Raw genomic sequence first — 72089 nt, 5'->3', positions numbered from 1 at the left:
AATAATACCGATATGGTATGTAATTTATCCCTGGTATGTAATTCAATGTATGCCTGGTTTTAACAATATCTATTACAATATGGTGATTTTGTAATACATGTATTGTTTGAAAAAAAAGCATGCACAGTATAGGATGGAACTACCCTGTAAAGGATGGAAAATTCTATTTTTTGGATATGTATTTTATTTAATAGAAGAAAAAACATGAAATACCATGACTTTGAATAGCGACTACTGACGTTTTGCCCTGTTCTGAGCTTAAATGAATACATGCACCAATTAAGGGATATTGTAAGAATGTACCGTAATCATGGCTTTAACATTTAACATGAATTCAGGTGCATCTAGTCAATTATCAGCCGGGGATTATGCTGCAGATAAGGACGTATAGATCAGCATTTCACAAAGACACTGCTTGCAAGAGATCCAGTGCTAGGACAGTACTGGGTGCCATAAGCTCGGGAAGAGAAGAGTGGCCATAAGGAAAAGGGAACCATGAGATGCACTTGGAAAGTTGCCCTAATAACTGCTGGAGGATACTAATGAATGGCTGCCGGTACTAGGGAAGCAGCATTGAGCCTTGCATTTCTCTGTTATCAAGCTTCTCTTCCATGCCAAGTTGATAATTAATGAAGCACAGACCCCTGATGCCTGATGGCATGAACACTTAATTACTCTTGTAAATGAAGATTTGATTCAGAATGACTGGATCTAGTGTGCAGGATGACAAAAAGAGGCTTATGGACAATCACCAATGCGCCAGTTTCCACACTTTCCCATTTAAAGGAGATGTGCGGCTTGTACGGCCTTCTCAGTTTAGCTACTGTACTGTATCTAATAAGCCTGCGAGCAACAGGATTGAAAATGTACCCACATCCCTGCCTGGCACCTTTATCCGCACAGAGAATCGAGTCAATAATAATGAGGTATATGTCAGCCTTTTGTTCCCCAGCTTACACGTTGGGTCTTTGTGAGTAAGAATATTTCATTCCTAGGAATAGATCCCTTGAACGTAGCTAGGGAAATTAATAGCATTAAGATATTACAATAGTTAAAGTATTAAAATGCACATAATCCATTACATATATTATAGGGCTTATTTATAATGTTCCTCGCTGCCAATATATGACAGATCTTACATAAAAGCCTACTGCAAGCATGTTGTGTTTTGTTACATACAATCACAGTGAATACAGCTTTTCATTCTTGGATTCCTCTCTGGTATAGCAGAAGAAGGATAAAGGTGGTAGGTGGGTAGAGCTATCTAGCTATCCCCTTTATTGAATCTTCATTAACCACTTCAATACCGAGCACTTTCACCCCCTTCCTGCCCAGGCCAATTTTTAGCTTTCAGTGCTGTAAGCTTTTGAATGACAATTGTGCGGTCATGCAATACTGTACCCAAATGACATTTTTACCATTTTTTTAGACAGATAGAGCTTTCTTTTGGAGGTATTTAATCACAACTGTTTTTTTTATTTTTTGCTAAACAAACAAAAAAAGACCGAAAAGTTTGGAAAAAAATAGTTTTTCTTCATTTCTTTAAATATTTCTTTTTTTCTTCTTCGCTGATGTGCGCCAGTGAGGCTGCACTGATGTGCACTGATGAAGCTGCATTGATGGGCACTGGTAAGGCTGCACTTGTGAGGCTGCACTGATGAGGATGCATTGATGAGGCCGCACTGATGGGCACTGATGAGCTGCACTGATGGGCACTGATGAGGGGGCACTGACGAGGCTGCACTGATGAGGCAGAACTGATGGGCACTGATAGGCAGCACTGATGGGCAATTATTGGCACTGATAGGGATGCACTGATCATCAGGGCACTGATGATCAGTGCCCTGATTATCAGTGTAAATGTGCCCTGTCACAATTGCTGGTTACCTGCTCTCTTTCTGCTCTCTCTCTCTTTTCCTCACGCTGTAACACGTGTGAGGAAAGGAATGCCGATATCCAGCAAGTTTGTTTACATATGATCGGCTGTGAATGGACACAGTTGATCACATGGTAAAGGGCTGCTGTGATTGGCTCTTTACCTCGATCTGTAATCCAAAGGACGCAGCAATCACAGATTGTACCTGATGCATGCCCTAGGGGTCGGGTGGGAGGCATGTTCTGGAAGGATGTCCATAGACACCTTCCCAGAACAACAGAGCCCCGCTGTAGCCATCTTTCGGCTATAGCGCAGGTATTGAAGTGGTAAAAAGAAAAATGAGATTTGAAAGATATGGGTACTAAGGTTAAAGCTGGCTATACACTATTAGAATATTGTTCAATTTTTTTAATTTTAAGAAAGTTCATTTGAATTTCTAATCATTACTAGGGTCAAATCAACATTCATTCTTCTCGAATTAACACATTTCTAACAGTGTACAGTGTCTTGAAAAAGTATTCACACCCCTTGAAATTTTCCACATTTTGTCATGTTACAACCAAAAACGTAAATGTATTTTATTGGGATAGATCAACACAAAATGGCACATAATAGTGAAGTGGAAGGAAAATGATAAATGGCTTTAACAATTTTTTACTAATAAATATGTGAAAAGGGTGGCATGCATTTGTATTCAGCCCCCCTGAGTCAATACTTTGTAAAAGCACCTTTCGCTGCAATTACAGCTGCAAGTTTTTTTGGGGATCTCTCTACCAGCTTTGCACATCTAGCCCATTCTGCTCTGCAAAATAGCTCAAGCTCTGTCAGATCGGATGGAGAGCGTCTGTAAACAACAATTTTCAAGTCTTGCCACAGATTCTCGATTGGATTTAGGTCTGGACTTGGATTGGGCCGTTATAACACATTAATATTCTTTGATATAAACCATTCCATTGTAGTTCTGGCTGTATAATTAGGGTTGTTGTTCTACTGGAAGGTGAACCTCCACCCCAGACTCAAGTCTTTTGCCGACTCTAGCAGGTACTCTTCTAAGATTGCCCTGTATTTGGCTCCATCCATCTTCCCATTAACTCTGAACAGCTTCTCTGTTCCTGCTGAAGAATAGCATCCCCACAACATGATGCTGCCACCACCATGTTTTTTACAGTGGGGATGGTGTGTTCAAGATGATGAGCAATGTTAGTTTTCCGCCACACATAGCGTTTTGCTTTTATGCCAAAAAGTTAAACTTTGGTCTCATCTGACCAGAGCATCTTCTTCCATATGTTTGCTGTGTCCCCCACATGGTTTCTCGCAAACTGCAAACTGGACTTCTTATGGCTTTCATTCAACAATGGCTTTCTTCTTGCTACTCTTCCATAAAGGCCAGATTTGTGCACACTAATAGTTGTCCTGTGGACAGATTCTCCCACCTGAGCTGTGGATCTCTGCAGCTCCTCCAAAGTTACCATGAGCCTCTTGGCTGTTTCTATGATTAATGCTCTCCTTGCCCGGCCTGTCAGGTGGACGGCCGTGTCTTGGTAGGTTTGCAGTTGTGCCATACTCTTTCCATTTTCAGATGATGGATTGAACAGTGCTCCATGAGATGTTCAAAGCTTGGGATATTTTTTTATAACCTAACCCTGCTTTAAACTTCTCCACAACTTTATCCCTGACTTTTCTGGTGTGTTCCTTGGCCTGAATGATGCTGTTTGTTCACTATGGCTCTCTAACAAACCTCTGAAGGCTTCACGGAACAGCTGTATTTATACTGAGATTAAATTACTCACAGGGGGACTCTATTTACTAACTAGGTGACTTCTGAAGGCAATTGGTTCCACTAGATTTTAGTTAGGGGTATCAGAGTAAAGGGGCTAAATACAAATGCATGCCACACTTTTCACATATTTATTTGTAAAAAATGTTGAAAGCCATTTATCATTTTCCATCCACTTCACAATTATGTGCCACTTTGTGTTGGTCTATGACATAAAATCCCAATAAAATACATTTACGTTTTTGGTTGCAACATGACAAAATATGGGAAATTTCAAGGGGTATGAATACTTTTCAAGGCACTGTGGGGTTGATTTACTAAAGGCAAATAGACTGTGCACTATGCAAAGTGCAATTGCTCCAGAGTTTAGTAAATGAGATAAAGCTTGACTTTGCAATTAATAACCAATCATGTGCAAGGAAAATTGAAAAAAAAAACTGCATTTTTGCTTGCACATGATTGGATGCTGGAAGTCAGTAAAGGTTCTGCTCATTTACTAAGCTCTGGAGCAACAGTCTTTTTGCCTTTAGTAAATAAACCCCTGTATGTGGATTTTATTTGGGAAGTTACACTCATTACAATATTGAATGCTAAATGAAAACAACATTTTGAAGTAGTTTTTAATTACATTCATCAAGTTGTGGAATGTACTGAGAATTTTCATACAAATGTTTGTAAGAATATTGGTATGAACGTTTGTTCAAAATGTATGGCCAGATTTATAGACATGAAAAAAATCATTGCTTCACCTGACAATTTGCTCAGGCTTAGGGGGTTGATTTATTAAAGGCAAATAGGCTGTGCACTCTGCAAGTGCAGTTACTCCAGAGCTTAGTAAATGAGGGAAAGTTCTTGCTGACGTCTATCATCCAATCATGTGCAAGTAAAAATGCTGTTTTTATATTTTCCTTGCATATGATTGGGCATTCTTTGCAAAGTTAAGCTTCACCTTATTTACTAAGCTCTGTAGCAAATGCTCTTGCAAAGTGCACAGTCTATTTGCCTTTAGTAAATCAACACCAAAGGTCCTCCTGTGTATGGACACCAGAAGAACATACCATTAAAAAAAAAAAGTGGTTGGTTGAAATGGTTAAGGCTGATCATTATTGTTTTTCCCCGTGGTAGGATGGCATCAGAGTACAGCCACCCTACAATGACTCCTATCATTGCCTGTAGAATTAGGGACACTGCTGCAGTAGATCTTGGTTTAAGTCTAGTTACCCCCTAGAGTGCACTCTAGTAATATAGCATACTGGTAGCAGGAAAGTTATGCCAGTACTGCTTATCATTACTGTTGTTGTGGTTTGCGCCTTTGTTTAACACTGATTTGCAGTTTACCAGATATTATATAGCCATCTAACTTCTGTGGTAATTATTTAGTGCCATAAGCTAACGTTTCTGCCTAGAGAGTTGTGGTAGGGCTCTTTCACACGGGGCAGATCAGTCATGATCCGCCCCGTGAACACCCGCTTGCTCAGCGGGGATCGCTCCGCCGATCCCCGCTGAGCAGGAAGATGACAGGTCCGTCGCTGCACGCTGTGCAGCGGCGGACCTGTCAGAGCACCGCTCTCCCCTATGGGGGGATCGGATGATGACGGACCGTAGTGTTTGTCGTCACCTGATCCGATCCGAAAACGGATGGAAAAGTAGGTTTTTCCTCCGTTACACTTTTCAGGTCAGAGCGGGTCGGATGTCAGCGGACATGTCACCGCTGACATCCGACGCTCCATAGGGATGAATGTATGTCCGTTTTTCATCCGAAAACGGAAGGATGAAAAACGGACATACGGATCGTCCGTGTGAAAGAGCCCTTAGACGTACCTTCTACTCTTCTGTATGTGCATATTGCCTCTTCCTCCAATTTACTACAATATAATGTATTTCTTTACTTGTAAGCACTCTGGTGTTTATCTTTAGAAACTGAGTTATAATTGTGTGTCAAGTATGTATTCTTATGCCTTCTGAGGTACAGTAGCTGTTATCTGCTTAACCTGGTGTGTCAGAGGGGCTGAAGTCATTCATAGAGTTGAGGCAAATAAGAGAGGACCCAAACTACTTAGCAGCTCCTTTGGGGGTAGCGCTACACCTACATGCTTGTAAAAAATGCTCCATAAACTGTCCTCCCATTCCTAAACCCTTACTTGTCTCAGATCACCAATCCAAAGTTGTCCCAGCTGCAGCACCGCTCTTCTCTTTTCCTGGTTTCTCTATATGTAGGAACCCAGTCCTAAGCTGGAGTGCTCCTAATTAAATTTAGTTTGTGCTCTGTTTAAATTTTTTGGGCTCTGCAACATTTTCCCGAGCTCAGTTTTTTGTTTGCCTCTGCCTGTTACTGTTGACGAGTGTCCAGTATTCAGTGTGGAAAGGACAATCACTAAGTTACAAATATTTATCTGATCCAACCCATCCCCAAGATCCATTTTTCATGGTTTGAGGAGTTAATAAATGTTTGGGGCATCTTTCCAGAGCATTCTTTCCTTTTTGGGAAAAGAACGCTCTGAAAGAAAAAGAACACTCTGAAAGAAGAAGATGGAGTAGGCGGGGTTTTTTTTGTGCCTTGCTTCCATTAGGGGCTTGTTCTGGAGACCAAGGACTTTACCTGCCCTGCTGGAGGGTGTTTATCCAGAGGATCCTAGGCAAGTAGACAACGACCTAGAGGGTGCATCTATAAGGAACCTCTTTGCTGAAGAGTTTTGCAGTGTAGCTGGATAGAAGCTAATTTTGACTGCTTTCAAAGGTCAAAGGACCATATTTATTAGCAATAAATCCAGTACAACCTATTAGCAATAAATCCACTACAACTTATTTATATATATATATATATATATATATATATATATATATATATATATATATATATATATCCTACAATGATAAAATACCACCTAAATTATGTCTGGATTTCGCTGGCTTTTGTTTCAAAACAAATCAGAACAAATTTAAATCAGACTAAATAGCAAAGAACTAGTGCGCAAAACCACACTCACAGAGACCAAAAAACAATGGTACCAAAATTAGAGCAGCTGCCAACATAAGAGGTGTCCTCACCCACCCTGATGAACAGCGTAATAATGGTAAAAGTATGTGGCGCTAATCTAAGTGTACCACTCACAACGATAGACAAAAATTCAACGTGGCAAAAAGCTCAATACTACCTTAATATAAAATACACGTGTGGCCTATAAACGATAAACACTTGCAAAGGGTAAATATGAACCAGTGTGCATGTTATGTTCACATGAACACTGTACTGCAGTAAACACTCCTATCTTCTCTCGTGGAGGAGCAGCAAAACTATACTAGAGTGTTGAATGCTAGTGGTCATTCCTGATAAAATTATGAATAAATAAACCAATGTGCATAATGTTCCTAAAACACACTATGTGAAAATGTGATCACAAATTTAAAATGGGTATTGATGGTGAAAAAATATTACATTAAATAAATAGCAATTCATATAATAAATTATACAGTGTGCATAATAATCCACAACAATAAGTAATCAAGTGCAAAGCAAGGTGACAATCGTGAAAATACATGCATATAGGAATGCGATTCTGAAAAAATGGTTCCAAAATTCAACAGCCATCCCACCTCATAAATTAAATTATTATGAACCCGGAAGCTTTCTCATTTCTGCTGTTATTTTCGTTTTAAACTGTAAGTTACTACTTATGTGTTATTAAACTTTGATTGAATTACTTCACTATGGGAGCATCTCCTTCTTCCCTATTGTCATTTTTGGGGTCTGTGTGAGCGGTGGTGACTACTTTAGAAAGCCTGACCCACGCACACCCTCTGGAGGAGGTGAACAGCTTCTGGACCTTGCATATAAGCATTAACCATCTGCCTGACTTGGCCCATTGGGGGCCGCCAATTGAGGTGAGAGGCTGGGGGAAACACTTGTGTGTCGCACCAGTTTTGAAGTGAATAAATTCAGCACAAAGTCACCCTACTGGCACGTTACCATTGACTATTTGTATGGATATCAAGAGTCGCACTGCATGAAGCAACATTTATTTGGACTTGAACACAATATATGTCACAGTTTTTTATTTTTTAATTTTTTTTTTTTTTTTTTTTAACATATATATTTTTTACAATTTTTCAATTTCATAATAATTTAATTTTTGAGGTGGGAGGGGTGTTGAATTTTGGAACCATTTTTTCAGAATCGCATTCCTATATGCATGTATTTTCACGATTGTCACCTTGCTTTGCACTTGATTACTTATTGTTGTGGATTATTATGCACACTGTATAATTTATTATATGAATTGCTATTTATTTAATGTAATATTTTTTCACCATCAATACCCATTTTAAATTTGTGATCACATTTTCACATAGTGTGTTTTAGGAACATTATGCACATTGGTTTATTTATTCATAATTTTATCAGGAATGACCACTAGCATTCAACACTCTAGTATAGTTTTGCTGCTCCTCCACGAGAGAAGATAGGAGTGTTTACTGCAGTACAGTGTTCATGTGAACATAACATGCACATTGGTTCATATTTACCCTTTGCAAGTGTTTATCGTTTATAGGCAACATGTGTATTTTATATTAAGGTAGTATTGAGCTTTTTGCCACGTTGAATTTTTGTCCATCGTTGTGAGTGGTACACTTAGATTAGCGCCACATACTTTTACCAAATTTAAATCAGAACTACAGATCTGTATACTTATTCTGAGTAAGTGGAGCAGCCTTGAAGTATTTTTAGAAGAATACCAGCAATGGCGGGCCCTGTGTTCCTCTCTGAGTTTCCATAACTACCTAATGCTCATTTAATGTAGTCTCTCCTACACTTCAGTATTTAGATAATCCTTCATGTTTAGGGATTATCAGAATGATATTGGTTAAGCTGACTTTCGCAAAACTGGGTTTGCACAAAATTACTGATTTTGCCACTGGTGAAATTTTGCAGAAGTGGAAACTCTCAATTTCCCTCATTGACCTGCTTAGGCAAAATTGAAGCAAAAAGAAGATTTTTTTTTTTCATTTATTTGGAGGGTTTTGTTTTTGTTTTGTTTTTTGTTTTGTTTTTTTGGGGGGGGGGGGCTTGTGTGTATTTGATACTGTCTGCACTCTGTACTGTTGCTTTATTTTTTATTTTACTTTATTCTCCACTGCCTGTTTTTAATCTATGTGAAAAAACATTGTAAAATAATGAGGATAACAAGGGGCTATTTTTAGTACCAGAACAGGTTCGGAATCATTTCAGAACCAATTGAAAGCCAATGCACCCTTAAAAACCACCTTAGCTTCACCTTTCCCATCAACTTCAGTGCTTTTGCCAAATTAAGGAAACTTTTCCAAAAGCTCCTGATTTTTGGCCATAATTATGGGGAAACAAACTCCTAAGTTTGTCCCTGTTTATCTTACATTTATTTTAATTCCATCAACTCCCATTTCACTTAGTATTATGTGGATGGGGTCACTCAACCTGCACGTGAGGGTCCTTTTTGCACGGAGTGCACTCATCAATGCCTAGGACCCAGGGGACCCCTAATGCCCTGTACACACGATCGGACATTGAACGGACATTCCGACAACAAAATCCATCAGATTTTTTCTGACGGATGTTGGCTCAAACTTGTCTTGCATACACACGGTCGCACAAAGTTGTCCGTTTGTTGTGAACGCGGTGACGTAAAACCTGTACGTTGAGACTTTAAACAGGGCAATAGCCAATAGCTTTCATCTCTTAATTTATTGTGAGCATGAGTGGCACTTTGTGCGTCTGATTTGTCTACACACGATCGGAATTTAAAGGATCAGATTTTGTTTTTCGGAAAATTTTATATCCTGCTCTCAAACTTTGTGTGTCGGAAATTCCTACAGAAAAAGTCTGATGGAGCCCACACACGATCGGAATTTCCGTCAACACAATCCGATCGCACTTTGTCCATCGGAAAATCCGACTGTGTGTACAGGGCATTATTGATCTTCTTAAATGTCCACTGTGCCTCCCTCTCCCCTATATTTGCCCTGTTACATGTGCCAAGCCTAACAACTATATGACATTAGGATGCAGGAGCTCTGGCATTAGAGCTTATAAGCCCTTATTCAACATGGCCCCCATTAGGCCTGAAGAAAGAGCACATGCTCCGCAAACGCATTGCCTATTAGTCCACCGTCCAACTGGTACTGTCTTCATCCCCCGGCTTCCTGTGTGCTCGAGGTCCAGGAAACGTCAGTAACCACCGGCACAACGCGCTCCACTTCACCAGTTCACAGCAACGGATGGACTCCCTCCCGAACATTCTGCTCGCTCTTACTTGACATGCCTATTTTAATTCCTCTCCTGTGAGTTAAAATGTACAATTTGTTCATTAAAAACTCATTGCTATACTGCACTTAGAGTGGCACCTCTGTACTTTTTCCTTCAACCTTCCCAAGAGTTGCTCTCATCTTCACTGGGCTGCCTTCAAGGTGCTACATTATGGACTAATATGAACTTATTACAGTCATTTACTTTAAATTACAATATGTTTCTTAAAGTTCCCCTTACCTTTAGGTATTTATCAGTTCGGTGAATCCACACTGAGGCTGGTGCAAGCGCCAACTTTTTTCTATGTGGGACCCAGTGGTGGCCCATCCATAAGGGATGAACAGGCGCTGACCCCCATCCATGTGTCCGTTTTTTTTGAAGCACATAATTAGAGCCTGAGGCTTTGATAGGCTTCAAAAAAGGGTGGGCTCGGGGCCGAATATTCACTATGGTCACACTTATTCTCCTCCCAACCAAACAGGAAGCAGGTCCTGGGACCCATTTCCTGATTAGCCAAAAGGAGAAGCGGTCCTACTGGCCTAGGAGGAGGAGGGAGGGGGAAGGATTTGCACAGCCGGAGGAAACACACGGCCGGAGGAGACGCAGGGGAAGCCAGACTAACCCACCCACCAGCGGCCACTGTCTACAGGGATGGCTCACCCACAGCGGCACAGTCACATTCAGCAATCCCCGGCTTGGACGGGGGAGGGAGGAGGAGGGGAGATTGGAGTGTCATCCAGGGAAGGACATCTGCCTCTTACGGTAAGGGGGCCTTCCGCCTTCCTGTCCGTCCATCTCCGGGGGGGTTGTCCTGTGTTCCCCACCTTCATGTCAGTCTCTCTCAGGGGGATGGCAGTCCCCCCCCCCACATCTTCCGCCGAAGGGGGATGGTGTTGGTTTGCCCCCCAAACTATTGCGCCCCATCCGCCACTTCTGGGACCATTATGGCAGTTCCCCCATTTAGAGATGAGCCTTACACAGTGTGCAGTAATCAATTACACAGAGTCCATTTGAATAATGCAACCTGCTTGCTAGTGGGTCACTTGTACATGCTTGATCCTGATCCTCGCTCTGTTTGTCCATAAGACACACACTGTGGGGTTCTTCCCTGACTCCCGCTCCCTCGTCATTGGTGGTGATTGACAGCAATGGAAGCCAAGGGCTCCAAAGTGCTGCATCTGAGCCAATGAGGAGGGATAGAGCCAAGAGAGCCTCAGCTTTCGTGCACATCCCTGGGCCGAAATTGGGCTCAGATATGTATATGGGGGGAGCTGGGAGCAAAGCTGCATGCAGAAGGTTTTTACCTTACTACATAAAATGCAGTAAGGTAAAACACCTTCTGCCTTTACAACCACTTTAACTGTCTAGGGGACAGAAAGGCAGTTTTACTTACCAGAAGTTCCTACATGCTCCGGAGGTGAAGTGTACCTCAGCATCCTCACATCTAGTGCATGGTCCCTGCATCAGTCTTGATGATATCAGAGGACCATAGACCACTTGAGCATAGGGGAGGCTTCAGGGACAAGTTCAGCAGTGCAGAGAAGCCTGCAGCAGACAATAATGTAGGAAAAGCTGCTTTACCAATGCCCCTAGACATAAAAGCAATTTTAGTGCAGGTGCAGTCCTACTGCAAAGGGTTTTTTGGGGGTTTTCTGGAGTTCAGCTATAAAGATTAATTGAAGATGTGCCCAAAAAAGGCAGGTGTCTTAGAACTCAAGCTGTAGATGTACAGCTTTGAGCTGTCTAGGCACATTCACATAACAGGAAATGTACTGATATTTTTAATATTTCTAGATTTTCCATATAGCTCGAGCCCGGGCCGCAAAACTGGCAGCTAAGAGTGGCTGTAGGGATTGGGCTGCCCTACTGTAGTCTCCAGTCTGTGACACAGCCCTGTGGGAAGGAGCAGTAGGAGAATAAATAAACTTAATTTCACAGGGTGCCAAAAGCAAAAGGGTGGAACAAAAAGAGAGAACGGGGATCCTGGGAGCGGAGAAACACACTTGAAAGGACATCGGTTAAAAGCACAGATATAAGGCTTCAGGTTGCACACCTGCCTGTGTGAACTGAACTGCTATAGGGAGACCAGTTGTCCAACCTGTTTACTGTTGCATAGCTTCCAAATAGCTCTGATTTCTAGGAACTTTCCCTGATTTGGAACAAAGTCCCTCTGTCCTCTTTCCACCTCATTTATTCCTCATTTTGTTCTGCTCTATATAGTTGTTCATAAAATGCACTACTTATGTATCAAAAAGTGTTTCCCAGTGCTAAAGCTTTTATTGAACTTCTACATTGCTGCGTTTGTAAGTTTCAAAAGCCAGTATAAAGGAATAGTCATGGTAAAAGTAAAAAAAAAAAAAATTGATAATTGATGATCCCTGTTCCCATCTCAAAAAGTTAGGAGGTATGCTGATGTGTTGCTACAGGTCCTGGCCTCCAGGACCTTTCTGCAGAAAGGCTGTTCCACTTTCCACTGAGTAAAACTGCTGTGCTGTGCTCATCAGAGGCCGTGTTGCTGCATTGTGTCTGACAGAGACCGTGCCATTAAAAATACTGTGCGGTGCTACTGCTAAGGACTCCAGGGAGAGCTCCAATGGGAGCCCCAGGGCCCCACTGCCAGCCAACTGTACTTAGACCCACTAGCAAGTGGTTTAGCATTTCGTTTAACTTTCAGCCAGGTCACCTAGATAGTTGACTGTTCTTTTTTACTTATTTGTATATTGTCTCTCTTGTTATAATCGTGTGCTGCTTTAGATGCTTTATTGAGTTGTATTATCATCGCTGGTTGCTTCACTCACTCCCTGTAGGGCATTTGCTTGTTCATTAAGTCGCATTTAAAGCTACAGTTGTGTCAGGGAGTGTGGTGCTTCTTTCAGGCTGGGATTTACACTGGTGTGATGCGGGAACCCTGCAAATCCAGTGTGGGTTCCCGCATCGCACCTGCATCGCACATTTGTTCACACTGAGATCTGTGAAGCGCTGGGTGTGTCAATGTAAAGTTAATGGCACCGCTAGATTGGTTCGCAGATCGCAGTGCAATCTGTGAAATGGTGCAGGAATCAGATCGTATAGGTGTGAGCACCCATGCGACCCGATTCCAGTGCGGACCAAAAAAAGGGTGCTGCACCATTATGGTGCGAATGTGATGCGATTTCAGCCACACAGTTTGTATGGCTGAATTTGCAGCGCGCAGACATCGTATGTGATGTGCACAGTAATGCGGTGTGAACCCAGCCTCAGAGTTGTGGGCACTGAGAAAAGGGGACCTGGGCAACCAGCGGGTTCTTCAGGAGTGAGTGCTACATAACAAAGCAAATCTTTAATTTTTGGGTTCATTTTTTTGATGGTAAAACAGTAAACTCATACATGCTTTTAAGATGCATATCAAACGGTATAATTAGCTGTTTTCCTAGAGTTCTGCTTCAAGCAAAATTTCTTACATGAGTTTTTGGAGGTGATTTTGTCATGCCATCTTATTCACTTGTTCACGTCTTCGGCAGATAAATTGAAATGCCATGAATGGTTCTTAATTGTTACAGTTCATTAAATTGATAGCGTTAATACAAAAGCAATGTCTTGTAGATAGTCTCAGAAATGGAAGAGAAATATTCAAGTGTCAAACCGGCCAAACAAACCCTTGATGATGGTTTATAAATTTCCATCAGTTCTGTTAATATCAGTGGAGGCAATTAATCCGAAGAGGTGGCAGACTGCTTGTCAGCCGTCAGTAGTGCTGCTGTAAGAAGATAAGACTGTACTCTGATTATGTTATAGAGTTCTGATATACTTGGCTTAAAAAAGGAAATCAAAAAGTCCAGTTGGTTACATAAAGTGAATTTCAAACTCAGTCAAGAAGAGAAATAGCTTTTCAGGATTAGATAGCATAAGAAAGATATTTGCTCCATCTACATTCCATTTTAATAATCATAATTCACTCATATACCATTATAAAGTGATTCATGTTGGATTCAGGCTATGCTCTCCCTAGCATATTAAATATTTATGTTTAGCCAAAACCCTTAGAACCCCTATCAAGTTCTTATTGCTGTCTGTGTCCCCATGGAGAGGTCTCTAGATGTCTTGGTAACTGTTGTCACCAGAACTAAAAGATAGGGGAAATCCAAAATTTGGAGTTGTCAGCATTACATTCCAGGCCTATAATGCGAGGCCTAGTCATTATTGCTCACATCCATCATCATATGAGAAAGCTCTTTCTCTGATTCAAACCATGTGTTCTCTCTCAGTAGCTCTGAGCTCAGTGTTTGAGAGTTCACTCCTGTGATGGTGGAGGTGAGCAGGAATGACTCGGACTTACATAGTTACATAGTTACATAGTAGGTGAGGTTGAAAAAAGACACAAGTCCATCAAGTCCAACCTATGTGTGTGATTATGTGTCAGTATTACATTACATATCCCTGTATGTTGCGGTCATTCAGGTGATTATCTAGTAGTTTCTTGAAGCTATCAATGCTCCCCGCTGAGACCACCGCCTGTGGAAGGGAATTCCACATCCTTGCCGCTCTTACAGTAAAGAACCCTCTACGTAGTTCAAGGTTAAACCTCTTTTCTTCTAATTGTAATGAGTGGCCACGAGTCTTATTAAACTCTCTTCTGCGAAAAAGTTTTATCCCTATTGTGGGGTCACCAGTACAGTATTTGTAAATTGAAATCATATCCCCTCTCAAGCGTCTCTTCTCCAGAGAGAATAAGTTCAGTGCTCGCAACCACTTGCTCAGTAACATCCTAACAACATCCTGGTAGTTTTCAGGTCAGGCTTAATGAGATATGGAAATGACCTACACCTATAGCAAGGGCATTATTCAACTTTAGTCAGAGCTGCACAGTTTTGTTTTATCTATAGACACCCCTTATCTGCATAGGCAGTTTTTTTGTAAAGGTGAACTAACCCTTTAATTTAAACAAAACGTCTTGCTGCTAGGGTACAACCTATCTGATTAGGCTTGCAGTAGCTGTGGGTCACTTTTAGTTACTTGTTGAGTTAGGGCTGTAAAGAGGATGTGAAGAGGAGCGTAGGTAGTAGAACTTAATGCTATATTTGTTCCCCCATTGTCCCCATTACACTTGGCCTGAGCACAAATTTCAGGCCTGCAACTAAATGTCAGCTGCTTGAATCCCAATCAGTTTTTCTATTTAGCACCCTGGTAGTTGGCTCAGTGCTGTCTCAACTTTTCTGTAATAAGAAACATGAAATAAAAAAAGACTATAATGGAAGTTATGACTTTTTGCATAGTTTTCTGTGCTGATTTTTTTGGCTGCAATGTATTGGTCATCATATATGAAGTTTTATTATATATAACTGCCAACATCTATATATAGTGTGGATGTAAGCCTGAATTTATATTCTGTGATCTATCCAGATAAATACATAAATATACATTCCACACTTTATTAGGTATACCTATTCAATTGCTTGGTAACACAAATTGCTAATCAGCCAATCACATAGCAGTAACTCAATGCATTTAGGCATCCAGAAGTGGTGAAGACGACTTACTGAAGTTCAAACCGGGCATCAGAGTTTGGAAGAAAGGGGATTTAAGGGACTTTGAACGTGGCATGGTTGTCGGTGCCAGGCGGGCTGGTCTGAGTATTTCAAAAACTGCTGATCTACTGGGATTTTCACACACAACCATCTCCAGGGTTTACAGAGAATGGTCCGTGAAAGAGAAAATATCCAGTGAGCAGGTGTTGTGTGGACGAAAATGCCTTGTTGATGTCAGAGGTCAGAGAAAAATGGTTTGAGATGATAGAAAGGCAACAGTAACTCAAATAACAACTCGTTACAACCAAGGTATTCAGAATACCATCTCTGAATGCACAACATATCAAACCTTGAAGCAGATGGACTACCGCAGCAGAAGGTCACACTGGGTGCCACTCCTGTCAGCTAAGAACAGGAAACTGAGGCTACAGTTCACACAGGTTCACCAAAAGTGGACAATAGAAGATTGGAAAAATGTTGCCTGGTCTGTTGAGTCTTGATTTCAGCTGCGACATTCAGATGGTAGGGTCAGAATTTGGCGTAAACAGCATGTAATGTAAGCATGGATCCATCCTGCCTCGTATCAACGTTTTAGGCTGGTGGTGTAATGGTGTGGGGGATATTTTCTTGGCACACTTTGGGCTCCTTAGTACCAGTTGAGCATGAGTATTGTTGCTGACCATGTCCATCCCTTTATGACTACAGTGTACCCATCTTCTGATGGCTACTTCCAGCAGCATGATGCACCATGTCACAAAGCTCAGATCATCTCAAACTGGTTTCTTGAACATGACAATGAGTTCCCTGTACTCCAATGACCTCCACAGTCACCAGATCTCAATCCAACCTTTGGGATGTGGTGGAACGGGAGATTTGCATCATGGATGTGCAGCCGACAAATCTGCAGCAACTGCGTGATGCTATCATGTCCATATTGACCAAAATCTCTGAGGAAAGTTTCCAACACCTTGTTGAATCTATGCCACAGAATTATGGCTGTTCTGAAGGCAACACTGGTATATATATATATATATATATATATATATATATATATATATATATATATATATATATATATATATATATATATATAAAGTATATATATATATACAATTACACTATCAGTCTGGTAAATTTGAAAAAAAAAAAGTTGAGGTTACTTTATAAATGTACCCAATAAAAAGTCTTTTATAGCTCTAGACACTTTCATACTTCTTTAAGTCAATCCTGTGATGGTGGCTTTAGAGTAGAAGGTGTGAGAATTGCAGCGATGGGGAGGCTGTAAGGGTATGCAGTTGTTGGGCAATCATTTGTTATTTGGCTGATTGAGAGTTATTCTACAATAACTATTCCGAGGACCTAGGGGTTCATTACTCCTGAGTCCTGAGAAAAGAGGAGATTTTAGGTGCAAACAAGCAGTGGATGACCTATAAACCATGGCGGGATTGCAACCTCCTTTGATGTAAAGATGTGAAACTATTGAAGAGCTTTACTTAAGTTCTGGACGGCATTCCCCTGTGATGTAAAGATGGGACTCTGTAGATGAATGTGAGCTAATTACTGGCCTGCCACAATTTAAAGATATTGATCTGCTGTGGCTGAGTGTAGGACTGCAGAATCCTGGGTGTAAAGATGTGGATAAGCTGTAGCCAAGTGTTGGACTGCAGTCTCCTGTAAAGAAAATGCCGAAGCAGAAGGAGAGAAAAGTATCAGCGTAGGGACAGCATGACAGGTGTGGACTGCACAGTCATGCTTTTATAAAGAAAAACTTGTCCCCTTTAAGAAAAGGGGAGTGGCCAGAGCAGGGGAGGCACTCGGGTTAGTAAGTGAGAAGGAAGAAAGGGGAAGTGACGTCATTAGAGAGTGGCGGTGAGAAAGATTCCCACCCACCCTCCTGAGTTATGGTTAATTAGAATTGGGGCTGTAAGGAGGACAGTGCAGTGGTTGGGTCTTTGGAGGAGGAGAAGATGTATGTTATATGTATATATAACATGGTTGGTATCCATCTGTGGTATGGGGTTTTCAGGTACCTGGTTAGGAGGGGTTAACCAGGAAGGTGTAAAAAGGTAGGTCACTGCGAAGGTTGAGTACCATCTCTGAGTCCGGGGGCTTGCGACTTGAGGCCTAAAGTTAAAGGAAGTTTGTCGCAGTGACCAGTGGTGTGTGTTTCCCTCCAAGACCCCAAAAAGTACATAAAAAGTTGTTTAAGAGTTATTTAAAATGTTATTTATTTAATTTTATGGTAATTTGTTAATAAAAGGCCGTCAAGGCCATTTACTCCAAAATCTTGTCACGTAATTTGTGGGGGGATTTGGAAGGTTTAGATATTATGTTTAATGGGTGGCTTAAGGGACTGTGGGTTAGGTCCTTCACATGTCTTGTAAAGATGTGGATGAGCAGTAGCTGAGTATTGGACTGCAGTTTCTTGTGATGTAAAGATGCAGATAAGCTCTAGCTGAGTGTTAGTTTACAGCCTCCTATGTGTTGATCTGCAGCCTTCTTGGAAGTAAAAGTGCAGATAAACTAGCTAAATGTTGGAATGCAGTCACGTGTTATGTAAAGATGTGAAGCTGTGGATAAGTTGGACCTTAGTGATGAACTTAGCCTCCTGTGATGTGAAGATGTGAAGCTGTGGATAAGTTGGACCTTAGTGATGGACTCCAGCCTCCTGTGATGTAAAGATGTGAAGCTGTGGATAAGTTGAACCTTAGTGATGGACTGTAGCCTCCTGTGATGTAAAGATGTGAAGCTGTGAATAAGTTGAACCTTAGTGATGGACTCCAGCCTCCTGTGATGTAAAGATGTGAAGCTGTGAATAAGTTGAACCTTAGTGATGGACTGTAGCCTCCTGTGATGTGAAGCTGTGAATAAGTTGAACCTTAGTGATGGATTCAGCCTCCTGTGATGTAAAGATGTGAAGCTGTGAATAAGTTGAACCTTAGTGATGGACTCCAGCCTCCTGTGATGTAAAGATGTGAAGCTGTGGATAAGTTGAACCTTAGTGATGGACTCCAGCCTCCTGTGATGTAAAGATGTGAAGCTGTGGATAAGTTGAACCTTAGTGATGGACTCCAGCCTCCTGTGATGTAAAGATGTGAAGCTGTGAATAAGTTGAACCTTAGTGATGGACTCCAGCCTCCTGTGATGTAAAGATGTGAAGCTGTGAATAAGTTGAACCTTAGTGATGGACTGTAGCCTCCTGTGATGTGAAGCTGTGAATAAGTTGAACCTTAGTGATGGACTCAGCCTCCTGTGATGTAAAGATGTGAAGCTGTGAATAAGTTGAACCTTAGTGATGGACTCCAGCCTCCTGTGATGTAAAGATGTGAAGCTGTGGATAAGTTGAACCTTAGTGATGGACTCCAGCCTCCTGTGATGTAAAGATGTGAAGCTGTGGATAAGTTGAACCTTAGTGATGGACTCCAGCCTCCTGTGATGTAAAGATGTGAAGCTGTGGATAAGTTGAACCTTAGTGATGGACTGTAGCCTCCTGTGATGTAAAGATGTGAATAAGCTGTAGCTGAGTGTTGGACTGCAGCCTCCTATGATGTAAAGACATGATTCTGTGACTGTTCTATACTTAGGTGATGAACTGCAGCCTCCAGTAATCTAAAGATGTGGATGAGCTGCAATTCTGCATTGAACTAAAACCTTCTGCATTGCACAGATGTGGATGAGCTGTAGTGTTGGACTGCAATTCTGCTTCTGTGATATAAAAAAATAAAGCTGTTAATGAACTATACCTAGGTGTTGGACTTCAGGCTCTTGCTAAGAAAAAATGTATGCGTTGGTATACTATGCAAAAGTAGTGTTGACTGGAAAGGTTTGAGTGACTGTGAGAATTATGTACTGACTAAAGCCAGCAATACACTATGCAAATTTTGGCCAGTTCCTTCTGGTTTGGCTAAAATTCGAGCAGTGTATGGCCCCGTCTGCATCACCCTATTTGACAGAAGTCAAATAAATTAAATTATTGATTTTAATACTTTAAATTATTAGAAACAAAATTTAAGTAATTAGTGAACTTGTGTCTCTAGACAAGGAGAGTGTTGAGAACTCTGTTGTTCCAAAAAAGACAGCTGGTCAGCGCTGACACTAATACTTGCAATTTCAGTTTAGTAAAGATATTGTTAGCCCTCAGGAGCTGAATGCATTTTTGTCAGGATCAACATTTTATTTTATTTTTTTAATTGGAACATCTTTAAAGGAATAAAACATTGGGAAATGTGCATGCATTGCAGAAATATACTGCATATGTTTTTTTTCTTTTGCCCTGGCATACACTTTCATCTGGTTCACTTGGTCCATACCAGGCCAAATATTTACAACTGTTACAATGAATATATACTGAAAGATGTTAGGTAACCTCTGTGGTTGTCCAGTGGCAGCTGAGGACTGGCAACTTTAATTGTAAGAAAGTTTACAATGCAAAGAATGCAATGCTACTGCAGTGATTGGTGGGCATGGTGAAAGGTGGGTTTTCCAAAATGATCTGGTTTATTGGGACCTTCCTGTGTGGCTCTCAAAATTCAGTCACATAGTTATATAGTTACATAGTTAGTAAGGTTGAATAAAGACACCAGTCCATCCAGTTCAACCTGAGTGAGTGTGGGTGCGTCTCTACAATTATCCCTATTTATTTAAGGTACCCATATAGCGTCGTCAATTAATGCAGCACTCCACACATACATTGCACACTCATATTGGTCCCTACCCTCAAGGAGCCCACAATCCAAGGTCCCCAACTCACATTCATATACTAGGGCCAATTTTGGACAGCAGCCAATTAACCTACCAGCATATCTTTGGAGTGATACAGTATCTCACAAAAGTGAGTACACCCCTCACACTTTGGTAAATATTTTATTATATCTTTTCATGTGACAACACTGAAGAAATTACACTTTGCTACAATAACTCAACACACAGCCATTAATGTCTATACCACTGGCAACAAAAATGAGTACACCCCTAAGTGAAAATGTCCAAATTGGGCCCAATTAGCCATTTCCCTCCCTGATGTCATGTGACTTGTTATACTGTGTACACATGAGCAGATTTTCAGATGGGAAATGTTGGATGTGAGCTTGGCGGTAAGTCCGACCATGTATATGCTCCATCGGACATTTGTTGTCGGATTTTCCACAGACAAATGTTGGCTAGCATGTTCTCAATTTTCCTGCCAACAAATGTGTGTTGTCGGACTTTCCGATCGTGTGTACACAAGTCTGTCGGACAAAAGTCCAAAGTACAAACACGCATGCTCGGAAGCTGAAGCAGTTGGTCTTGTAAACTAGTGTTCGTAATGGAGAATTAACATTGGTGACGTGGCAAATTATGAAATCTCGAAATGCAGCGCGCATTCTCTTCTTCTTTAATGGGATAGTAATGAAGCTGCTTCGCTGGTGATAATGATGGAGTTTTTGCAAACAAATTTTCAAAGGCTTTTTTTTTCTAGTGATATCTAGAATAATATTATTATGTTTTTTTTTTTTAATTTGTGCAAGTTACCACATCACCATTATCCCGTAGTTTTTAGAACAAAGATACAACTATGTTGGTGTCCCTTGTCAATTTTACATTGTATTTTTTAAAATGTAACTGAATACTCCCAAACTGTCATTTGAAGTAAAACACATAGCCAAGTATTATTCTACACAATTTTTTAATTGTGCACTAAAAAAAAAACAGACATGCTATCTGCCAATAGAAAATAACCAAAAAGTGCATTCTATGCATCCAAAAATATAGAAAATTTACCAAATCAAATCATTATTGTTCAACCAAAAAAATATCTAACTCCAAGGCCAATAATAAATAACACGTTATCTCCTCTGATTCCGCAACATGTCTGGTTGACGAGTGGCCATTCAGAAACGAACTGAAAAGCACAAAATGAAAATCGATAAATGAAAAGCGCGAAAAGAAAAGCGCGAATCAACACTCACCAAATTTCTACTAACAAACGAAATTAGCAGAAGGAGCCCAAAGGGTGGCGCTAAAGAGCTGAAAAACCATGTAGTACGTCTAGTACATCACTACGTTCGTAATTGTTGGCCAACCATTGTGTGATCGTGTGTATGCAAGACAAGTTTGAGCCAACACCCTTAGGACAAAATTCCACGGTTTTGTTGTCAGAAAGTCCGATCGTGTGTATGAGGCTTTAGTGTTACAAGGTCTCAGGTGTGAATGGGGAGCAGGTGTGTTACATTTTTTTGTTATCGCTCGCACTCTCTCTTACTGGTCACTGGAAGTTCAACATGGCACCTCATGGCAAAAACTCTCTGTGGATCTGAAAAAAAGAATTGTTGCTCTACATAAAGATGGCCTAGGCTATAAGAAGATTGCCAAGACCCTGAAACTGAGCTGTAGCACAGTGTGCAAGACCACACAAAGGTTTAAGAGGACAAGTTCCACTTGTAACAGGTCTCGCCATGGTTGACCAAAGAAGTTGAGTGTACGTGCTCAGCGTCATATCCAGAGGTTGTCTTTGGGAAATACTGTAGACATGTGAGTGCTGCCTGCATTGCTGCAGAGGTTGAAGGGGTGGGGGTCAGCTTGTCAGTGCTCAGACTATACACCGCACACTGCATCAAATTGGTCTGCATGGCTGTGGTCCCAGACGGAAGCCTTTCTAAAGATGATGCACAAGAAAGCTTGAAAACAGTTTGCTGGAGACAAGCAGACTAAGGACATGGATTACTGGAACCATGTGTGGCGACAACCTCAAACGGAAGGAGGAGGAGCGCAAGGTCTCTAACGTTCACCAGCTCTGTGATGCCGTCATTGAGGAATAGAAGAGGACTCTTATCTGTTTATTAGCCCTTAGTTCCCAGTAGTTGCCTGCTTGGGTGAGTTTGAGAACCACAACCTGGGTATTGTTTGCAGTGTTACCTTCAGGAACTCTGAAGTAGACCAGGCAGTTGCTTAGACTCCGTGGTCCTTCCACCCCCCGCTCATGAGACGGACGATCAGAGACCTTCTTACCTTAAGAGACAGATGACAAGGATCTGGAGTACTCCTTGCTCCAGCTACTCCTCACTCTGGGGCCCTTGCTTCTCCTCCCGGCCAAACAGGAAGTGGGTGGTCCTAAGACTCCCTGGCCAATCGTGTCTCAGGACCCGATTCCTGATTGGAGAATCAGGAGAAGGAGAATTAGGAAGACAATACCGAATATTATTTCGCTATTGTCACACAACTGGGTGGGCTCAGGGCACAGTGCCCACCCTTTTTTTAAGCCAATTAGAGCCTCAGGCTTTAATCATGTGCTTAAAAAAAAACCCATTGAAATCCATGCGTCCAGTGCCTTGCACGTAGATTTGGGGCTGGGTGCGTGAATTAGGGTAACGGCGCACATGCGCCCCATATGGACGGGCCGCCACTGACCAATAGGTATCTGTGAGTCCTGCAGTTCAGTGTACTAAGTGTTTCTTAAAAAGGAGTTCCACCCAAAAATGGAACTTCTACTTTAAGTCACGGTGACCCCCTGAGGATACTCTCTTTTTAGAGTCATCCAGCTTCCACTTCCTTCCGGGGCTCCATGGCTTCATGGATTGCCCGACCATTCACAGCACACAGCGCAGCTCGCGCATGCGCAGTGTGTGCCCGGCTGTGAAGCCACAACCTGGCACCCACAGTAAGAATGCCAGGGCCGTGGAGAGGAGGGGAAGAGAAGCAGGGCTTCATACACCTGCATCGTTGGACTGTGGGGCAGGTGAGTGTCTGATTATTAAAATTGAGCAGCTACACTTTTTGTAGCTGCTGACTTTTATTTTTATTTTTTTTCGGCGAAACTCCGCTTTAAGAGTATTTTGTGTCCTGCCTAAAAGACCAGCACGCCAGTGCTGCGCTAGACTCCTGCCATTCTTGTGATTGCATTAGTCTGTATCTGTGCTTCTTCGCTGTATCGGGTCAGCTGTAGTCGGCACTGGTGCACTCTTCAAGCTTATTATCATCGAGCATGCAGTTTTTTCGGCTTCTATGTATATTGACAAAGCTTATCGGCATCTGCAGTGCCAAGAGTTAGCAATGTTATTTTGATCTCTGATCTGCATATGCTGTCAGATAAGTAAAAAATAAACTGTATTCCTGATTAACCCCATGCTAACGCTAAACAACCCCAATTAACTCTTTATTCTCCTTCTCCCCTTAGTTATTTTGCTGCTGATTTTATTTCTATTGCTAATTTTTACTAACCATATTCAAACTTTTTTTTTTATTTTGTTTTTTAATCTTCAAGTGACTAATTTAACTAAAATGCAAACTTAGGGGAAAAAAAAGCCTTTGTTATTTGTAAGTATCATTGCCATGCTTTGAAAAAGAAACATAAATTTAATGTCATAATAAACTGGGCAAATTATAGAATAACCTATGTATTTTGTATCTAAAGTAACACAAGCAATAGCCAATAGCCAATAGCTTTCGTCTCTTCATTTATTCTGAGCATGTGTGGCACTTTGTCCGTCGGATTTGTCTACACACGATCGGAATTTGAAGGATCGGATTTTGTTGTCGGAAAATTTATAGCATGCTCTCAAACTTTGTGTGTCGGAAATTCCGATGGAAATAGTCCGATGGAGCCCACACATGGTCGGAATTTCCGACAACAAGCTCCAATCGCATATATTCCGTCGGAAAGTCTGACCGTGTGTACAGGGCATTAGACTTGTCTTAGGTAATGACAAGTTATTGCTGAATCAACAGACCCATGGTGGTAATGTAGAAAATTCTCTGGTTCATAAGGAGTATACAGGTGTGAAGTGGTTTAGTAAGCTAACATTTTTATGCAGTTACAGAAACATGTTTGGAGCAAAAGTTTACACCATATAAAAGATGACTGTCAGTGTTGGTGTGTCCCAACCCCTGTAAGCGCCAAATCACATCGGAGCGATTAGACATGCGATCTGACATGCCAAATCGCATGCCAAATCACAACCTGTTGCCGACATCAGCACTGTCCCAATTGGTGCGACTCCGACTTCACGGCGCCACACAGATTTCCAAAAGTAGTTCCTGCACTACTTTTGGTGACTTCTGGGGCTATTTTAATAGACATGTGTGCATAAACCCGCACAGATGTCTTTCAAATCGCCCCCGAACTCGCACAATTTCAAACCCGCCTTCAGTGTCAACGAGGGCTGAATGTCACTTTATTGCACAACTTGTAGCCTACATGTAAGTAAATGTGTAGAAAAATTTAAATAAAGGTACGGGAAATAAAAAAGTGTATGGAGGTAAGTATTATGTGCAGGAGAAGAGTGTGGACTGTACAGCGGGATGTATGTACAGGATGGTGTCAGTAGGGCAGTGAACGGTGTCAGTAGTTCTTTATTATTATTATTCTTTTCTTACAATTTAATTTTTTAGTATTTTTTTTATTTTTTCAAAATGGGGGCCAGTGGATGGTGTCAGTAGGGCAGTGGAAAGTGTCAGTTTTTAGAAATGTTTTTTTTTTTTACTATTTTTTTTTTATTTTTTTTAAATTAATTTTTGTATTGGGTGTGTGTGTGTGTGTGTGTGTGTGTGTGTGTGTGTGGGGGGGGGGGGTGGTAGTGGACAGTGTCAGCAGAGCAGTGGACTATATTATTTCATCTATTATTTTTTACAATTTTGTTGTTTATAAACACCTACCAGTGCCCACCAGTGCCATCTATCAGTGCCCACCAATGCTGCCAATCAATACCCATCAGTGCCTCATCATCAGTGCCACCTATCAGTGCTGCCTATCAGTGTCACCTACCAGTTCCTACCAGTGTTCATCAGTGCCAACTATCAGTGCCCTTCAGTGCTGCCCATCAGTGCCAACCATCAGTGACCATCAGTGCGACCTTTCAGTGCTACCTCATCAGTGCCCACCAGTGCCACCTCTCAGTGGCCATCAGTGCCGCTTTATCAATGCCCATCAGTGCAGCCTCATCAGCGCACATCAATGAAGGAGAAAAATTACCTGTTTTCAAAATTTTATTTATTTTGTTTTTTTTCCCAAATTTCCAGTCATTTATTGTTTGTTTTTTTATAGCAAAAAATTAAAAAATCCAGCAGTGATTAAATACCACCAAAAGAAATCTCTATTTGTAGAGAAAAATGATAAAAATTTCATTTGGGAACAGTGTAGCATGACCACACAATTGTCATTCAAAGTGTTAAGCTAAAAGCTGCAAATTGGTCTGGGGAGGAAGGGGGTTTAAGTGCCTAGTAAGCAAGTGGTTAAACTGCATGTGTTGTTTTACAAGGAAAAGGTTCACGTATACTTTAAGTTTAATAGTTGGCTAAACACTGATAAAATAAAAATGAGAAAACAGAATGCAAATGCAATTAAAGACTAAAAAGCTACCAGCATGATGTACATTTCATGAAATTTTCTTAAAAACCGTAAACTGTAGATCTGGAATGATGTCACTACAGGAAAAACTCCAAGTTATGATTGGTTTCCTCATGCATGTTTTGTAGATCACCATATAGATTACTAATATCAGTTTAACATTAATAGAAGGCCAAAACAGAAGACAAAAAGTGCGACCTGTCACGTTGTGCTCTATTATTCATTAGAGAAAAAAAAAAAAACACAGGCTAGAAATTGCCTAATACACAAGTACATAATAATGTGTGTATATGTGTGTATTGCAATCTATTTGTGCGGTGATAATAACATTTTGCCTAGAAGGTGTTAATGTGTTTATTTTAACACAAGAGGGCTACAGCTTTGTCTTGTGCGAGATATAGTTGCCATCAATATTGTATACGGTAACAGTATGTACAGCCTATGGATTTAGCCAGCATATTTTGTTTTGTTGTTGAAAAGAATTTTAAAGAAAGAAGTGCATCTTGGCCATTAAAGGAAATCAACAGCCGCCTCGCTTGGAAGTACTATTATTATCATTATCATAAAAGGTGAGAATGGCAAATCGTTTCTATTTAAGACGCAAAAAAATTATCCCCCTTGTCTACTTCCCAGGTCAGAAAAGGTGGTTATTCTGTCACCAGTCATAGCTTCTAAAGAGGGTGACAGGTATTTAGTTGTCACTTCACATAAGCACCATTCAGCATTGCATCAGCAGCCAGGCACACTATTTTCTCCTCTCTTTGAAGATAATTAGACTTCCCTTTTGTTGCAAATAAGATGTAAAACAGCCTTAACTGCCAGTGAAAGTGATTAAAGTAACCTGTATAGAACCCCATTACTTAAGGCATATTTTTTTTAGATGCATAATTCCCCCCATTTTAGGGGAAAACATAATGCATTCATAAAAAAATCAAATTGTTGAGATGCTTCAAAGAAAAAAAAAAAAAATGAAATTAGATTTCGATTAAAGGCATTCTATGTAGCTTGTTAAGAGAGAGAAACGTGTATTTTATCATCATAATGGGATAATGGAGTGTTAGTGAAAGTAAACAATTCATTGAAATACAATTTTATAAATACTATCTTTTCTGAAACTTTTCACTTCCAGCTTACATATCTACTTCTTTTTATTTATCTATATCTTTATAGTGATTGTTTATTGAAAATTTTGTCCACATCTCTACCTCCTTTATAACTGTCTAGATGCTATCTATCTCTCTATCTATCTATCTATCTATCTATCTATCTATCTATCTATCTATCTATCTATCTATCTATCTATCTATCTATCTATCTATCTATCTATCTATCTATCTATCTATCTATCTCTCTATCTATCGTAAAATAATTTTATAAAACAGTATCAGTACGTATTTTTCTTGCAGAGCTAAGATTATTTCACAGCTTCTAGTGCCACCAAAATGATAATTATAGCCCACACCTCAATGTTTTAGTTAGGCTGGACTTAGCATACCAACAGTCTGGAGGGTGATGATGGATAATAGAGGAAAGGTTACAACTAGACTGTATCTGCAATAACTTGTAAAGGTATTTCTCTTTCTATAGACAAAATTATAAGTAAGTCATTAACAAATTGCATTTACTGGATCGACCACTTACCATCAAGCTTTGACTGACTTTTGAATCTAAACAGTGATTTTTTTTGTACTACCAGCAAGTGATTAACCCATGTATTCATGAGACTGCAAAAAACCCAATTCATCCACAAGAAATTATAAGCTGTATTACAGAGAGGACAGTTTTGTTGCTAGGGAATATATATGTGGCCAATGTAGTAGATGATGTGGACGGGAATCAACTGAAAATATAGATACACACACTGACTATATGACAAAGATGAGGTTTTATTTATTTATGTCGTTGGCAACAATGTGACATCTATTTTTTTTTTTTTATGTACCAGCTCTAAGTAGTGAAGTCTAATTTCAACAGATTCTACAAGATTGTTCTTAGACCTTCTCATTTTGTTTAGCATATGTAGTGCTACCATTGGAGGAGCCGTCGGATTGTTTGGGTCCTCCTGCCCTGCTCCAGTGATGGCCCACCACGTACCTGGACCCAAGTGACACTTATGCCCCGTAAACACGGTCAGATTTTCCGATGAAAAATGTTCGATGGGAGCTTGTTTTCGGAAATTCCGACCATGTAGGCTACATATTGGACATTGGACATTTTCCATCGGAATTTCCATCACACAAAATTTGAGATCTGGATCTCAAATTTTCCGACAACAAAATCCGTTGTCGTAAATTCCAATCGTGTGTACACAATTCCGATGCACAAAGTTCCACGCATGCTCGGAATCAAGCAGAAAAGCTGCACTGGCTATTGAACTTCATTTTTCTCGGCTCGTCTTACATGTTGTATGTCACCGCGTTCTTGACGTTCGCAATTTCTAACAAGATATGTGTGACCGTGTATACAAGACAAGTTTAAGCCAACATTCAGTTTGTTGTCGGAATGTCCGATCGTGTGTTCGGGGCATAACACACCTGGAACCTTTCATGCTCTTTATTAATAAGGCAAAAGCCCTGAGAAAGTTAATTCGGTTAGATACAATAAAGGTAACACAGTATGGACACAAGCAATTTAAAATCACAATACCATACAACCAGAGTTGTTAGTGGTGTACCCCAAGAGTCAGTATTGGGACCTTTACTTTTTAATACATTTATAAATGATATAGGGTCTGGGATTAAAAATACCATTTCAGTCTTTGCATATGACACCAAGCTATGCAGTGGAAAAACGTTCTTACAGGATGTCTCCAACTTACAAGCGGACCTTATTTGAATGTTTAACCACTTCAGGAGATTTGGCCGCTCAATGACCAGGCCATTTTTTGTGATACAGCATTGCGTCGCTTTAACTGACAAATGCGTGGTCATGTGACATTGTACCCAAACAAAATTGGCATCCTTTTTTTCCCACAAATAGAGCTTTCTTTTGGTGGTATTTGATCACCTCTGCGGTTTTTATTTTTGCGCTATAAACAAAAGAAGAGCGACAATTTTGAAAAAAACACAATATCTTTTACTTTTTGCTATAATAAATTCCAATTCCTTTTTTTTTTTAAAAATAAATTTTTTTACTCAGTTTAGGCCAATATGTATTCCCCTACATATTTTTGGTAAAAAAAATTTCAATAAGCGTATATTGATTGGTTCGCGCAAAAGTTATAGCGTCTACAAAATAAGGGATAGATTTATGGCATTTTTATTATTATTTTTTTTGTTACTAGTAATGGTGGTGATCTGCGATTTTTAATGGGACTGCAATATTGCGGCGGACAAATTGGACACTTTTGACACATTTGTGAGACTGTTGACAATTATACAGCAATCAGTGCTATAAAAATGCACTGATTACTGTATAAATGTCACTGGCAGGGGAGGGGTTAACACTAGGGGGCAATCAAGGGGTTAACTGTGTTCCCTAGGCGTGTTCTAACTGTAGGGGGGATGGGACTGACTAGAAGAGGAGAGAGATTGGTGTTAATACTTAGTATGAACACACGATCTGTCTCCTCTCCCCTGAGAGAACTGGATTTGTGTGTTTGCACACATAGGTCACGGTTCTCGCTCTGTCACGAGCAATCGCGATTTCCCGACGGTTATCGCGCCCGCCGAGCACTTGCATTGGCTTCGGGCACACACTGCAGGTGCGTGCGTGCCTCCTACAGCATCTTAAAGGGCTGAGAGTTACTGCGGCTCGCCGATGGGAGCCAACCTGCTGCAGTACAACTGCGGTGGCCGGTCAGGGACCGGTTAATTGGACAGCTATGTGGAAAATGAGGTTTAATGTTGATACATGTAAAGTTATGCACTTTTGAGGCTGAGAATATGCTTGCAACATAAATACTAGGTGGAGTACAACTGTGGGAATCAACGGCGGAGAAGGATCTGGGTGCTCTGCTATATCGAAAGCTTAGAAATGGCATTCAATGCCAAGCAGCTCTTTCCGAAACAAGCAAAATTATCTCTTGTATTAAGACAGGTATAGTCTCCAGAGAGAGAGATATCATTTTGCCCCTGTACAAATCATTAGTAAGACCTCATCTGGAATATGCAGTTCAGCTTTGGGCACCAGTTCTCAAAAAGGATAACGGGGAACTGGAGAACGTGCAGAGAAGGGCAACCAAACTGATAAGAGACATGGAGCTCAGCTATGAGGAAAGATTAGAGGAACTGAATTTATTCTCTAAGGAAGAGGAGATTAATGGGGAATATGATCAACATGTATAAATACATAAGTGGTCCATATAGTGAACTTGATGTTGAGTTATTCACTTTAAGATCATCACAGAGGACAAGGAGGCACTCTTTACGTCTAGAGGAAAAGAGATTTCATTTCCAAATACCTAAAGGTTTCTTTACATTAAAACTGTGAAAATGTTGAATAGACTCCCTCAAGAGTTGGTTATGTCCAGCTCAGTAGATTGCTTTAAAAAGGTCTGGATTATTTCCTAAATGTACATAATATAACTGGATACTAACATTTATAGATAAAGTTGATCCAGGGAACTTCCAATTGCCTCTTGGGGATCAGGAAGACATTTTTTCGCCTGCTGGAGAAAATTGGATCATACTTTGCTGGGGTTTTTTGCATTCCTCTACATCAACTGTGGGTATAGTATTGTGTATAGAGGATTGTACATTTTTTCCCCTTTTATTGGTTAAACTAGATGGACTTTTTGTGTCTTTTTTCAACCAGACCATGTAACTATGTACAAGGGAAAAAGGAGTAATCCCTGGAAGTCACACATCTAAGGTGTCCTAGAGAGGTGAATGGAGTGGCAACCTCAGCCTGAACTTCTACCAGGCAACGCCCCTAACATTTTTCACTCTGCTGCCCAGAGCTTAGTTATGGGAAACTGTAATTATGTACACAGGAGAATATCAATCCATTTCCTTGCATCAGAATGCTCTTTCGCAAGCATGGTAGTTTGTAACCCTTGGGATAAAAAAAGCATAATTCGATCCCAGTAAAGCTGGGAGGCAGTGACAACTGTAACACAAAATATGGCCTCTCTCCACTCAGGTACTTTAGCAAGGTCAGATTGGTTCTGACTGGGTCTCTCTCTCACCCAGGATGGTAGTAAAGTGGAAAAAAGTCATAGACCCTGCACAGTTGTAGGTAACAGAATACTGTGTGGCAGAGCGAGACTCTGTCCCTATGGAATTAGATTGAAAGTGGACACAGGGTTTGCATGTCTGCTGACTGCAGAGCTACAGAGCATAGGATTTGAGAGGAGAAAACTGCTCGCAGTTTTCTCCAGATTTTGCTATCGCCTGATGGGACTCCGTAGTTTGGAGATCCCTAAGAATCTTGGGTGGGACGGGATCTCCAACCCTGTGTCCGGGTCTTGTGGACAGCCAGCAGCGTGTGTGCCCAGGTGCACACAGCCCATAGGGGCTGGTGAGAGCAGTTGAAGGTGGAAGGTGGAGTGGGAGCAGCTTGTTGCTGTTGTGTAAAGCAGTGTTTCTCAACTCCAGTCCTCAAGGCGCACCAACAGGTCATGTTTTCAGGATTTCCACTAATTTTGCACAGGTGATTTGATCAGTTTCACTGCCTTAGTAAATATCACAGCCCTTTCATTTGAGGGAAATCCTGAAAACATGACCTGTTGGTGCGCCTTGAGGACTGGAGTTGAGAAACACTGGTGTAAAGAGCAGGTTTCTGTCACTGGGGCGCTTTTTAGGCATTTTAGCACTAAAAATAACACCTGTAAAGTGCCTGAAAAGTGCCTCCCATGCCACCCCAGTGTGAAAGCCGAGTGCTTTCACACTGGGACAGTGCGCTTGCAGGACAGGAAAAAAAGTCCTGCAAGCAGCATCTTTAGGGTGGTGTGGGAGTAGTGTATACACTGCTCCTCCCCTGTCACTGGCCTTTGAAATGAATTGGTAGCGCTGCCGAAGCGACTGCAAAGCGATTTGGCAGCGCCGCAAAATAGGCGCCATTAACCCTTTATTCGGCCACTATCGGGGGGTTAAAAGTGCCCCGCTAGAGCCCCTAAAACTAGCGGCGCTTTACCGCTAATGCCTGCACTGCCCCAGCGTGAAAGGGATCTAAAGATGACCCAAGGGCTGCCTTACACTCCTCGTGCTGTAATCCTGGGCCAACTTATTAAAAAGCAGGACTTTCGTGGCAAATCCATGAGAGTAGGAAAGTATGAATGAGGTGCCAATAGCAGCACACCACAGTGCACATTAATGGAAAAACCTTAAAGGGGTATTAAACTTATTATTTTATTCACATAGCATTCAGCCGGTGATGTCATCATACCTGTGCCGTTCCTGCAGAGCTGTGTGCCGTGCCCGTGAGTCCCTTGTGCATGCATGGGGGTGACGTCATCGTGGCTCAGCCAGTCAGGTGGTCAGAGCATGCAAACTCGAAAGACCAGGTGAAGATAGAAGCTCTGTCAGCGGTGACACTGTGCCGCTGGAGTCCTTCATTCTAAGGTAAGTGTTTCATAATGTGCTCATATATGATGCCTACTAGCACATTATGACTTTACCTTGCAGGGTTTTTTTTTTTTAAACATGCCCAAGTTTACTACTTGGTTCCAGACATCTCACGTCTCCCGTATTTCTGCGGCGGCTCCCGTACACCCGCAAGTGCCTCGCGAACTCCCGGGAATGATGCGGCGGGGAACAGCTGTGAACATCGATCTCCTTTGTATCGATTTTTAGCTGACAGCCGCTTCTCCTTCTCTCCCTCCCGTGGCTGTCAGCTGTTCTCCTTTGCCCCGCCTGTCCTCCTCCTCTGCCCCCTTCATCCCCTGTAGCCGCTCCCCTCCTCCCCTCTCTCGCTGGCTGCGGGGGGAACTGTCAGGAATAGGACACAGTGAGCGAGATCGCTCCTGTGTCCTGTGATGACTGAGCAGAGTAAACTATGTTTACTCTGCTCAGTTTATGAATGAACAGGAGCCTCTGTCTCCTGTTCATTTATTTTTAGTGCTGAGAAAGGGACTTGGGAATATGCGTCCTCAGTCCCTTTGTCTGTCTCAAAGAGGAGATGCCAGGGTTCTGTTTAGACCCCTGACATCTCATCAAAGCCCCCCAAAAAATATAAAACAAATATTGTAAAAAATTCTCAAAAATGAAAAAGTGTAAAAAAAATAAATAAACTACTGACACCACTCTTCCTTGCCCTATCAACACTGCCCACTGCCCGAACCCCCCCCCCCCCAAAAAAAAAAAAGCATTGTGAAAAAAAAATAAAAACAAATTAAATTGTAAAAAAATTAATTATTAAAAAAAAAAACTACTGACACCGTCCACTGGGTTGTTCTACAGGTCGCCGGCACAGTGATGGGTGCACATTTTGTACCCTGTTATGCCAACCTGTTTATGGGTTTCTGGGAGAAGTACAGCATCTGGTCCCAGAACCCATATGCCAGACACCAAGTATATTATGGTCATTATATTGATGATGTGCTAATAATATGGGATTAGCCATTGGATACTGTTTCTAAATTTGTCTCCTACTGTAATGCCCATAACGTACAGTACCCAGTTTACACATGTGGTGGATCCCATCTCTCTTGTGTTTCTGGACTTGGTACTGTCATGGGATCAGGGTGGTAAGATCATTTCCAAAACCCACTTCAAGGAAACAGTGGAAAAATTCCTATCTGCATAAGGAGAGCTGCCACCACTCTAGGTGGAAAGATAATTATTCGTACAGTCAGTTCTGCAGACTTCGTAGAAATTGCACAAGGATATGCCCACGTTTCTTAAGTTGACAGGATCTTATAGGTGTAAGTCTAGTAGATGTAAGGCCTGTCAGTTCATGATACATGTCAAAAAATAGTTTACCAATAAAGATGGCCGAAAGTTTGAGATCAAACAGTTTATGAGCTGCAATACCCAGTTTGTGGTCTATGGGTTAAGGGGCCCCTGTGGGCTCTTCTATGTGGGGAGAACTGTACGCATCATGCAGGAGAGATTCTGAGAACACAGACAGTTTGTCGAAAAAGAATGTTTCTCACAGGTACAAGGAGCTGTTTGGTATAGAAGCTATACCTATGACCATTCCAGAAGGTGAAAGATTTTCCAGATTATGCTTATGGGAAACCTTCTGGATTTTTACTTTATACTCCATGTCACCCAATGGGTTAAATGAGGAATTGGAAATCAACACCCTTATATGAATACTGTTTTTCCAGGGTTCCTCTTACATTCTTGGGAAATATGTGTGTGTATGTATGGGTATATGTATACATATACTGTGTGTGTGTGTATATATATATATATATATATTTATTTATTTATTTTATTTATTTCAGGTACTTATATAGCGCCGTCAATTTACGCAGCGCTTTACATATACATTGTACATTCACATCAGTCCCTACCCTCAAGGGGCTTACAATCTAAGGTCCCTAACTCACATTCATACATACTAGGGACAATTTAGACAGGATCCAATTAACCTACCAGCATGTCTTTGGAGTGTGGGAGGAAACCGGAGCACCCGGAGGAAACCCACGCAGGCACAGGGAGAACATGCAAACTCCAAGCAGGTAGTGTCGTGGTTGGGATTCGAACCAGTGACCCTTCTTACTGCTAGGCGAGAGTGCTACCACTGCACCACTGTGCCGCCCGATATATATATACAAAAAGAAAAACTGCGCCGTATCCTAACCTCTAAATACAGCTGCAGCTCAAAGTGAGATATACACGAACAAAAAAGTAAACAATAGGAGCTGCACATTTAGCATTTAGAGAGCAGCTCCTATTGTTTACTCATATATATATATATAAGTTTATGTATGTGTATGCTTGTAAACTGTATATGTGTATGTATACTAATCCTTTGTACTGTATATATGCATATATAGATAATAGGTAGCAGCGCTAATTAAACTAAATAACATGCACCAATGATATTCAAATCAATAATTTAAAAACAATACGTCATATGGGAGGAGCTGACGTGCTGACGTCTCGTGTGCTGTGTTTGAGGGACGGGTGTCCGTACAAGCCGGCTGGCTGATTTGTTTTTACTGCTTTAACATATTGTAAGTGGCTTTCCTTTATTTGAATAAATGATGCATAAACAGTATTACGCTATGGTGATCCTTTTTTGTTCTGGGAACATCTGAACATCACCGTATTCCATCTGATCATGATCTTTGGCTGATGAGTTTGGCGATCCCCATGCTGACCTCCTAGAAGGGTTTTTCCTGGAGATTTCCTGTGGCCCCGTAACTGGATAAAGGCCCTGGCCGGGTATAGGTCGCAAGCGTATTTAGCTTGCCATCTGAATAAGCGAGCATTTTTTATCACTGGTGGTGCGGTGGAGGACGAAATCTATTATTTTGGACTATATTGCAAATTTGGGGTTGATTTCTGCAGCACTATCTACTCACATTCATGGATGTTTCATATTGTTTTTAAATTATTGATTTGAATATCATTGGTGCATGTTATTTAGTTTAATTAGCGCTGCTACCTATTATCTATTTGAACATGTGTGTATCCCATTTTTAGCAGCAGCTCTTTAGGTTTATTAATTATTTATTTTTATAGTTTTTGATTTTTTGCTAAACAGTCAATTGGTTTATTGTATCACAGCGTGGTATTTAAAGTTTGTTTATATATGCATATATGTTCTCAAAAAACATGCCTCCATTACAGGAGGGAAGATGGTTATACAGAGAGATAGATAGAGATATGGAAGTAGTTAATTATACAAGAGGTAGTTACTAATCATAAATTCTTTTCCCCTCCTTCACTCCTCCTGTTATATTTAAGTTCATTTTTCTATATATCTCCATATGAAACACATATGTGTAATTTATGTGAAAGGAAAGAGAATATATGTGTGTTGGATATAAAATTTGGACTAAAATAATATTTCCCTTTCTTAATGGGAGTAGTATGCTCTGTCTCATGGTCGATCCCTTAATTAGCATAATTAAGCATATTCAAATGATTAGCTTTTTTAACATATTAGTGTTCGCTGGGAGCAGAAACATTTTTATAAATTGTTTAATTGTTCTTATTACCACCTGTCCAGGAATTTATTATGATATTTTATCTATTATAGTATAGGTAAAGGCAAACTTTTTTTTTTGTTTTTGACATAGTGGAGAGTGATTAGACCCCCTTTAGTTTTTATTGTTGTCTGCACCCCTGTTAAGGAGATTCACTCGCTCTATTTGTCCTGTTTACCATTATCGTTGAAAGTAAAAAGAAAACCCCAATTTTTGGGCTGTCCCCAGAAAAATAATAGATGGGAAATCTTCCAATGGGGACACTAGTTCTGGGGAGCTGGGGGTCCCCCCAAAAATCCTTTAATTTGCAAAGATATCCTCTCACTTTCTGTTTGGCTATGGGACAGGAAGTGAATGTAAATCTCGGCAATGGGACAGAGATGGCAAAAAAAATCTGACTCTATCCAAAATAAAATGTTTTGCCCATAGTTCTACTTTAAGTTGCTATAGTCCCACTGCTGTAACCAATGCCTATAAGTATTTTTTGCCTTCTCTACCCCGTGTCCTTTTAAGATCCAAGACAGCGCGTTAGTGGGCATGACCTGAGGAAGGAGGCCATGCCTCCAACATGTGTTGTCATGGCAACTGTGTGACCTCCTCGCTCTCTACCCCCCTTGTATCCTGCTTGTGTGGCTTTCTGTGTCCTCGAAGAGCAGCACCGGGTGCATGCGCATTAGGATCTGCACATCGAGCGTGGTGGTGGATAGCCTCGGATGTGCTGCCAGGTTGAGCTTCCACGGCTCCCCCTTCCCCTGTCGCAATCTTGAGGTGGTTATAAGGGTGTGACCACAGTGGAATCCTTATGCTGTATCTATCTTCGCACAATGTGAGTTTGACCATTGTAGTGTTTTTGACTTTACCATATTAAAGCCGAGTTACACTAGGGCGGCTTTGCGCTCTCTTCTTTTGTGTTTTGTCTAGATGTGTTCCTGCCACCCAGAGGATCCAGAGCAGCAGCACCCTTTGACTTGTCCAGTTATAATCAATAGCCAGCTGGAGGGCTATACCAAACTGTTGATCAGAACACCTGCTAGTTTTTTATTTTGTGTGTGTATTTTTTGTCTCAATACTTTTGACAATATAGTGTATTTAGCAGTTCTTCATGATAAAATTACTGTGGAACCACGTTGTCATTAAGGTGTTCTACCATTAATAAGGAAATGCAGCTATTATGTACTATACACATGGATTTTGCTTTGTTGCATGCTGAACAGTCTGACAGTGTAAACCATTCTTCTAGCCAGATCCAGGCAGGGTAGAAAAAAGCTTTATAAAGCTGCAGAAAAGCCAATATAAATATTCCCTTATCTGTGCTGCACTGAGGTTTCTGGGTGCTGGAGCTGCATAAGCACTGTAGCTCAGTCAGAAGACTGTCAGGGGAAGAGAGTCCTGTTACTTGATTGCAGGCACTGGGAATGAGCTCCGCCTCTCTCCTAGTATGAATGAATGATGTCACAACCGTGGACGGAGCTTAAATAAATTCCCACTGCCCATCTTTGTTATCAGGCAGTGGGAAACTACTTCTTAAACAACGCCCACTAGTGTGACAGTGTTCACTCATTACTAGGAGAGAGGCGGAACTCCCAGCCTGTGCCTGCAATCACATTGAACTCAAGCCTCTTCTTCCCCACCTGTACCTGCCTGCAATGACAGTTTACATTGTCAGACTATGTTTAGCAGCTCACAACAGGACTTTGGCTCATACTCTGACATTGGGACACAGCCATGTAGCGGGACTGTCCCAGCAAATCCGGGACTGTTGGCAAGTATGAAGCAGGTGTTAAGTTGATTTCCAGGTGGGTGTTTACTCAGAAAAAGGAATCATTGTTTTCCCAGGATAGTTGTGTACTGCAGAAAATAGCACCATGAGAACCTCTGCATAGAAAAACACTTGTTAAGTCATTTTTTTGCTAATAAAAATGGGCAATATTCCCAAAATACTAAATGATGGTGAGTGAATTGCGTCTTTAAAGCTCTACACTTAAAGCTAGTTTTTACAACATATAAACAAAAATATATGTGCTTTACCCACTAAACATGATACAAATGTCTGTTTTACTTTAGTTAAATATGTGTCTCGGGTTCTACAGTAATCTTCAAAGAAGTATAGACATTTACACAAAAAATGGTGTAAAAGGGCATCTTTTCTGAATTAAAGATGAATAGAAAGTTAAACAGGTTCAAAGGCAATGAACCCTATCTACTTTTCCCAGTGTAAGCATATTTTTTTAAATATAAACAATTAATTGTTATTTAGCTTCAAATTAAGAACTCCAATCAACTCAGATGGTTGATGGATGTTTCTGGACAATCAAGATCTTCTCAGTTAGCGTTTGTGGCTGGCCAGTCTTTGCCATAATGTACACATTATAGCTCACTTACCCCTAAAAAGGTCACTCTGTCACTGCCATGTTCCTCTTCTCTTCTTCAAGGGCCAGCATCTTGCTTTGTCCATTGGCATACTGATCATGTATCACACATACATCTTACAGATGCTGAAAATGGGCTGGGATAGTATGCTATAATTCACGTGTCCAATATAGTCTGTGTTCAATGTAGTAGCGACTCATAAAGAAGCAATTATGTTTCTCCATTCAATTACTCAAGAAGAAATTCTCATAGCATTAAATATTTCACTAAAAGAACCAAAAAAATGACAAACACTATTCTCGGCCCAGCATTAAGATATGGTATGCCGGGACACTGAAAAAATAAATAAAGTGAGCGCTAAACAGAAAAATAAAATAACAGCTGCTAGAAAAAAAGGCAATATATCCAATCCTCCAAAGCAATAAACATAAAGTGTGATGATTATAAACACGAGTTATAAACTCGCGTTTATAAACATCATAGCGCTGCACATTTTATGTTTATTCGTCCGACACAATGCACTGCTAGCATTTCCTGCTATAGTGCTTGAAGCTGCCATCCCGTGCATGATTACATCACAATGCTAAGCACAACGTGTTGTGTCTTACAAGACTTCATCAGGCCTGCTTTTTGGCACACAATTTTGTTAGTGTTTAACATTCTGTACATTAAGGTTACTGGAACAAAATATTTTTAATGGACACTATTATCGTGGATGGACACTTAACATATTTATTTTGGTAGTTTGCAAACATTATCTAACAATGAGCAATTTGTGATGGTATTTGTATATCAATATTGATGTGCTGTATATCTATTAATTTGTCAAATACACAATAGCAGGCCAAGGTTTGCAGGAAGAAAACATATTCCTTGGCAACACACCATGGTAGAGGTGGAAGTGTTAAAATGTTACTAAATTTTACAGTTGTGTGATTAGCTCATCAATACAATGTGAAGATAAAAGTGGTTATCCGGGGGTAACAAAGGTTTCTCAAGCAGCTGATCATAATCGTGTACATGTGACCGGTGGGATAGCTTCTTCCTGGAGGAGTTGTTGTCAACACTCTCTCTGTCCATTTCCCATTGCAACGGGAGCAGATCTGCGCCACAGAGGTCTCCAGCCTGTACACAGGTACAGAAGAGGAAAAGTTAAGTGAGTACACACATGAAGTCCACGCTAGGTGCATGGCAGGACCACATACCGTTACTGGGAGTGAGGTAGCAGTGATACACTGGACAAGTAAAGAAGACATCGATGCTGTTTGTCCCTCCTAAATGCATCAGTGAGCATGGTGTTGTATTCTAGCATCAAGGGAGTTGACTAGAGTTTATTCGTCTGTTCAAATAAAGATACCCCATGTGTAAAGTAGTGACCCTATCTATGAAGATCATATAGGCTATGGGGGTACCTCATCCATGAGAAAATTGTTTTAGAAATTGGACAAACTGAGCGGACTTTACTGGTACCAGTGAAGGACAATAAAGACATAATAATATCAAATAACTTTTATTACAAAAAATTGTTTTTAGAATTGTTAACACATTAAGAATAAAATCAAATCAAAATTGATATAGTTCTAGTTAACTTGACCACCTAATTGAAATCCCTGTTACGACTCGTTTCACAACTGCTTTCTCAGGACCTTAGTGCCTTGACTATAGTTAGAGACCCTGTTCAAAAAAGAAAAACATAACTATTATAAAACTTATGATTGGATGAAAATGCAGCATAACCACTTCAATATATACACAGTGGGGACGGAAAGTATTCAGACCCCCTTAAATTTTTCACTCTTTGTTATTTTGCAGCTATTTGCTAAAATCATTTAAGTTCATTTTTTTCTTCATTAATGTACACACAGCACCCCATGTTGACAGAAAAACACAGAATTGTTGACATTTTTGCAGATCTATTAAAAAAGAAAAACTGAAATATCACATGGTCCTAAGTATTCAGACCCTTTGCTGTGACACATATATTTAACTCAGGTGCTGTCCATTTCTTCTGATCATCCTTGAGATGGTTCCATACCTTCATTTGAGTCCAGCTGTGTTTGATTATACTGATTGGACTTGATTAGAAAAGCCACACACCTGTCTATATAAGACCTTACAGCTCACAGTGCATGTCAGAGCAAATGAGAATCATGAGGTCAAAGGAACTGCCTGAAGAGCTCAGAGACAGAATTGTGGCAAGGCACAGAAAATTTCTGCTGCACTTAAGGTTCCTAAGAGCACAGTGGCCTCCATAATCCTTAAATGGAAGACGTTTGGGATGACCAGAACCCTTCCTAGAGCTGGTCGTCTGGCCAAACTGAGCTATCGGGGGGAGAAGAGCCTTGGTGAGAGAGGTAAAGAAAAACCCAAAGATCACTGTGGCTGAGCTCCAGAGATGCAGTCGAGAGATGGGAGAAAGTTGTAGAAAGTCAACCATCACTGCAGCCCTCCACCAGTCGGGGCTTTATGGCAGAGTGGTCCAATGGAAGCCTCTCCTCAGTGCAAGACACATGAAAGCCCACATGGAGTTTGCTAAAAAACACCTGAAGGATTCCAAGATGGTGAGAAATAAGATTCTCTGGTCTGATGAGACCAAGATAGAACTTTTTGGCCTTAATTCTAAGCGGTATGTGTGGAGAAAACCAGGCACTGCTCATCACCTGTCCAATACAGTCCCAACAGTGAAGCATGGTGGTGGCAGCATCATACTGTGGGGGTGTTTTTCAGCTGCAGGGACAGGACGACTGGTTGCAATCAAGGGAAAGATGAATGCGGCCAAGTACAGGGATATCCTGGATGAAAATCTTCTCCAGAGTGCTCAGGACCTCAGACTGGGCCGAAGGTTTACCTTCCAACAAGACAATGACCCTAAGCACACAGCTAAAATAATGAAGGAGTGGCTTCACAACAACTCCATGACTGTTCTTGAATGGCCCAGCCAGAGCCCTGACTTAAACCCAATTGAGCATCTCTGGAGAGTCCACCAATGTTTACCATCCAACCTGACAGAACTGGAGAGGATCTGCAAGGAGGAATGGCAGAGGATCCCCAAATCCACGTGTGAAAAACTTGTTGCATCTTTCCCAAAAAGACTCATGGCTGTATTAGATCAAAAGGGTGCTTCTACTAAATACTGAGCAAAGGGTCTGAATACTTAGGACCATGTGATATTTCAGCTTTTCTTTTTTAATAAATCTGCAAAAATGTCAACAATTCTGTGTTTTTCTGTCAATATGGGGTGCTGTGTTTACAATGAGGAAAAAAATGAACTTAAATTATTTTAGCAAATGGCTGCAATATAACAAAGAGTGAAAAATTTAAGGGGGTCTGAATACTTTCCGTCCCCACTGTATATATCAATAGTGACCCTATTCAAAGTGCCTAGTGTAGCCCATAAGAACCCACCCCGGGGTAGGCCTCTCATGTGACCCTTGCTTGGCACCCAATGAGGAGGAAAATATGGAGGAGGTGACTACCACCCCATGACCCTGTTCACCTATGACAAGTATAATAATATTCCTTTTTTTTTAAATGTCATGCCTTTCCTTATATTTTTTTACATCTGAATGCAGACCAAGCTGACTATCAAAAGTTAAAGTGGCAAGCTATGACTCTGCCAGGGTGTTTGCATCAGTTATCTTTTATTCTTATAGAGTAGGTGTAGCACCCCCTAGATGTGTTGCTAGAGTGCTAGGACAGCAGGAAAACACTGCCGGTCAAATCTCCAGGGAGGAAGACAGCCACGTGGGCTGGTGAGTGTTGCAGTCAGAGGACTGAGAGGCATGCCTGAGAGGACAGGGTGCAAGCAGTCTGGGATGAATGCAGAGTCAGTCTGGGAGGACTGTGGAGAAGTAGCCAGGAGGGCTAGTGAAAGGAGCAGCTGCAGCCAGGCAGGCTGGCAGTGCCTGAAGAGGTGGTACTGGGATCAGTAGCCACAGGAATAGGACAGCTAAGCACTACAGACCTCTTTTTCTGTTACACTACCAATGGAGCTCTGCCTGCAAAGGGTAATTACTCTGGATCTGACTGAGTCTGGGTTGGATCAATTTGTCAGTGCTAGCTCGTCCTTGGAGATGTAGCTCTACAAGCAAGATTATGCTAGCGGTAGAAGAGGAGAAGTGTATATACTGGATGTATATAGTTGTGTCCCTGAAGAATTCCTTGTTGATCAAGTGGGCATCCCATAATAACTATATCCCCATCCAAGTTCAGTCGCCCTAATAAAATAAAAAAACAAAGCTGCAAGGACTGAATCCTGTCCCCAGAGCGTGTGGAAAATTTGTGTGCATGGCTGTGCAGGGTGGGAGATATTTACCAGCGGCTCCTACGGAGGTAGCGCTAAATAGTTTTAGCCTTTTTTTTAAAGAAAAAATTGTTGCTGCAAAGTCTACAGCACTCCAGGTAGTGTTATGCTTTATCACAACCACTGTAACTGTCACATTTCCTGGACAGCTTGGTCTAAATAGAAATGCAGAGTGAAAGGCACATCAAATAAAATAAAATCATTTACCTATATTCTGAGTAATATTATTACATGTAGCAGTAGCTTACAGATTTCAAAATATAATTAGGGTAATTCAAGAAAGCATTAGTGTTACTTTTGAGGAGGTATGGCAATTTAAAAGGTCTGCACCAGTTCCTAAATACCCTGCCGCCAGTTTCTGTAGCTTTACAGACATGGGTGGCAGATTCGGTTAAATCAGTTATAGGTGATTGGTGACGGGTAGCTAGAACTAGTGGATAGCACACCTTTCACATTAAAAAAGCTTTGTTTTGTATGTGGTATTGTATACATCAATTTGTGGGGATGCAAAGCACCTCATACTGTATTTCAACGTCGCTGAAACAGGAACTTTCTGTGTCCTTACCATAAATGAGATTCACAATTTCAAATTAAATCTGCTATTTTCCAATGGACATTTGTATCTGGTTGGTTGCCAATGAGCTAAACGTACAATTATTGTTTTATATAATTTAATACATTTGTAAATCCTTTTATAAACTTTCTGCTTGAAAGGCTTCTAAAACGTAATCTGTCCATTATCTAAAAGATAATAAAATAACCTTATTTAACCTTAATTTCTGCACTCCGGATGCGTTTCTGCTTGTGAATTTTTGATGCATTTCAGGAAATTTGTATGACTTTTATGTTTTTCGGTGTTCTTTTTCCACTCTTTTAAGCTCAATTCAGCCCATGTGCATTCTGAGGTGTTTTTGATGTATATTAAGTTACCATGGAGGAAACCACTGCTTTTAAAAATTATAAAGTTATTGCTATGTTTTTCAATCTAAGGCTACAGCAAAAGACCACAGCATGATGTTTGGATAAAATAAAAAAACTTGTATACCTGCTCCAAAGGCTTATTCCAGCTGTGAAGTGTGGTGAGGGGTATATCACAGCATGGGGCTGTTTTTCTATCTGTCTGAATAGATTGCATTGGCTGGAGGACCAATTAACTCAATGTTAATTCAGGAAATTGTACAAGAGAATATCAGAGTTTTTTATGTACAATTTAAAAGACAGGAGGCTATACAATGCTAGAATGATCCACAGCACCACTGTGTGGCTCAAACAGAATGAATTCTGTTTTAAGAATGGCTACATCAGAGTCTTAACTTTAGATTCATTCAAATGCTGTGGTATAACCTTAAACAGACCATCAAAGCAAAACATCATCAGACAATAGGAACCAAATAGTTTATATAAACTGTTCAAAAAAATTAAAGGAACACTTACAAAACACATCAGATCTAAATGGGGAAAAATATCATGCTGGATATCTATACAAATATGGACTGGGTAATGTGTTAGGCAGAAAGGATGCCACATCGTTTGATGGAAATGAAAATTATCAACCTACAAAGGACTGAATTCAAAGGCACCCCGAAAATCAAAGTGAAAAAATGATGCAGCAGGCTAGTCCACTTTGCTGAAATTTCATTGCAGAAACTCAAAATGGTATGCAGTAGTTTGTATGCCCCCCACGTGCTTGTATGTATGCCTGACTATATCGGTGCATGCTCCTAATGAGACCACAGATGGTGTCCTGGGGTATTTAGCACAAACTGTTGGTGCAATATAAATCCTGTATAATAATAATAATAATAATTTCCTCACAGATCAGGAAACCACAGAGCTCCTGAATAGACTGAGGTGCAACCTGGCAGTGTCGGATGGACCGAAACATAATGTCCCAGAGGTGTTCTATTGGACTTAGGTCAGGCCAGCCTGGGGGCCACTCAATGATATTAATTCCTTCAACTTCCAGGAACTAGCCGTACACTCTTGCCACATGAGGCCAGGCATTGTGGTGCACCAGGAGGAACCCAGGACCCACTGCACCAGTGTAGTATCTGACAATGGGTCCAGGGATTTCATCCTGATACCTAATGGCATTCAGGGTGCCATTGTCTAGGCTGTAGAGGTCTGTGCGTCCCTCCATGGCTATTCCTCCCCAGACCATCACTGACCCAACACAAAACCGGTCATGCTGAATGATGTTACAGGCAGCATACCATTCTCAACAGGCAATTACATGTCTGTCACATGTGCTCAGAGTGAACCTGCTCTCATCTGTGAAAAGCACAGGGCGCCAGTGGCCAACCTGCCAATTCTGGTGTTAAATGGCAAATGCCAATCGAGCTACACGGTGCTGGGTAGTGAGCACAGGGCCCACTAGAGGACTCAGGCCACCCTCAGGAAGCCTGTTTCTGATTGTTTTGTCAGAGACATTCACACCAGTGGTCTGCTGGAGACCATTTTGTAGGGCTCTGGCAGTGCTCATCCTGTTCCTCCTTGCACAAAAGAGCAGATACCTGTCCTGCTGATGGGTTAAAGACCTTATACGGCCCTGTCCAGCTCTCTTAGAGTAGCTGCCTGTCTCCTGGAATCTCCTCCATGCTCTTGAGACTGTGCTGGGAGATACAGAAAACTTTCTAGCAATGCACATATTGATGTGCCATCCGGGAGCAGTTGGACTGACTGTGCAACCTCTATAGGTTCCAGGTATCACCTCATGCTAACAGTAATGACACTATCCCTAGCCAAATGCAAAACTAGTGAAAAACAGTCAAAAAAGATGTGTAGGGAAAAAAATGTCAGTGGCCTCCACTTGTAAAACCATTCCTGTTTTGGAGGCTGTCTCATTTTTGCCCATCTAGTGCACCTGTTGTTAATTTCATTAACATCAAAGCAACTGAAACGGAATAACAACCCCCTCTGCTACTTAACTGACCAGATCAATATCCCAGGAGTTTAATTGACTCAATGCTATACTCTGATTAAATAGTATTCCTTTAATTTTTTGAGCAGTGTATAAATGGACCTGAATGCTTCTTACCTGCAGTACATGTCCGATCAGCAGATGCAGAAAGTATTTGGTTGATAATACTGCCAACTAAGAGGATACAACTAGTTCTTAAATATAAGGGTAACTTGGGTAACTTTCTTTTTAAATGAATCACCTTTATTGTTTTAATAATTTGTCCAGAAAAATATGGAATTTTAAAATGCTGTTTTTGCTGTTGCTTCAATTATTGTTCACCTTATATAAGGATCATATCCCATTTTTGGAGCTGTTCATACGGAAACTCAGACTATTCCTAAAGCTCACAAACATTTTCTCTCAACTATAAATGAGACACAAAGATCTATGGTCATAGTCATAGGCAGTAGCAGCAAGGTATAATAGGCCCCAGGAGGAGATGAATTCAAGCCAAGTGTAAGTTTTCATACTAATAATAATGTGGTGTAGAAAATTACACACCTTACTTTTACTTACCTTGAAGGCCCTGCAGCAAGATCATCAGCAGATGCAGGATTCATAGCTTTGCTCCAGGCTTTGCTTTCTTGAATCATTCTACCATCAATCAATAAAAATTTGCTTTTTATGAATAGGATTATATTTGTAGGATACATACCTGACTCCAAGCTGTCCGTATGTTCAGGCACAACTGCAGACACATGTATGCCAATGGAGCATATTCCTTGAGCAATAGTACATGTTGCATCCCTCCTACATGGCTTTCCTGTTTACTGTAATGCCCAGTGTTTCTATTTGGGTTCATTCCTTTCCCCATATATTAATCCAGATTTCCTTGCATATTCTCCCACCATCATGCTAGTTTTTTCTGGACCCTACTGCTTCCTAACTTACCTCTCTGACCTTGGAACAGTCTGTATACTTTTTTGGATTAAATTCGGCCTTGGATACTACTTCTCTGGCTCAGTCCCCTGGTCCATCATCTCACCATAGTTACATAGTTACATAGTACGTGAGGTTGAAAAAAGACACAAGACCATAACTTTTCAGGCCTGCTAAGTTGTTCCTGACTCAACATATTTAAATCATAAACTTCTCTGCTCTAGCCTGGAAGGGTTCTGGTAGATGCAAAAACTTTTCAGGGGAAGACAGTTGCTATAAGTTAAGACTACAAGCACGTAGGCAGGTAGAAGTTATGCCCCGTACACACAAGCGGAGCTTTTCCGACCATGTGTATGCTACATCAGACTTTTGCTGGCAGAATTTCCGCCAGCAAAAGATTGAGAGCAAGTTCTCTATTTTTCCGTCGGAAAAGGTTCCTCTCGGAAATTCTGTTCATCTGTATGCAATCCCGACGCGCAAAAAAAACACGCACGCTCGGAAACAATTCAACGCATGCTCGGAAGCATTGAACTTAATTTTCTCGGCTCGTCATAGTGTTGTACGTCGCCGCATTCTTGGCGTTTGAAAGTTCAGAGAACTTTTGTGTGACCGTTTGTATGCAAGCCAAGCTTGAGCGGAATTCCGTTGGAAAAACCTTCCAAGATTTTTCCGATGGAAATTCCGCTCGTGTGTATGAGTCCTTTCTCAGCTGGGAAACTGTAATCTGAAAAGTGTATCTTGTGAAGATGTGCATTACTGTTATGCAGTGTGCATGTGTAAAAAAGAGTAAATTCAGCTAAAAGTGAAGTTGTGTTAAAGTGATTGTAAACTATCAACTTGTAAAACAAGCCATTCAGTCTTAAATAGAAATGAAAGGTAAAACATTTGTGCATAGGTATAAAAAACATTATAAATACTTTTTTTCACTTTATATGTGATCACATTCCCTTTATTTGCAGCTGCATAAGAGCTGGGGGAGGAGAAGCAGCAACACATGGAACTTCCCAGTGAATGGTTATGTAGTGGAGGCATGTCAGGATAAGTCTGATCATTGGAGGGAAGCATATCGAGTTCCCAGCATAGCTAGATAACTGACCATGGTGTGCTTTCCTGCTTAGTGTGTTTACTAGTAAAGCAAGGGGACTAGCAGGAACACCAGGGATTTCACATAAAGGAAGCAATATAAAGCGAACAGGATACTTTCTCATACAAGTACATGGTAGAGCAGGCACATATCAGGAATATGAAGTTTTGGGGTAACAAATGCTTTAACTGTGAAGTGTTTGGTGTAAACTTGATTGGCCAGGGAGTGAATGGTGGTTGGAGGAACAGGATCACCCTCCTAACGGTGAATGCTGACCCCCAGAGGTAACAAGTAGCATAGGCCCCAAGTGTTTGGACTGACTTTGAGAGCTCCAGTTTGGACCATGAATAAGATATAGGACTGTGTAAAGAGGTGCTCTGGGTATGAAGGGGTTAAGGAGCTGTGATCAGGGGTATGAGAAAGAGACTGTGGCTTATGGCCTGCATATGTGCACATGACTAAAGGAATAAAAAGGATAGTTTGTTGGCTGGATTTAGATATAAAGTGTATCCAAACCCAAAAACAAAAATGTAATATTTTGCAGCGTGCTGGTCCTTAGATGTGGTGCTAAATTTGTTTTATTTTTTAAAGCTTTTTTTCTTTTATTCTCATTTGGGGATCCTGGGAATAACACATCTTCCTATCCCTGGGTAGCTACATTCACTCCTACACTGTATCTATGGAGACAGTCATGGTTGCCACTCAAGTTGCATGTCAAGCATGCCTGCCTTCGATCACCTCCATTACATGGAAGGTGATGGGATTAAATATTTACAGAACAAAGATATAATTAGAGAAGGACTCTGGTAAGATCAACAGGTATTTTCTGTACTTAGTGAAAAAATAGTTCTTAGCCTTAAAAAAAAAAAAAAAAAAAAAAATCCAATCACCTTGTTTTGTTTATGGGTTCAGTACTCTTTTAAACCCTTCTCACCTGCGCTATAGCTGAATGACAGATACAGTGTAGGGTTTAATTTCCCAGGAGCGTGTCTATTGACGCCGTCCCATGTTCGCACTTCCCATGCGCCCCTTGCAGTGCCGCCGGCGGCATGCTCTGTTATCCCTATTCCTTCGGACTCAGCTGATCACAGATCGGGGTAAAGGGCCAATCACAGCGGCCCTTTACCACGTGTTTAGCTGTGTCCAATGACAGCTGATCATGGATGTCAACACAAGTCGGTTATCGGCTTTTCTTTCCTCACGCGGATAGCGTGAGGAGAGAAGTAGAGAGCCGATAACTGGCTTGTGTTAAAGGGACATCAACACTGATAATCAGGGCACTATGAGTGCAGTCCAAACAGTGCCCACCATTGCTTTCAATCAATGCCCACCTGTACTGCCAATCAGTGCTCACCTGTGCTGTCAATCAGTGCCCACCTGTGCTGTCAATCAGTGCCCACCAATGCTGTCAATCAGTGCCCACCTGTGCTGCCAATCAATCCCCACCAGTGCTGTCAATCAGTGCCCACCCATGCTGCCAATCAGTGCCCACCAGTGCTGTCAATTAGTGCCCACCCATGCTGCCAATCAGTGCCCACCAGTGCTGTCAATCAGCGTCCACCTGTGCTGCCAATCAGTGCCCACCAGTGCTGACATGGCTAAAAGCTGAAAATTGGCTTGGACAGGAAGGGGGTAAAAGTACCCAGTAGGCAAGTGGTTAATAAGCGGTAGGACTTTAGTACCTAAAAATGGCATGGGACTTGAACTAGCTTGTTACGTTAGGAGGGGGTAATGCTTTCATTTAAACAAAGTGAAAGGGATTATCCACCAAAAAAAGGTCAGTGTTGCCTGGAATTTCTTTAACATTTCTTTATCAGCAATCATTGATACTAATAATGAACTAAGATGATTTTTTATTACAGAATAATAATGAATTCTTCTTCTTGAGATATGTACAGAAAGAAGATATTTTTGATACTGCGCACATATTTTAATCCGCAACATACAGAGTGTAAAGAAAAGGCCTGGAGTTCAGAATATCACAGCATTACTATATTTTGTAACATTAACTATGTATCTCTGGAAAGCTCGGCACACTAGATAATGACGTGAAATACTTGCAAGAATAGCAGGCTGCAGTGAAGATAATGGTGTCCGGTGCAAATTAACAAACCCAGTGGCAAACGTAGTTTCATTTCAGCAGGAGCCATTGTGTAAATTAGCATTTGTTCCTAATCAGATCACTGTCCTCCTTTCTTCAGTTGTGTGCTGCTCCCAATACAGTTTGCTTTCAGGTGAAAATTTATTCTCCTGGGGACACTTGTACAATATCTGCCCCTGACAGAGAGGAATCTTTTTCTTAATCAGCTCCTTGGCCTAAACTTTTCTTGATTCTTGCACTTTCCTGCTGTGAGTGCCGTTGTGAGTTGTTGGAAATGATTACTCATTTGTAAGCTTCCTTTATAGCATTTCCTCACATGTAAAGGTACCCACAGAGATGACCGAGGCTTTGATTTTATAATTACACCTGTCAGAGAAAGGGATGTCCATGCAGTTAGTGTGAGTTATGGCACACTGCCATTTAACCCCTTTGGACTCATCTGCTTAAGAATTCCGTATATGAGCTGTGGTTTATTTTATTGCCTTGTAACAGAATCACTGTCTTCATATGAAATCTGGTGCCAGTTAAGCAATGTAAACACAATATTCCCAATGCACATGTTCCTAAAACTGGCTGTAAATGTAATTGGCTGCTTCTGCCACCAACGGCCGAAAACTAAAGACATTCAAAGCGAGATGTCATCAGCACACCTTGGATCTCCAGAATGGGTCCAAAGTTTTATTCAGAGATCACATCATAGTTAATGTACTATATCCATTTTGGAGCCTTGCAGGACCTCTTTATCAGGCATGTGACAAGTGCAGTGCAAAACAGAATGTTATTTAAAGAACCATTTAAAGACATAACAAAAAAGAAAATGACAAAAAAAGGGGAAGAAAAGAAAGGAACGAGAGAAACAAAAAAAGAAGAGAAAAAAGGAAGAATAAAAGAAAGAAAAGAAACAAAAAAAGAGCGAAACAAGCAAAAAAGAAGGAAAAAGCAACCCTCAGGAAAATATCCTGGATAATGTCCCAAGAAAAGTTGTCCAGTATACTATTGAACACGGTAGGCAAATTTGAAGCCACATGGGAACCATGGGCCCAATATGTGGGCATATCCCTCTATCCTTGCACTAAGCCTGATTGAGACTTCTGCAAAACCCATTGATAGACAATTTCAATCTCCTAGTACATTCTCTTTCTCCTACTTTCTCTCTCTTTACTCTTCTTTCTCTATCCTACAGCTCTCTTTCGATAACCCCCAAATATTTGGGATGTCAGAAGGTTTTTTTTTATTTGAAAGGTAGAGGTTTTGGTTCCTCAGTTGCGCATAAGGCCATCCATCGTACTGATTACAACTGCGGACACGTGATGGGATGGGGGTTGGATTCGGGGGCTATGAATCCTGCCCGGCACAGCTTGATCCCCAGGGGGGTGCCGGGTGTAAAGGATTCTACCCTGGTCCGTCCTGATCTCCATATGTCTGATTTTGCCTCTACGGCTCCCAGAAACCCTACTTACACTCCTGAATTTATCTGGATCATGCTCTGGGTTCAAACACATGCCTTATGGTTATACAATCTGCCTATTGCTTCCCTGATATGTTTTTGTATTCAACTTGCTGAGTTCTGGTTCACTTCTTCGGAGTTGCTCTTTTATTGTAACACAATACTCTGTTATCGATATAATGATGTCCATTTTCTAAATGTATGTTATATTTTAACCTGGCAATAAAAATTTTGAGAAAAAAAAGAAGGAAAAAGCAAAAGAAAAAAAATTATAAACAAGAGAAAAGAAAAGAAAACAAGAGGATAGGAGAAAACCCAAGTGGAGTCCCAGACAAATGAACAGAGACAGAAGAAGGAAAATGGACATGGGGAAAGATTTGGAAAAGAATGAGGAACTAAAGGGGAATACTGACAAAAGAAGGAACTTCATTACATGAAAAAATGGAAATAAAATGATATAAAAAGGCTATCAATCCACATACTACCATTTCCATTAGCTTTTTGGACAACAATATGGTCTATGCTGATTCTACTGCAGTACCAATCCTTTGGACGATATTGAAATATTTCTAATTATGTGTTCAACTGCCATTATGTTTAGCAGTTGTGTTTTCGAAAATTGTGTTTATGGGGGGCTTACAATGTCATGGGGCAGGGTAAAGAGAATTTTCTGTTTTCTGATTGGTGGATGGTTCTTTAAATGTTATTCTGTTTTATACCGCACTGGTCAGGCACACATTTAACCCTTTGAGAGCCCCTGATGTTAACCCCTTCCCAGCCAGTGTCATTAGTACAGTGACAGTGTATATTTTTTTAGCCCTGATCACTGTATTAGTGTCAAAAATGTTAAAAAAATGTAAAAATGTTAGTTAGTGCCCCGACTGTCCACTGCAATATCGCAGTCTTACTTTAAGTCACTGATCTCCACCATTATTAGTAAAATAAATAAGTAAATACATAAAAATATCCCAGCGTTTGTAGAGTTTGTAGACTCTATAACTTTTGCCTATATGCCTATATTTCTATGGAAACATGTAAGTGAATTATTTTAGCTCAATAAATCTTTTGAAAGAGGTTTTACACTATTGGAGCTTCTTTTCTTCTATTTGACATACCGCTGGAACATCCGGATGATCAAAGATCAGATTATTAGGAGCTGTATGCGGGTTGCATACTAGCTAGTCTTGCCTCCCCTGATTAACCTTGAATGGTGGATACACAAAGGCTCCTATGACCTTCCATAACTAGAGGGTCCATGCTCTGGGATAAGAGTACATCTTAACCTCTGTGTCTGTGGCGTGTCACATGGTGGAGGACTTTCTTCTGAATCATTTTACACACTTTTGTGATGTGTTTTTCGTCTGTTTCACATATTTCTGGCTATTCATAAGCCATTGTGTTTCTGGACTTTAGAGACATTATTTTTTGTCAATTTTTGCTTATTTTAATTTTGAGCAAGCTCTTAGTAGCGCAATATATTTGTCCTTTCTATCTTTTGTGCAAACCAATCTATTTAGGTTTATTGGGATTTTTTTACCAAAAATATGTAGCAGGATACATATTGGCCTAAATTGATGAAGAAATTAGATTTTTAAACATTTTTTTTATTGGATGTGTTTTATAGCAGAAAGTAAAAAATATTGTTTTTTTTCAAAATTGTTAGACTTTTTTGTGTAAAGCTCAAAAAATAAAAAACCTCAGAGGTGATCAAATATCACCAAAAGAAAGCTCTATTTGTGGGAAAAAAGAGACATAAATTTTGTTTAAGTACAGCGTCGCACCACCGTGCAATTGGCAGTTAAAGTAACGCAGTGCTGTATCACAAACAATGGTCTGATCGTGAAGGGTGGTAAACCTTCCGGAGGTCAAGTGGTTAAAGCAAAATTCTAGCTTTATCCTAACTGCTCTTTAAACTGTCCCCTCCCCCTTCCTAACACCTATGCTAACTAAATTGTATAAGAAAGATGTATATGCTTACCTATTTTCAGGACCTCTCCGATCAAGTCATGTGATCCCACTCCCCTTTGTCAGCCGGCGCCACTGCAGGGTGAGGAGGGAGCGCCAACAACAGATGGACCATCGATGCCTATGGGTGATGTCACCTCTCCACGCTTAACCAGCCAGAGAGAGGAGCACTCTTTCCTCTCTCCTCTCTCCTCTCTTCCTCTCTTTCCTCTCTCCTAAAATAAGTAATACCATGTTTTAAAGCGATTTGTCCACCCCATGCTCATGCGCAAATGTGAACGCGCATATAGGTCCCACAAGCATATGTAAACGGCAATCACATCGCACATGTGAGGTATCGACGCTAACAGCAGAGCGAGAGAAATAATACTAGCACCAGACCTCTTGTGTAACTCTAAACTGGTAACCTGTAAGGGCTTTTAAAGCATAAGTTATGGATAATTTAATGAAATGTTGTTTGTCGTCGTTTTGCAGGCATGCCCAATTTTAAACATATTTTTAGTATCTCTTTACTTGGCATAACATCATCTTTTATATTTTACCAAAAATTAGGTATGATATTGTGTTCATTAAAGTGTATTTTTTCCAAAACGTTTGTGTTTGAAAAACCGCTGCACAAATATTGCGTGACATAAAAAATTGCAACACCACCATTTTAGTCTCTAGGATGGTCTCTAAGTATTAGTCTCTAATGGTCTCTAAGTAATTTTCTAACAAAAAAATGCAGATTTTTACATGTATGAGAGAAATGTCAGAACTGGCCTAGGGGTCAAGTGGTTAAAAAGAAATACAAAAATTCCCAAGCATAGCCCTCTCCTTCCATGCAGGTCATAGACCTCTTTTCTTCTGGGAGTGTCTAATTACTCTCTGTGTTGGCCCAGCTCCTCTGCCGCTCACCTCCCTACATAATCTATCATTTAGCAGCAGGCAGGAGCAAAGGGAAATATGTAAACGATAGCCCATGGAGCTATCCACCTCTGAAAGCCACTTGTTCATTAGCTGGAGGACCAGTGACTATGTATTCTCAAAAGAATGTTTCAAATTCCTGTTAAAAAAAGCTGAGACTGAAAATAAAAGAAGGCAAAAAGTTCAAAGGCAAAACTATCACAGTGCATATAAACAAACTCTTTTGCCAGTAGATACTTTGAGTTCACGCGTGTGACCTCACTGAACGCTCTTTACAGAAAAATCATCTTCTACCTGTAGAGGAAGTGCTGACAGGATGTTTAATCAGGATATATTCCAAATAATCTTTTTTCTTCAGAGAATATGTTATAGTGAGGCCTGGTGGGAAACAGTTGTTTTATGAAAGGAAACCAATAAACCTGAGATTTCCGGTATTCTCTGTTAACTGTCCTAACTTTCCCATGTGGTGTGTTTTAGGCAAAATAAAGGCACAATATTACTGAAGAATAAAAATAGAAGACTTATTAGTGGACATCAGGGTTTAATAGGGTTTACAAAAATGACAGATTTTTGCAAGAATGTTACACATTGCAGTCAATGTCTGTCAGCCAATATGTATTAAAAAAACAAAGAAACATCCTTTTACCCATGTAGAAGAGGTGCCTTCGCCTTCCGATTTCCTGCCTCCCCTTTCCCTGTTGCAATGTCTACAAAGACCCCATGCCTATATTGACTTGTGACATAGCAGATGTCTGGAGATTGTCAGGTACCGGTCAATTTTGGGAGGACAAGGAGAGCGTCTAGTGTGCCCTAGACCTGGAAGACTTCCACTGGGGCTGCAGTACAGATCTGGCAGACAGGGATAGTAATCAAAAACACCAGAGGGTGCCATCTACACAGTGGGGGAGTTACTTTGGGCTTTTTATATAAAGGGATCCTTTAAATTATTTTCACGCTTTAAAGATTCTGAAATGCAGTCAAATAGAGTAGGCTAATTGCTTTTTTTTATTTTATGGAGATAGAAATAGTTGTTAAAGAAAAACTCCACATGTATTCAAATTTGCATAACCAGTATTATTTCATTTAAATTTATTGTAAGAGTTTGCTAATTTTCCTGTTTTTTAATTTGTTGAAACCTACGCTTCATGCAGAATCAGTGTTTATGTATGGTTCAGATCATTGCACTACATTGTACTGCACTGAAAAAAATTGTTCTTGGGCTTTAACAGTCTACAGCAGTCCCATAACCCACTGTGCCAGTGTCTACTTCCCAATATTTTTTACTTTAAGTAGCCTTTTCAGTCATTTCTTATTGGACCTGTTATTGGAATCTAATTAACAAGCCATTGGATGTCATACTGGGGCTTGGCTTGAACTGCACAAGTGTGACCTCTTACAACATCAACACTGCTTCTGCCTGTCACCACTGTCTTCTTATTAATATCCATCCAATCACAATGAGTAACTGCATGCTCTTGTCAAGTTCGTATCATGAATACAAACACTCATTAGACAAACACATACTGTACTCATTAAAACACATTAGAAATGCACATTTTCCTTCACTGCCACTTAATGATCTTTAATTAGCTGCTTCATATTTGTGACTATCAAATGACTAAGATTATACATGCTGTTCGTTGTGTGTAATCCAAATAAAAATACTTCATTAATAGGAATTAATGTAAAATGATTTAGTAAAGTTCATAATTTTACTCTCATCCAGTGTAGCTGATCCAAAAACCGAGTAGCTGTAAAATCGTTCGTTTTACCATGTGAGCCCCAATTCCAGTAGATGGCTCTTTCACACTTTGCAGATAATTGTATGGAAGGTATAACTCTTATTTCCCCATTGCACTATACTTTTTAAGGTGATTCCTTTAAAATTGATATGCTCAAAATCTGTTTTAAAGTTCAAGTTCTTTTTTTCCTGCTGACTCCATCGATACAGTTGAACTGAAATATGCACTTTTCCAGATAGAAAAAGAAAAATAGATCTTACTGCTTCTCTAGCTAAAATAAAAGCAAACCCAATTTGAATTATATTTCATTTGTTAAATCATTGTGGCTGGTTTACTAAAGAAGTAAAGCATGTTTACTTGACAAGAGAAGTTATTCAAGACCATCTAAATTTGCTAGAGCATATAACACTACCCTCTCCAGAGGTTGAGAATGCTGCTGTCCAAGAGTGGCTCCATTGCTCCGCCATAGAGTGGGATTACCCTAACAGAAAGGGTGTTACAGGTCGGATCACCAGCTAAAAAAATAGAAAACAAATGAATGCAGCCACCATAATAAGGGATTAGTAAGCTTTATTATAAAATTTTTATTTTGGCTTAAATAAGCTTTAAGGAAAAGGGGGACATTTTTTCAAAGACGATGAAGTGCGCATTTTGGACAAAGAGGACAACTGGTTCGCCAGAAGCATAAAGGAGGCCAACTATTTCCAATAGGAACAACCATCCCTGAACAGGGATGGGGACCTTCCACACTTCTGACTTCCACATATAGTACAGTTTTGACATCTCTACCCTAGCAATTTGACAATAAATTACACCTTCACACCTGTAAATCGAAGGATCAACATGCGGACTTACTGACACCAACTTTCACAATTTTCACCCATTCTTGGACAATCAACTTCTTCCTTGACACGTTCCATGATAATTGGATTAAGGTGTCTGTGATACCTGTGACACACAATTTAAATGAGCAATTGACTTGGATGAGCTGCAAAATGTCTTTAACATTACAAAACAAGTCCAGTTGAATGTGAAGAACCTTCACATACTCTAATCTCTAACCTGTTAAGGCCAGGGAAAGTTCTGTATTCATAATATAGTGGGCCCGCAATATAATGTATTATGAAGAACACTTTCGACAAATCACAGTATGAATTTTGCACTTCATTGACATCGCAACCTGGTGAATGCATAGATAACCCGCCATATTTGAAGCAGCCCATGGAAAAACAACTGGCACGTGGAACTGTTGAAAACTGGTTTATTGTACAGTGACTATTTTTAGACATGGTCTGAATATAGATAAACTATTTGCATTGGCAAGAAAAAAGCATGTGAACCCCATAGAATTAATTGTTTTTCTGCAGTAATTTGCCATAATCTGATCCTCATCTACAGTGCCTTGCAAAAGTAATCACCCCCTTGGCATTTTTTGTGTTTTGTTGCCTCACAACCTGGAATTAACATGGATTGTTATATTGTGAAGCAAACAATAAATAGGACAAAACAACAGAAAAAGTCAATGTGCATAACTACCCCCTAAAGTCAATACTTTGTAGAGCCACCTTTTGCGGCTATCACAGCTCCAAGTCGCTTTGGATAAGTCTATGAGCTTGCCACATCTTACCACTGGGATTTTTGCCCATTCCTCCTTGCAAAACTGCTCTAGCTCCTTCAAGTTGGATGGTTTGCGCTTGTGAACAGCAATCTTTAAGTCTGACCACAGATTTTCTAATGGATTGAGGTCTGGGCTTTGACTAGGGCATTCCAACACATTTATATGTTTCCCCTTAAACCACTCAAGTGTTGCTTTAGCAGTGTGTTTGGGGTCATTGTCCTCCTGAAAGGTGAACCTCCATCCTAGCCTCAAATCACACACAGAGTGGTACAGGTTTGGCTCAAAAATATCCCTTTATTTAGCACCATCCATCTTTCCCTCAACTCTGACCAGTTTCCCAGTCCCAACTGCTGAAAAACTTCCCCACAGCATGATGCTGCCACCACCATGTTTCACTGTGGGGATGGTGTTGTTTGGGTGATGTGATGTGTTGGGTTTGCAAAGTGTTTTCGTTGATGGCCAAAAAGTTTAATTTTAGTCTCATCAGACCAGAGCACCTTCCGCCATACATTTTGGAAGTCTCCCACATTCCTTTTCGCAAACTCAAAACATGCCATTTTGTTTTTTGCTGAAAGTAATGGTCTTCTGGCCACTCTGCCATAAAGCCCAACTCTTTGGAGCGTATGACTTATTCTCATCCTATGTACAGATACTCCAGTCTCTGCTGTGGAACTCTGCAGCTCCTCCAGGGTTACCTTAGGCCTCTGTGCTGCCTCTCTGATTTATGCCCTCCTTGCCTGGTCTGTGAGTTTTGGTGTGCAGACGTCTCTTGGCAGGTTTGCTGTTGTGCCGTGTTCTTTTCATTTGGTTATGATAGATTTGATGATGCTCCTAGGGATCATCAAAGATTTGGATATTTTTTTATAACCTAACCCTGACTTGTACTTCTCAACAACATTGTCCCTTACTTGTTTGGAGAGTTCCTTGGTCTTTATGGCAGTGTTTGGTTAGTGGTGCCTCTTGCTTAGGTGTTGCAGTCTCTGGGGCCTTTCAAAAAGGTGTGTATATGTAATGACAGATCATGTGACACTTAGATTGCACACAGGTGGACATCATTTCACTAATTATGTGACTTCTGAAGGTAATTGGTTGCACCAGAGCTTTTTATGGGCTTCATAACATAGGGGGTGAATACATACGCACATGCCAAATATCAGTTTTTTATTACTGAAAAATAGTTTTGTGTATATATTTTTCTAATTTTACTTCACCAACTTAGACTATTGTGTTCTGACCCCTCACATATAATTCAGATTAAAAAAACATTAAACTAAAGGCTGTAATGTAACAAATATAGGTAAAAAGCCAAAGAGGGTGAATACTTTTGCAAGGCACTGTAAATCACAACAATAGACAAACACAATGTGCTTAAGCTGATAACACACAAACAATTTTAATTTATTATGTCTTTATTGAAAACACCCATTAAACATTCACAGTGCTGGAGGAAAAAAGAAAGTGAACCCATAGATTTAATTACATCAACGAAAGCTAATTGGAGCCAGTAATTTGCAAACATGGAGTCCAATTATTGAAATGATTTTGGAGGTGTGAGTTAGAGCTAATTTGATTGATAAAAACACTTTAACTCAAGATTGCTGTTCATAAGAAGCAACAGCTGATGTGAACCATGCCTTGCAAAAAAGAGACATACGAACAAGAGTAGTTGATCTGCATAAGGCTGGAAAGGGATACAAAGCAATCTCAAAGTGATTAGGCATCCATCAGTTGAAAGTTTAACAAATTGTCTATAAATTGAGAGTTTAGTACAATGGCTACTCTTCCTAGGCCTGTGCGGCCAACCAAGATGACTTAGGGCACAACGCAGAATCCTCAACAAGGTTAATAATCAGTGAGTAACAGCTAAAAGCTTGAAGACATCACTTGTACTCGGAAACCTCCCTGTTACAGATGGGTGAACAGTTTGGCCCGAGCATGAGCTTGGATAAGCACCTGAACGACCACAACATACAGGGATATACAATGTAATACTGACATATAATCACACACATAAGTTGGACTTGATGGACTTGTGTCTTTTTTCAACCTCACCTACTATGTAACTATGTAAAGAAAAAAATCCCATTTAAAATGACTCACGGTTACAATTGCCAGCTCCCAGCTATTAAAAAATAAAGAAAACAAGGGCATGGGGTCCCCCCAAAAATCCATACCAGACCGTTATCCGAGCATGCAGCCTGACAGGTAAGAAAAGGGGGGACGAGCGAGCCCGCCCCTTCGGAAACATACTAGGCCACATGCCCTCAATATGGGAGGTAGGTTCTCTGGGGCAGGTGGGGCTCTGCGCCCCCCCAAGGCACCTTGTCCCCATGTTGATGGGGACAAAGGCCTCTTGCCGACAACCCTGGCCTGTGGTTGTTGGGGTCTGCGGGTGGGGGGCTTATCAGAACAACAAGGGGGCCCCCAGATCCCGCCCCCCTCCCTTATGTGAATGGGTATGGGTACATCGTACCCATACCCATTCACCAAAAAAAGTATCAAAAAGTTAAAAAAAAACAGGAGACAGTTTTTGACAAATCCTTTATCAAAAAGAAAAAGTGTCCCTCGATGTAAATCCGCCGCCAATCCCAATGCCCGCAGACCCCCCAAAAAAGCTTCCACCTTCTGGGGACTATGTACCCCTACCCATTTACATAGGGGGGCCTATGTAAGCCCCCCACCCACAGACCCCGACAACCACAGGCCAGGGTTGTTGGGAAGAGGCCCTTGTCCCCATCAACATGGGGACAATGTGCTTTGGGGTGGGGGAGCACAGAGCCCACTGCCCCAAAGCACCCATCTCCTAATGTTGAGGGCATGTGGCCTGGTATGGATCAGGAGGGGGGGCGCTCTCTCGCCCCCCCCCCTTTTCCTGACCTGCCAGGCTGCATGCTCGGATAAGGGGCTGGTACAGAATTTGAAGGGACCCCACACTGATTTTTTCTTATCAAATCATTTTAAATGAGATTTTTTTCTTTAGAACTGTCAGTTTTCCTGTAGCATGTTCTGTATATGCTACAAATGCACCACTTTATAGGCACATCAAGGGGGGCCCCCAGGCATGATATTTAATAAGGAATTTTTCATTGTTGCACTTTAAGCATCATTAAAATCACTGCTCCTGGTAGAATGACATCGGGAATTTAGGATGGCCATGGATTGCAAACGAGGCTTGGTTCTCGAATATTGTGTTAAATGAGAAAGAGTCTTGGATGTTGGCTGCCGTTTGAAGACAAGGCTTGGCTCCTTTGGAATACTATATAGTGCGATGGCTCATCATGTCACCCGTGCCCCAGGAAGGCGTCACGTATGATGAAAAAAAGAGAAAAGGAAGGCGCACCGACCTAGTGCATTACCACTGGTAAAGCTTTATTAAAGCATAAAACAGCAAAGTGTATACTCACAAGCGAGCTTGGATAACAGGCATTGGCAATATAGCAGGTTCGCGGTTCTGAACACCAACAAACCAGGACCTGACGTCAAGTAGATTGAACGATGGCTGACGCGTTTCGAGGGAGAACCCCTTTCCTCAGAGCCTAAGTGGGCAATCCCCGCTTTTTAGCCTGCAAAATACCAAGAAATGTCGGTGAGAGATTTTTTGTAAAAGTTTTTTTTTTTTGGCAAAGCACATTGCAGTCAATGGGAAAGTGAAATTAAATTGCAAGGGGCTTTAAATGACTCTTGAGGGTTGCATTTTGTTACAATTAGCTTAGCTGAGACCAGTCTGCTTACCCCTTATTAACATCTTTGCAATGATACACTTATTCTTGTAAAGAAATTGTTTTGGGTACATTTTATTTCAGTAGTTTATACATTTTAAAATGTTGTTTTATATTTGTTTTTTTTATAATATATGTACAAACTTTTTTTTACCTATAAATATATAATACATGACAAAGAATTCCGAAAGCACCATGGGTTAGCTAAAGAGATAACATGGCAACAGACTTGCTTTCAAGCTCTCTTTGATTAAAATTTGCTACTGAGATATCTGATAAGAAAATAGTTACTGCTGGGATGTCTGTAACAAATAACCAGAATACATTGTCTTTTATACCTATTTGGAGTTCAGCTTTGCGTTAAGGTTTTGTTTCTGTACAATATAGAAAATGACTTGTGACCTCCAGCTCTGCCGATGTGTACAGGCACTGACATTATAGGTGAAAATAATATCTTACATATGGGGAGATATGTTTCAGCTGGACATAGTCATAAAGGGCAGGTAGGGTTACCATTGTCAGAGTAATGTTCTTTTATCATATAGTAACTGGAACATTATAAGCAAGTAGTGGGTGTTGACATGGATCAATCAATTTCCTGCTAGATTTGGGCAGCTGGTGCTCAATTAATGCTCTAAAGCTCAGCAGATGTTCAAGTTTGGAGAGTGGCTCTGATGACAGACAGGTAGGCGCTGCTTTTCGTCCTGGCTATATCAAACATGAATACAGGTGCGACATGGAGTTTTCAGACCTTGCTGCAAGTAGCCTCAATTTGTACAGTCTACAGTAAGAAAAAAGCATCTCTCGTCAGCAATATATTAACCAGAAGAAACTGTATCCAGCATTTTGTAGCCAGATCCTCTGCCTATTAAGTGTAATGTTTGCTTTACTAAGTTTGTGTCTGTTCATGTGTTCGGGAGGATGAAAACATACAATAGACTAGTGGCAACTGATCAAACAGAGCACTGGTGTGGTCACAGCCTGCTGTTATATACGTGTCATCCCATGCTATTCAAAACCTACTCATCATATAGTATCAATGAACATGGAGGATGTTTCAACAAAGGCAAAGATGACAGATACATAACAGTGCAATGCTTCCTTTCCCTTAACTATCATTACACATAAATATAAATATATTTATGTATGTGGATATTTATTTTAGCAAACTCTCCATAACAGAGTCAGTTTTATGTACAAAATTATCATTATAATCAGAATGTCCCCTGCCTTTGTCTAGGGACAATAAATAGCTAAACTGAAGGTGTGTTGCATTCTTGAATTTTAATAGGTTAGAAAATACACCATCACAAAATAACTTTCATATGATGGAAGTGGTTAAAATACATGAGAGGTCATATTTATTATATATACAGTATATACAATAAATGAACATATATTAATATATATCCCATTCTGAGGATATAGCAAATGCAACATTTCTGACCTTGCTATTGCTGGAGAGGATTGCTAGTAGAGCAGGATAGCTAACAATTTCTATGTCCTGCACATAATAGGGTTTCCTCTCTCTATCTACTTACTCATCTGTTTAGTGCCTCCATGATAACACTGTCTGGAGAGCACCATCATGGATGAATTTGCTACCTAAATCAATTATTGGATCCAATTCATCATTTTTTCACGTGTACAGAAGGTCACCACGTGTTAGGGCCCAGAGAAGAAACAACTCCCAGACAAAACCCATGACTGTGAACAGAGAAGTGGAGTAACGGTAATATATATTTTCAAATTTAGAACGTTTCTAACTATCACATTATAGCACAGAAAACACAGGCTAAATTGTCAATCAAAAAATTTATCACAGATCTACTTAAATGGCATTAAATAACTTTATTTTTTACAATCTTATTTTTAGTGAGCCATGTAATTTGATTTCTCATACATGCTACATCTATTACATGCGCAACTTAAATATTCTTGATATCCCTACTGCCTACCATTAAAACGCTATCATTTTCCACAACTACCTTTCAAGTTGCCATATTTCCATAACAATATTAGCACACACTGACACTGTCTTGGCAATGGGATCATCCAATCTATTTAACCAGTCCTACACAATGGTATGGGTTTTGGAACTGATAATCCATAATTCTATACACTTGATAATCACCCCATCTATCATACACATATCACCTTACAAAGCATAATAATTTTCATGTACATCTTCCTGTCAGTCTTCTAAGATGTATTTTTCATATAGGAACAGACTAGTTTCTTGTTGTGATCTGGTGACAGGCTAGTAGAAAAAAAAGCCTTTACCAGCCAATCATCTCCTTTCATTTTAGTGTGTGGTGTGCAGCAAACTTAGATATTGCATCCCTCCCATGTAGTTAAAATTCATGAATACAAACATTATAATGATCATTTGCTTTTTAATAAATAGAACTTTAGGGGATTTAGATGGCTGAATTTTTAACCTGCATATTTCAAAAGTTCTCCAGAAATAACACTTTAAAGTGACACTAAACTCACATTTTTATCAAATAAAATAAATGCTTTCTCTCCAGCACGCCCCCTCACTCTGCCCTAAATCAAATGACCACATTTGAACATATAAGCAAGAAGAACCCCCATGCCCCAGGTTTAATCTCAATCTTATATTGTACAATGCTTTCTAATCTTTTTTCCCAACCCCCATCTTATGTCAACAAGTGTCAGTTGGACCTCTGTGTAACCTTATTTTTTTTTTTTTTTTTAAAGGTAGATTTATTAGTTTTAACAAAAATGTACAAGCAAGAACAAACAGTGCTCTTTTACAAACAGTGTATGACATAAAGAGTAAGTGTCCGTTCAATGTACTATCAGCATATATCAGGATAGCAATTGTAAAGTACAGACACATGAAAACTTTATTTATATGTATTCCAAGGAGCAGAAGAGTATAGAAACATTATCTGTCTACAGTCTATACCCTCAATTGCAACAGTCCGTATATAATAAAATTACCCCAGTCCAAATATACATTTCAAGTAACAGATGGGATAGTGGTATTGGATTCTACCCATGGGGTCCAGATTTTGTGATTTTTTTTAGGGCAACCCCTAGCCCGTAGGTCAGTTTATATAATGGGATGGCTTGATTGACCAGAGAAAGCGAAGAGTTCAATGTAGGAAGTGCCTGTGATTTCCAAAGCATAGCTATGGATTTTTTAGCATAAAACAAAACCAAATGCAGAAAGAGTTTTGTGTATAGGTAAGACTATCGTCATCTATATAACCAAATAAGCAACGTAGGAGGTTACAGATATTAGCAGTTGAGTAAGTGAGCTAATAACTGCAGTGACTTCAGACCAAAAGTCCTGAATAGGTTGACATGCCCAGACCATGTGATAAAACGTGCCATCCGCCAAGGAGCACTTAGAGCAAACAGCAGAGGAGAATTTACCTAAATGGAAGAGAAGACAGGGAGTATATTATGAGCAATGAAGACATTTGGTCTGAACAACCTTATCCCTGGATGAGATAACTATGGGGACCTGTAGGGGAAGAAGTTCCTGCCACATTTCCTCAATAAGCTCTGGAATATCCACTCTCCATTGAGACTCCGTGATCCTAAGTCTATCAGTTGTAGAGTGAAGCAGGAGAGAATAATATGTACAAATACGTTTAGAATGTGAAGGGTCACAGAGCAATTTTTCCAGGGCAGAAAGCTGCATAAATACATTGGTCAAACTAAGTTGTGCTGCTGCAATGTGCTGCAACTGCAAATACCGGAAATAGGCTGTGGAAAGGAGGTTATAGTCTCGTTAAAATTCTGAGAAGGAACTAAATGCGCTCGGGGTTAATAAACGGAACACCAGTTTTACCCCATACTTAACCCAGAACAGTCCATCTGTTTGGTGAAGAAATATCTGCAAGCTTGGATTATGCCAAAGTGGAGGATTAGGAGAGTATTCTTCAGCAACGTTAGGGGTAGTAAACTTATTAAAGAGTAACTCCACTTTTGCTGAGAAAAAAACATTCCCCTCTGGGTGATCTATGTACATTGCAAGGATTTTAACAAACTTTGAAATCTCTGTGTGTTTGTGTCCATGTGGTAAGTGAATCTAATGGGAGTGGTTTCATAATTAACAGTCAGCTGCTGCACCTGCAGGGCTCTAATGAAGAAAATTGCAGGGTATGCATCCCTTTAGACATGATTTCCTATTAGGCGTATCTCACAAAAAAATTACATTTTTGTTGCAGGGGATGCCTGATATTTGACTTTATATTAGGGCAGACTTCTGGGAAAATCCGTGAGCCAATCACACAAGCAGGAAATCATGTTTCTGGGGGGTTCTGTACACATTCTGTGTACAGAACACCTCCAGGTAGCCATGTTGCATTGCATTTTACAGAAAATTACAGAACTGCAGATTGAAAAGGAAAGGTCGTTTTTATTAGCATTCAATCACAATATGACTAGAGTCGCAATAGTATATGGCAGTGATGGCGAACCTTGGCACTCCAGATGTTTTGAAACTACATTTCCCATGATGCTCAACTACACTGCAGAGTGCAAGAGCATCATGGGAAATGTAGTTCCAAAACATCTGGGGTGCCAAGGTTTGCCATCACTGGTATATGCTGTATTTTTTTTTATTTGCTATTTTTTTCCCACAAAACTGGAGTTAGCCTTTAAAGATACGTAAGGTCATAGATAGCACATTGGTACTGGCCCTGCCCATAGTGGACTGGCGGCGAATCAAATTCTGTAGAGATTTGTAAGAAGTGAACATAGCTGCTTCCAATGCTGCAGTAGTGTTATTAGCCTTATGGTAAAACCACCAATAAGGAGGCAATGTAGTAGATTTGAAGGTTGGAAACAGCAATGCCTCCTTCCAGAATAGGCAGCTGCAGGGTATCTTTAGCTATTCTAGCAGCCCTTCCCCCCATATAAAAGATGTAAGAATATAGAGGAAACGTGGCATTAAAATAATCTTGAAAATGTTTACTCTACCCAACAGGGTTAAGGGAAGATTAGCTCAGATTGGTGTGACCTTAGATCCTGAATATTGGGCTAAAATTTGGCAGGCCACTACATCCTTCCCTGTGAATATTTCCATGCTGGAGGCTTCCTTTAAAATGTTCTCTCGCTGGTACTTAGTCCCGGCCCATGTATCTCAATTCGTCCCAAATTTTCAACCTACTTTTCACCACATTAGGAAAAACCATCTCTCTAGAAGCCACTGTAGTAATACTCAGCATGCACTCTCTGGATAGTACCACAGCAGAATTCAAACTTCTATTACAAATCACTACTGCATCAAAGCAGATGGCGGCAGCTGCCTGGGAAAACCATAATCTTGAGCCTAACTGCGGTTAGAAATCAAGTTACCTATGCTATGGTACATGGAAAAATTGAGGCCATCCTACTTGATTGAATCCCTAATAATACCAAAATCTGGCAGCCCTAGATAGACAAATTCCTCCACACAGGCTTTGATAACACATGATGCTTGGTACATTACATGATAACTGTATAACTCTAGATGGCATTACCGCTCTTACCCAGGCTGCCCGGAACACCTACCCCTGCCCCCTCATTCTATCCCACCACTCCCCTCTCCCCTTTTGTCTATCGGAGTGTCCATTATGGGATATATTGCTTTGTACTTTATGTTTAGTAGACCAAGGCACCTTAAGGCTAGGTCTGCCTGTGTCATTGTACTACCCTCTTGACGTGCATGTTTCCTAATGTCCATTATAGATCCCATGAATCTGTTTTTATAAGATATATTGTAAAAACAGTAAAACAAATTTAAACAAGAAAAACAAAATAAATACAATATGACTAAATATAAGTAGATTGTGCCTTTATCTTTCTTTTCCTGTTTCATCTATAAAAATCCAAGCTTCTTTCTGCTGTTCTCAGAATTCCTGTTCTATGTGAATGCAGCCACCCTTTCCTTCTCGCCCCTGAGATGGACCACACCTCTACCTGCAGACACATTCAGCTCTGTAGGAATTGTAGTGCACATAGGGCAGATCATGAGACCAGAAACAACTGCACAATGCCCTCTACACTATTAGCAGTGAGATGCATCAGTGGAGAATAGGGAGAGTGCACAGGACAAAAGAGAAGCCTAAAAACAATGATCAGAGATTTTTTAAACCAGAAAAAAAGAAAAACAGCCATGGTATACTTGATATTTTAGAATGATTGATGTAAAAAATTTTAGTTTAGTGCCATTTTAAATGATTGTAAAACATTTCTTCTTTAACGCATTTTTAGCTCGCACTTAAGTCTGGCATCTATGTTTTAGCTAGTGACATGAGCTCAACAGTTTAGCTATAGAATATAAAATGCCACCATAAAAGGTAATATCTTCTGGTATACTGCATATAGACACAAGATGGCTAGGTTTTTATCCTCCTGTTAATAATTTTTGGGAAAAAAAAATCACAGTGCTTTCAAACATCCACAAATTTATGGGCTGAGTTTATATGTTTATACAGATGATAACCTAAGGCTGGCCATACACGCATCCGTTTTTTTAAATCAGCTAGCAGGCTGGTACAAGGAAGGTGGATGGAGGAATCCCCTCCACTGTCAGAATACATTGATCAGAGCTGCAGCCAATTGGCTGCAGTGCTGATCAAACAGACATTTTCCAATAAGTTCGTTTGTAAAAAGTCGATTATTAAATCCCTGGTTCCTGGTCTGGAAATTCTAACTACAGCACTACGTTCTTATCTTTATTTGTCTAGGTAGTTTGCACAAAGCAGCAAGTGACTATAGATTTATGAATGTCTCTTGGTTTGCTATATATTAGCTATATCGGGACTGAGAAATGAGCATCTCATGCTTATGGGTATATCAAGCCATGACTTTTAGCACAACATTGTGACAATCCTGCTACATATGCATGTGCTATTAAAGCCAGGGATCTCAAATGACCCCATTATACATTTAACTTTGTTGACTTTGACAGGTCATGTGACTGGGCTCTCCTTTTTAAAGCACTTTTGTTTTTTAACCATTCATTGAAATGAAAAGGGTTTCCTTGTTTTGGAGTCCTGAGGCAAGTGAAAAGCTAAGCACTTTTGTAGGCACACTGCTTTATTTTATAAATATGCCTTTTTTTCTTAAAGAAAATCATTGCCACAGCAAGGCCATACACTGCTTTATAGCTGGGCCCCTTAGTGCCACTAAATCTAGTAATAGAAATGAAATAATCTTCAATCAATGCAACAATCAAGTAGGGAAAACAATAAAGTGTCCAGATATACATACCTCTTTAGACCTGGCCTGGCTCAAAAGATATCAGGAAAAAATTAAGTGATAGGAATAAATATTCCCAAAAATAATTTCTATTTTCCTGAGATGAGGCCAACACTAGGTCTCTTTAGGCTAGGTTCATATCTGTGTGGTTGTGGCTGATACGGTTTTCCAGTGCGTTTTGCAGTGCATTTTGCATTTATGAACATGCAATATTCATGCATTTTTGCATGCCGTTTTCATGCATTTTGCATTGCTTTCTCCTCAACAAATTGTGGATAGCAAGTTGTTAAGGAGGTAGCGGCTACCGCGTCATTAACAAACGATGAGTCATCAGCTGTCAGCGGGGTTCCCCTGAATGTAAAAAAAGAATTGCCAGCAAAGAAAAAAATAAGAAAAAAAACAGCGTGCCCCCCCCAATCCATAGCAGGCCCTTAGGGTCGTTTATGGATTTTAAGGGGAACCCTGCGCAAAAATGTAAACGATAAAAGGTGTGGGCCCCCCAAAATCCATACCAGACCCTTATCCAAGCATGTAGCCTGGCAGGCCAGGAAAGGGGGGACAAGCAAGCAGCCCCCCTAAACCATACCAGGCAACATGCCCCCAACATGGGGGGGTGCTTTAGGGTGGGGGGGTGCTTTAGGGTGGGGGGGTGCTTTAGGGTGGGGGGCCCTGCCCCCAAAGCACCTTGTCACCATGTTGATGGGGACAAGGGCCTTCTCCCTACAACCCTGGCCAGTGGTTGTGGGGGTCTGCAGGCGGGAGGGTTATTGGAATCTGGAAGCCCCCTTTAACAAGGGAGCCCCCAGATCCCCCCCCCCATGTGAATGAGTAAAAAAAGTGTCAAAAATTAATAATGAATGAAAGTGATACTAAAGTCTATTTTTTGTTTTGTTTAAAAATAGCAAACATGTAATACTTACCTGCTCTGAGCAGTGGTTTTGCACAGAGCAGACCAGATCCTTCCCTTCTCGGGTCCCTTGCCGGCATTTCTGGCCCCCTCCCTCCTTCTGGGTTCCCCCACAGCAAGCAACATGTCACTTGCCGACCCCGCCTCTCTCACCTCATTGGCTAACTAACTTGACAGCAGAGGGAGCCAATGGCATCCACTATGTGTCATCCGCTATTAGGGGTACTGAGGGGGGGTGGCTGCACACAGAAGTTTTTTATCTTAATGCATAGAATACAGCCCTTTTTCCGTTATGACCCTTCGACAGAAGCTGGCTGCCATACACAAGGGCCAATTAACGGCCAGTTTCTATTGAACCGGCCGATGCTGCCAGACATTCGGCCTGTGTGTGCTAGGCTTAAGTGTATAAACATGCATGTTTCCCCAAAACAATCACAGATGTTTCTGGAAAGATCAAAGTCCTAAAAAGAAATCAGCTGCATGATGTCTGTTAATGATGAGTCATAGCTTATGGTGAATGCACCCATAGGCGAGTAACAATGCATGTGTCTCCTCATGATCTCTAGCATACACTCTGACCAAGGATTCGTCTTGCATGGCTCCTGCAACAGCCAGTTAGCAGGAGAGTGATGTCTATGCAAGGGTGATACCTATGATTAGCTTAATGCATGAAAGGGATCTGATTTTTATTGAAAAAAAAAAAAAAAAAAAGGTCCCAAATTATCCTAGCTTCAACACACAAATTCATTGTGCTATGCATGGTGGACCATCTCCATTACTGCCTATGGGATACAGATGTAGAGTAGCATATTATTTGTATTCATCTATGGCCTATCAATAGAAACAAATAGAATATGGAACTAAACTTTCCAACCTGATGGGTTTTTTTTTACGCTAGCACCAGTCTTTTTAGCTCTTTCAGAATGTGTTCTTTTTGCAGGAAGATTGCTACACTATCCAGCAATGTTGTGTGTAGGAGATTCTGGGAGCCCCAGCCCGCTCTAGTGTGGTCCTAGCTGGACAACACACATACAATTTTTTTTATTACGTAATCTGTGTGATATAGAAATAATATTCATGAAACTTATGATGGCTAAGCTGCATACAGTACAAGATGAGACTCTCAAGTAGATAATTGAGAAGTCGTTGTATTTAAACAGGGTTCCACCATTGATCAAATCTTATAGAATATCATTTGGTATTCTTTATACTTATTGCACATTAAGGTACTTCTTATAGTATGCTGAGAAAGGACTTGTCTGGACATGTCCTGGGATAAGAGACTTGTTTACGCCAGAAAGTGGACTTATTATTCTCTCTGGAATTATTGCCCAACGCTATATATTTTAGGCACTTTCCACTTGGGTCATTGAGGTCTTATCTAACTTGGTACATCTGCCCAGGCCATCAAGAAACCAAGGGTGGGCCATGGATAATTAGCCATGAAATAAAATTGGATAGTATGGGGGGAATTAATAATGTTATTGAATGTATTCCAATCTTTATTGCCATTGGATGAATTTGGATCTATACGGTGATTGGTCAGTAATTAATGAGCCAATGGTAATTAGAGTTAAATTCTTATCTCAATGTACTAAACATATATATGTATACTGAGGTAAATGATTTGTTTGGCTGAGTTCTACCACCATACTCCCCATGCTTATTTCTGTGTACACAATAAAACCTTATCTGATCAAAGACCACCTGCCTCCTGGTTCTTGAATTTGACTGCTGTGGGATAAACCACTTTCTCATCCTTTGAAAGTCAGTTTATCTTGTATTTGTATTTGTATTTCAAGTACTTAAAGAGGAGCTGCAGTCTTCTCACATAATTTGTGATAAAAAACATCTTTGCCATTCTGACACGTCTCTCCAACCACTGCATATTTTTTTATACATACTGTGATTCTGTACTTGCCAAATATGCTGCAGAAATCTCCCTCCACTGAGTCTGGCTGCATCCATTTTAACTGTGGGCAGCTGAAGGTGCTGCCTGTTCACTTCCTGGATTTACACAGACACACAGAGGCACACCTCCAGATCTGCAGCCTTGCAGCTCTCATTGGCCCTCTTATGACTTATCCCCCCTCCCTTCCTGTCAAACTCTCACGCAAGTGAGAGAGAGAGGGCTGTGCATTATGTCTAAGCCTAGGCTAATGACTAGGGATGAGCTTCGTGTTCGAGTCGAAACCATGTTCGACTCGAACATCGGCTGTTCGATCGTTCGCCGAATTGCGAACGTTATGGGCCGTTCGCGCTAAATTCGTGTGGCGCGTCACGGCCCATAATTCACTGCGGCATCGCAGTGCATTGCTGGCTGATGATTGGCCAAGCATGCACTATGACCCGCATGCTTGGCCAATCACAGCGCCGTCAGTAGAGAGAGCTGTAATTGGCCAAAGCCAGGGTGGCTTTGGCCAATTATGGCTCAGGGGATTTAGTACACACCCCACACTATATAAGGCCGCCTGCACAGCGGCCCTGTGTAGTGTGTGTTCCGGTGTGCTGAGAGATAGAGAGAGAGAGAGAGACAGTGTCATTTGATTTGAGTTAGATAGATTAGGCAGAACAGTCAGTCAGTTAGCTGCACTTACAGTGTATTGTGTATATATATGCATCCCAGGTGTTGCATATATATATATACACTGTATTCAGTTTAGCTAGATCCGTTCCTGTTATCTTCTATCTAGACTATTTACATTTAATGCAGTGCGTCCTGCTCACAGTGTTCAGCTAGATCCGTTCCTGCTATTTACATTTAGTGCAGTGCGTCCTGCTCACAGTGTTCAGCTAGATCCGTTCCTGTTATCTTCTAGACTATTTACATTTAGTGCAGTGCGTCCTGCTCACAGTGTTCAGCTAGATCCGTTCCTGCAATTTACATTTAGTGCAGTGCGTCCTGCTCACAGTGTTCAGCTAGATCCGTTCCTGCTATTTACATTTAGTGCAGTGCGTCCTGCTCACAGTGTTCAGCTAGATCCGTTCCTGCTATTTACATTTAGTGCAGTGCGTCCTGCTCACAGTGTTCAGCTAGATCCGTTCCTGCTATTTACATT

Source organism: Aquarana catesbeiana, linkage group LG13, assembly GCF_042186555.1.
Source record: "Aquarana catesbeiana isolate 2022-GZ linkage group LG13, ASM4218655v1, whole genome shotgun sequence".
NCBI classification, from domain to species: domain Eukaryota; kingdom Metazoa; phylum Chordata; class Amphibia; order Anura; family Ranidae; genus Aquarana; species Aquarana catesbeiana.
The sequence above is the reverse complement of the archived record's forward strand: the minus strand, read 5'-3'. Positions refer to the sequence as shown.